General features: G+C 35.0%; 1 pseudogene; it reads right to left on the bottom strand.

The window, feature by feature from the left end:
- Positions 1 to 20,392: 20,392 nt before the first annotated feature.
- LOC131628631 (GDSL esterase/lipase At5g22810-like) lies at positions 20,393 to 62,321 on the bottom strand (annotated as a pseudogene).
- Positions 62,322 to 72,089: the final 9,768 nt, after the last annotated feature.

The following is a 72,089-nucleotide window of genomic DNA, read 5'->3' as shown; positions in this document are numbered from 1 at the left end:
TCACCCACTAGGAATCTTCAATTCCGTTCCATGGACGTTATCGAACTCATCACTAACCCGCAACGCAAGAATGATTATGTGTAATTGTGTTGGAGATGATGAAGAACGAAGATGAGAAGCGTTTATGTATCTTTCAGTCGTTGGTGTTGCTTGAATAATTACCCTTGCACAATATATATGATTGCATAACAGTTAGAACCAAATAAAACTGATTTTTGAGCTTTCTTGATCAGTTAGGTCGACCACTTGTAGTGCTTAGGTCGACCTAACAGAGCTTGCAGAATTTTGCTCCCAGTTAGGTCGACCTGTTGAAGGAGTAGGTCGACCAGAATCCTCTTCTGATGCATTCTGGAGACATTTTCACAGATTAGGTCGACCTAGTTGCCATGTAGGTCGACCTAGCAGACTGATATGAAGATTTCTTCATTTTGAGTCGACCTAAATGGTCTGTGAGTCGACCTAGCAGAGGTATATGGATTTTCCTTCATTTTAGGTCGACCTAGGTTGACAGTAGGTCGACCTAACTGCTGATTTTCTGCATTTTTCATGTCCAGCTTGTGTTGAGTCGACTTATATGCATAGTGGATCACCTTGTGCTTTCATGAGTGATCAAATGCTTTGCTTTTCTGATTCCTCCTTGTTGTTTGAATGCTCATTTGAGTTTGCCATAAATCAAAAACATCTTTGAGTGTAATCTTGTATTCACAGCTATGCAGGGAGTTAGTCACAACGCATTGTTGTGCAGGTTACTAGATTGATGAATGTTATATCCAGAAGGGATCACTAAACTGTTCATTCATCTACGGGTTAGTCACTCGCGGGTAGCTTGTGCAGGGTTAGTCACAATAGTTGGCTGTGCAGGATTATTAGTCATGACGGAGGATCGTGCAGATGTAATCAAGATTGGTTATAGTGGATTAAGACCTCTGGACAGAGGAAAATCACCTAAAGAAGGTGGAATGGAGGTAGCCTTATTCAGAAGGTGAACCAGGATAAAAATAATGTGTCTTTTACTTTCGTTACTATTTGTTTTAACTTAGAACATTCAAGCAAAAGTTCTTCAAAACTCTACTGAGACCAGTCAGAAGTTCTGATGACACACAAAAGTTAAAATGAACATCTCATTGGTTATGTAATTCTACTTCTACATGCTTCCACAACACCAAAAGCATAATCCAATAGATGATAAAACGAAAGAAAGAAAATACGTTAAAAAGAAATGGAATTTTAATATAGTAAATAACACAATTCAATCCCCCCCTTTCTTGTGTTTTTCTCTACCTTCAAGAAGTTTCTGATCATTAGGTCAGAACATCTTTTGTTGGTATTGCTTGTGAACGTTGATGATGCTTGTTCTTCTGAGGAATATTATTTTTCTTTGTAATATCGAGCTTTATTTATTTGATGGATTCTGATCTTTTGACTCTGATTGTTGAACTTGCTTTCAATCAGAACATCTGATATTTCATTTCTATGATCTTCTTGTTGTTTTGAGACTTCATGCATCTGATATTTCGGATCTTTAGAATTCTTCAGTTTTTAAGACAGATTCTGATACAGTCAATATGCTTATTTTCGATGAATGTCGTATAAGGCTTTTAGCTTAACATCTGCACACTCAATGAAATCATTAGTAATAAAATTGTTACTAACAAAATATATGCTTCTTATCATCAAAACCAGATTCTGAACATAGCTCCCAATCTTGTTCTAACAATCTCCCCCTTTTTTATGATGACAAAAAAACATGTATTTTGATGGAACAATATTATGAGGTGATAATAAATAAGCAAGTAAAATTAGCTCCCCCTGAGTTAGATAACCGTATGAACTTGTTTCTGACCCATAGCTCCCCCTGAGATAAGTAATCCTAAGCATTTATATATGAGCATTTGATTTTCATTAATATATAATACAACTTATTTTCATAATGAAAATGGTTTAACCAAAATCATATTTTCTTCTCCCCCTTTTTGTCATAATCAAAAAGTTTATGTATGATTTAGTTTTGAAATATTCAGCATATAGGATAGCGTACACATCAATTTAAACCAGAACAAAACATTTATTAATTTAAAGAGAATTACAACTGGGAATAATCAAAGACAAATTATTAACATCTATAGCTAGACATGATGTTACTCCTAGCTACCACAGTTTGTCTAAGATTGGTGAGAATTCGAGCTTTCTCAATTAGCTCAGAGATGATCCGCCCATAGGGTATGTAGCAAGTATCCTGAGAAGTTCTGGAAAACATAACAGCCTCCTTCAGATGAGTGAAGATGATAGCTGGCAGATTTAACCTATGACCTTGACGAAGACATAGAGAAAGATATTTATCTCGTGAGGATAGAGTATTTTGGCAGATTCCTCGAGGCATAATGTTTGACATTGCGAACGCAGCCCAGACTCTACTTATGGGCTTCAGATTTTTTGGATTATTGTAGAATTGTTTGAGAGTCACTGGAAACTTGGAGAATTTGGAGAATTTGGAGAACTATTTTCTAGAAAGGTGATAGAAGAACTCTAGAGGCATGAGACTCTGATCAGATGGACATTGAATCGCTTCAGTAATGGAGTCTTTGGTAATCACAATTTTGGAGCTGAATATGTGAGATGAAATGCTTTTTCCGTCACTACTGACCGATGCATATAGCCAGAAGTTCTTAACTAGATTTGGATAGATGAGTTTAAGAAGAATTTCTTTGTATCCATTCCAGCCCTGATACTCAAAGCATTTATGAATACAATACTCATCATTAGAGTCACTTAGTCTCTTTTCATTAATAATCTCAAGCATGTTTTCATTACCATGGAAAGTTTTGAAAGCCATGAAACCATAATTTGTTTGGATAAAGAAGAGAGGATTTTTGAGGAGCAGGAACTGTGAGGTTTTAGGTTGAGGACAGAAGGGTGTATTTATAGAGATGGTTGAGGAATGTAATAGTTTGTTTGATATGATCAAGATAGAGGTTCCCAAGAGAGGTAAGCCTAGAGTCGAGTGTTAATCATTACACAGAGTAGTTTGAAGGATATCCTAAAGATTTTGTGACTTTTGAAATTCTCGAAGGCTTCTTTATCATGATAGCATAATAAATGATGGAGTTATGTAGACATTTTAAGAGAAGCATCATTATTATTATCCTATATTGTACCTAGGAGGTGTAATGAATGGCTCGATGTTGTGTGTTAGTTAAGAAAAAGAATGTGGTTGCAATCCTCTAGATTAAATAGAATATTTTCTAATGACTCTCTTCAATGTTAGAATCTGGACAGGTTCGAAATTTGGATAGCATGTTCTCCGGAACTTGATTCTAAACAATTTACTCAATTGGGACAGTTATTCTCACATGGTTGTAGTTTAAGTGGATTTGATCATTGTTATACCAAGGAGGATGAAGATGAACATTATGTTCCTGAGTGAGTTAAAAAAATTAAGACAATACATAAAGCATTATTCAGCTAGTAATTTTACTGAGTTTAGGCATAGGGTACAAAGAACAACATTGATCATCACATCATTACAATCCTAGACTTAGACAGACATAAGGTATGACAGATTATCAATAACATTTCTTCCACCAGTTTTTTTAGATGACTGGCACACTGTGTGCCTTTATCAGAACTTCTGAAGAAGTTCCTCCGTAAGAGAAATTAGTCCTCAAGTTCTTCCATTTTGTTCACCCGGTCACACTTTTCCGTAGTAAATGCACGCTCAGGCCCTGCTTGTCCAACTAATCTTCAGATACCATCGTTCATGATTAGTTCAGACAGTTCTCTTCCATATGGAATGTGAAAATGTGTCTGATTTTTGGATATCTTAATAGTGTCCTTCAGATGGTTGAAAATTGTTTTAGGAAGGTCGATCCTATAGTAGTGTGTTAGAAGAAACACAAACACTCTGTCATCGTGGGTCATGACATTCCTTATTGGCATTCTAGGACGAAGATTGGTTAAGGAGAAATTGAATCATATTTTAGGATATGGGAGGAGGTGTTCTGGATTATTTGGTTCATAAGGAACAGAGTCATCAAACAGGATTTTGAACGATTTTAACAACTTTAAGTCAGATTGAAAATCATCAATGGTGACTCCAGATGAGATACAGCCTGTAGCTTTGACAATTGACGAGATGGTAACAACAATATGAAGTTTGAAGATTTCGGAGAGGATGGTGTTTCCATCATCACTGATTCTAGCAAATTTCCATAATTCTTTTACCAATACTGGAAGAATAGGGCCTCGAAGCGTTGTGTAGTAGTTTGACCAGTACTGGGTTTGAGAGTTCCATATTAATTCCCTTGCATCATCCTTAAGAAACGCAAGATTTGAATCCTTTTCAGTGATGATTCTTAGATAGTTCACATCTCCTCGGTAGGTCATGGCAGACATAATTTTGATAAATATGAAGATGATTTGGGGAGGAAGGGAAGAATTTTGGTTTTGTTTGGCAAATGAAAGTGTTTTAATGAGTAGCTTTTTTTAGATCTTATAATAGTATATGTAGAAGATGACAAAGAGGTGTTAGTCAAGATATGAAAGGACACAGACACACGCTTAAGAGTCTAGTCTTTTCTTATTAACTTAGTGACCATGCAGGAGCGGGAAAAAGATATTGATATACGTTTAAGTGTTCGAGTCTGATTTTTGTTTGAATTAGATTTATTCAAGATACGGTTGTTTAAACAAGCGTAGACAACTAAAAAATTAAAACAAGAGTTAAAACTAACTCAGAGTTACAAGACATGTATGCGTGATTGACACGCGTTAGTTTGTTACACTTTTAACCCCTAAACATATCACCCTTAGTTTTTTAATAACATATTTCTAGGATAGTTTTCTATTCTATCTTGATAGAAGATTTCTGAGAGCACTCTCTCATAGGAAATGTAGGACTTAGTTTTTTAAAAGGAATCAACAGTGATTCCATGGTTCTCACACCCAGTTGCACGAACAAAGGAGAAACAGTTAATAATGATTGGGATATTGAATATGAAGGGTGAGATCGAGTTATCTTCAGGGTTAAGATATGCATGTTTCTAGAAATTGTTAACCAGATTCTCATAGATAGGCTTTTAAGCAAGGAAAGATATCTAGTCCATTTTTGAAAGTATGTTATATTTGAGAGGCTGCAAGCAAAGCTATTTTCAAGATATAGGATTTCAATTGGATTTTCTGTGACTATCTCAAGGAGATCTTCATTTCCTAAAAAGGTTAGTGATGAGAAATGACACACATACACAGACTTAAACAATTAGGGAGATTGAGTCTAAAAACAGACAGGAGAGTTAATGAGATGATTTGGACCAATTTTCGAGAGTGAGAGAGAACGATCTATGCATGGAGGATAGAGCTAATAGTTGAGTAGGCAGCGATGTAAACTGTTTGTCTAGGCATGCAAGAGTGAGCTATATATATACTTAATACCTTTATGACAAACACACTTTTAATCAGCAGAATCAAAAAAGAAAAGGGTTTAGAAAGATCTGACCATTTTGAAGATACACCTTTCTTCCAGTTTTTGTCTTCTCTCTTGAATTCGATCTGATGAGTTGAGCTGGACCAACTGGCTTGAGTCAGCAACACTTGTTTTATTTTTGAATGTTTTCTTTCAGCCTAAATGTTCTTCCTTCTGATCCTTTGAGCATCCTTTTTCTTTTGATCCACATGCTTGTCTTGAGATGTTTTGATAATGTCTTCAGAGTTTGGAGCAAGAATTCTTCAGTGATATTTTTCTGATCATGAAATGTTTTGCTCTTTATAGTTTCTGATAGCACTGATAGTATGAGTATGGATTTGTTTTCTACTCAGTGTGATTTTTCTCCTTCTGGATCTCTCTACACGGTTAAGTGTTTGATCCAAGAATCAATAACAGAGCCAAGCTCTGATACCAATTGAAGGTGAAGAAAAACACAAGAAAGGGGGGGGTTGTTAGAACAAGATTGAGAATCTATGTTCAGAATCTAGTTTTGATGATAACGAACATATATTTTGTGAATAACAATTTTATAACTAATGATTTCATTTAGTGTGCAGATACTGTGTTATAAATTTTATACAGGATTCATCATAAGAAGAGTAAAAGAACCACATCCAGAAGATTGACAAAGCTAAATATCATTATCAGATGTTGTGATTAAGAACACGTCAAACAAGCCAAACATCGCAGATCAGAAGCAAGAGAAGCAACAATCAGAGATAAGACTACTCAAAAGAACAAGCAATATCAAGGCCTACATACAACAATCTCAATCAGAAGATACATCAAAAGCTGCAAGGAAATAAACAAGAAAGATCAACTACAAAAAAGCTTTGCAAACATCAGAAGATCACACAAGTATGAAGATCAGAAGTTCTGAAGATACAAATTCTGAAGCTACAATGCAACGACATTCAAAATACAAAGAGCTTAGGATCTAAGGGAGAGTCGTTAGAAGATATCATCACATGTAAAACAGTTGCAACGTCCTTAAAAGGAACAACTCCCAAGGTGAAAAGAAGAAGAAACCCACATGCAGCGCATTGGAAAGCCAAGCTTAATCAAAAGAAACATGCCATCATCAAGTTAAGGATAAGGTTCTGCCGAGAACAACACTTGTGTATCCATGGTGCAACCAAAGAGTACAGAAAAGGAGAAACCTTGAGAGGAAATCTGTAGAGAGAAACTAAGCATGAGGAGCAGAAAAAGAAACTACATGAAATCATGCTTCACAAGATACGCAAGAGGCAACACATACTTAGTATGTTATGAATTAACCTATGATGTTGTTATACACTAATCATCTGCCTAATCCTAGAAGATGGAGAAGAAGAAGACCTGCTGTTAAGCAGTGTCCTCAAATGGAGTTAGAAGATATCCAAGAATATTTGATCATGTGGATTAATGATCATATTAAAAGACTTAGGAGACTGAAGACACTAAGTTGTTGCTCGTAAGAAGTGTTTCATGTTTAGTGATGTTGATCAATGTGTTATCAAGCTCTAACAAGCTTTATGATCAGAATTGAAGGAGGAGGAGCTGAAGACCAACATGAAGAACCATACAAAACAGAACTGTTGTTCTGAATCTGCTTAAGGAAATAGAAGCTCAAAAAGCAATCTAAATAAGAGTTGTTGCTCTTTATCTGCTTATAGAAGAAGAAGAAGATAATCATACTGAAAAAGCATTCAACATAAGAGCTGAGCCTCTTAATCTGCTAATAATAAGAAGGAGAAGATTTCAATTAGAAGATAAAAGAAGAAGACTACAAGTTCTGTCATTCTTGTAATTAATTATAAAACACATAGAGTTGCTGCTTGAAGTGTGTTATATCTTAGGAAACTTCTGATAGGATGTTTGGACACCAGTAGTGACTTCAAGTCAGAGTGTCGCACACAAATGTACTTAAGAATGAGAGAAAATCTGCTTGGTTAAGAAGCATACCTAAAATCTCCAGAAGATAGATGAACGTTATATCCTGCTAGGATCCCTGAACGGTTCATTATCAGAAGTTAGTCACAGCAGTTGGCTGTTGAAGCAACTGGAAAACTCATCGAAACAAAAACAATGAAGTCGCCATCGAACATATATTTATCCTACGCACAGGAATGGAAAATATCGAAGAAAACCGGATAAACAAGCAATGGTCTCAGAGAACGGGTAAGGGTGTCTGTTACGTGAGGGGAAGGTGCTAGCACCCCTCACGTCTGTGGTACTCCACAGGATCCATTTTTGCTAGTTTCTAATCTAAGGGTGTGTGTGTGTGTGTGTATCATGCAAAGTGCTAAGGGAAACATGCAATGGAAGAATAAGCCAGGTAACAGGAAACATGCAAATAGTAGGCAAACAAGATAAGGAAAAAAATCGAACAAAACAAAGAAAAAGAAAAGTTCGAACAAAAAAAGAAAAAGAGAAAAGTTCGCTCGCTAGGGTGTCCGTACCCTGTGCCTACGTACCTCCAACGTGCAATGGAGAAATCAGAGCGCCATAGTTCGGCTCAGAAGTTTCTGTTTCTATCTCGATTCGCATCTCCTAGCGAAACGGAACCGAGCACCCTAAGGGAGCATGCAAACAAGGAGCATCACAAAGATCCTAGCAAACATGGCATGTGAAAAGGCATCACAGATAAAAAACATGCGAATATGCATCGCAAAGATATCATACGAACAAGAATCTCAGATAGAAAGACAAACATGTAACAGGCATACACGAATGTGAGTGTGTGAACAGGCATCACAAGTGATATCATACTAACAAGCATAGCAGATAAATGACATACACGTAACAGGCATACATGCATGGCAAACATGTAACAGGAATACACGTCAAATGTGAACAAGTATCACGAATAAAAATACGAACAGGCATCGCAAACAACATGTAACAGGCATACATGTACAAGTGTGTGAACAAGCATCACAAAGATATCATACAAACAAGCATCGTAGATAAGAAGATAATGAACAAGCATCACAACCATATGGAATACAATCGAGCTCCGCTCGAGAAACAAACAAACTACCGAAGTAGTAATCAATGCAAATGCAACACACAAACGAGCTCGGCTCGTAAATCAAACAAACTACCGGAGTAGCGACCTGGGGACAGGGGAAATGCTCTAGCTAACGGGGAAAGTCCTCCGAAACTAGCGTCCACGGGGAAAGTCCTCCGAGACGGTTGAACAAGAAAATAATTGGAAATAAACGTTCTAGCTAACGGGGAAAGTCCTCCGAAGCTACCGTCCATGGGGAAAGTCCTCCGAGACGGGTGAACAAGACAAAAAATAAACGTTCTATAGAAACGAGACAAAAGTCAAAACAAGTGCGCTCACTGCGATAAAACTGGACACATCAAAGATCGTTGTTTTGAGCTTATGAACTCAATTAACGTAAACACAAAATCAAAAGGGGATTAGGGTAGAAATTACTTGTGACTCTCAAAGTTCTTCTCCCTCGCTCACGAACTCACCCACTATGGTGGCGGTGATATCTTCAGATCTCCGGCGAAGACATAGCTCCGCCTGACTCTCCAATTCCGTCTTCACGCTCCTATTGTTTTCGATCTCCTCTCTCCATAATCTCACCTCCAATATCCAACTCTCTTCGACCTCATCGAAGATGAAAACATCATAAATGAATGTAACGAACACAGGTACAGTCTCAAATTCTTTGTCTCTTCTATTCCGATTGCTCTCTTCTCCTTGAATTCTCGGCTTTATATTCGTCTTCTTCTTTTCTGCCGCGTTTCGTTATTGTTGCGATGTGATGATGATTGACGCGTTGTTGTTGATATTGAATGGTGAAGCGTTGAACGATTGAAGTGTTGTATCGATTCGGCGATGAAGCTTTGCCGAACTGTGAAAAGTGGCTTGAAGAAGATTGAATCAGGTTGTGATGGAGATCGAAATCGCTGCAGATCCAAAGATGTTAATGCCGAGAAATTAAGGTAAGCGTCGAAGTTAATCTTTATCCGATTCTTCTCCTTCTTCGTTTCTTGCGTTTTCGATGCGATGACGTTGATTCGTTGTGTTGCAGATTGAAGATGATGCGTGAATGGAGGTTGTTATGAGGTCGAATCGGTGACAATGATGATGAAGATTGAAAATGGTGACCTCTGAAGGCTTATGAGGATTGAAGGTTTTCGTGATGATTTTTGCATAATGAAGGGGATATCAATGGAGATTTTGGTGAGTTCTCTCTTTTTGGTTTTTCTGTGTGATTTCTTACGTTGAAGGTGATTGAAGAAGAGTTTTCGGTTTAAGAGTTTGTTACACGGTTTGTTACGTTTCTGTTATCGATTTTCTGGTTTTCTTTTGGAAGATTTGCGTGAGTTTGATTGAAGGTGATGTTTGGGGTTGCAGAAGATTGATTATGGTTGAATCTGTGATTGAATATTGATGGAAGAAGCTTGAAGAAGATGAAGATTGGAGAGAGTTTCTTGGTTAGAAATTTGTTACATTCTCTTCCGGTTTTCTGGTTCTGAATTTTCTCTTTTTCTGTTATGAACCTTCTTTTTTCCACTGCTGTGCTGAGTTTCAATTATTTGGTTGGTTGCAGGGTCCTTTTTGCGAACCAGATTCTTTGTTGCAGAATTTTCAGTTTGTTGAGTTGAATTAGTGCCAGGCTATGAGTTATCCGAAGCATTTTTGAAGATTGGATCAAGGTTACTGTATTTTTTCGAAAGGTCTTGAGTATTTTGGAATAACAAGATTGAGATTTTTGTGTTAGGACTTGGGCTTTTTGAATATGGGCCTTTCCTTTTGTAATTCAATTTTTTTGTAATAAATGGTATGGACTCTTTGTAATGATCTTTGTAATGAACTTTGAAAGAAACTTGTAATGAATCAAGATAGCAATTTGAATGAACTTTGCAAATGGAGATTCATCTTGAATATTGGACATAATTGAAACTTGAATTATGATGAACAAATCTTGAACCCATTGTTGAATGTAACTTGGATAACAGAACTTTTAAGTTTCTTTTCCCACCAAATGCATTTCAATTTGAGTTTTTAAGTTCCACGTTCAAATTGTACCAACTCTCATAATAGAAATAAACCAATGAACGAAAGAACTTGAACATAATCTCTATTCAATCAACTCAGTGAATCATCTAATCATGAAGAAAATGATAAGAGAGTGAACCATCCTCCAATTCAACCCTAATTCACACGATGACGATGACACGTGCTACCCGTAATATATATCTTCAAACTCAAGCACCGAGCATACATGATATCCCCATAGGTGTACACAAGCATAAGAACAAACATAGCTTGACTCATGGACCCCAAAGGATACCTTGAAACCTAGTCCTTAACTTGTGACTCTAGAAGAAACTCTTTAATTTTCCTTGATTTTTTTTAGCGACGAAATAAACGTCTTTGATAACTTATAGCACGAAGAAGAGGGCAAATTTTGGGGTGCAACAGCTGTGCAGGAGTTAGTCACAACAGGTTGGTTGTGCAGGGTTAGTTATAGTGGGTAGACTGTGCATGGTGCCTGAGTAAATGGACGTTATATCTCACAGAGATCACTGAAAGGAGATATTCCGGTTGATCTGGGCATCTACGGGTAGTAAGTATCTCTGTATAAATGGAAAATAAAAAAAGAAGTCAAAGATAAATATAAGAAAAAATTTTAAACAACAATTTAGCAACAAAAAGCCAATTGTGCAAAATTGATAAAAAAAAATGTATTTCTCAAAACTGGTTATCCGTGCATTCACACGGTACTGGTGTGTTACCTATTCGTTCGCACATGTACTGGAGTGGTACGCACGTTTTTGTTTTCAAAATGTAATAAAAATGAAATGATAGAAAGAGAAAATTATTTTACAAAAAGTTTATTATTTTTAAAAAAGATAATAAATTGGAGCCTTAATTTTTTCGTATATAAAAAGATTTGAATCAACAATATTTTGTTTCTATATAACTACTATTTTTGTTTTGGTATTATTTACTAAAATATTTGAATAAATAGTAAATTTGTTCATGTTATTATTCAATTATTTATCAATAACTTCATTTTTCCGCTTCATTGGTATTATGTTTGAATCTTTCATTTTTCCCGTAGTAAAGTTGGATCAGTAGTAAAATTCTTTTTGTTTATAACAATAGTATTTTTTTTCCCATAATATTTTCATATATTTCGAAAAAATGGTCGATAAATTTTTATTATTCAAAATATTTAGATAAGTAGTAAAGTTGTTCCAATTTATAACTATAATATTTTTTTACCGTATGTAAAAACATTTTAATTAACAATGTATTTTTTTCGTATATAAATATTATTTTTGTTTTGGTATTATTTATAAAAATATTCACCAATCATATTATTTTGTAGTGCATATATATGGATGACTTAATAACATGAGAGAAAGAGATACGTCTAGCAAACTTTATTCAAAATCATAGAAAGAGAAATGTTATCAATAATGATAGTAAATATTTGACTTTTTAAAAACATTAGGCATGATTGAAGTGATATCACTATGGTTCTATTGCTTGTTTTTCTGCATGCACACGCTCAACTCTATCATCAGTCGTCACACACATAAGTAATTAAATTATTTCCATTACTCTATTTTGCAATTTTATACATTTCCCTTTGCATGTAGCCACCATGTTTTAAGTTTATCTTACTATATATAATTTACTTTAATCACAAAATTGTCCAGAAAAGTGCTCTCGTAGCCCCCCTATAGCAGCGCTTTTTTCAGAAAAGCGCTCTCGTAGCCTCTCCTATAAGAGTGCTTTTATCCAAAAAAGCGTTCTCGTTGTCCCCCTATAGCAGCGCTTTTCCAGAAGCGCTTTCGTAGGTTGCGCTTTTTTTATTTTTTATGTTTTTTTTATCTTAGGCAGCGCTTTTAGTTATAAAGAGCTTTAGTAGGTGGCTCTTTAAGAGCATTTTTTAAAAGTGCTGTCGTTGCTAAATGCAGTATTTTAAAGTGCAACCTGTAATTTAAGCCTCCCAGTTCGACCTGTAATTTATATTTATTTTCAACCTGTAATATTTTCGACCTGTGATATATTTTTAACCTGTAATATATTTTCAACCATAGGTAGGACAATATATATATATACTAATATAATACCATTATAATCCAAAATTATATATATACATCATTATAGTTCAATTCACATGTAACTAACTCATGTCAAACAAACTAAATCAGTAACATCAACAATATTATACTTCAAATATTGGCAACATTGTGAACAAAGTTAGAAACCACCAAGACTATAATATTATACTTCAAAAGTTTGATCGTTTCCCGGCCTGGTCCTGCAAAGTATGAACAGAACAACACGGTCAATTAAAGGCTCCAATATCTATACTTCAAATTTTCCAAGAAAACAAATTGTCATTCAGTAACATCAAAAATATTATTAGCAACAATTTCATGTGATCTGCAACTCAATCCACCAATGTAATGTGTCATCAATCCAATCTCAGATCAAACTATCAGCACCACTTAACAACAACAAAAACAAACATGATGCATATAACAACGTCATCATCATCAACTAATATTAAGCAAAATGAACCAACATCCACCAAAGAAACTCAAACACAAAGTCATTATCAAAATAATGTATTCATAAAACTGTTCACACAATAATGTATTCATACCTATATGAATAGTTGCTGAATATAAAATTGACACAATTCCTCTTTGATTTCTTCCAACTTAAGTCTCGTGTAAGAAGCAGCATAGAAGTCATCAAAGTACTACATAACAAAAACATAATATGAATGATTTAGTTAAATGTAATAAATTATAAGAAATTATCTTAAGTTATAAATCCATACCGTGATTGGAATCTTGAACATTTTGGGACAATCCTCAAGATCTTCTTCAAGCGCTTCTGCAATCTCTTCGACTCGATCATAATCGTATGTGTCTGTGCAATCGTCGTTTGAAGCATACTTCGTATTACACCTCGACTCAACATTCCCGTTACTTTTCTCACCATGCAAACTCCAAACTGTATAAATTCTATCAATTCCAAACCGTAGTAAATGCGATGCCAACTGATTCCCGTCAACCTTACCCCCATAACAGCAACCCTTGCAAGGACACGCCATTCGAATCGGGTCTTTGGCGTGCGCAACCGCAAACTTAACGAATTCCCATACCCCTTTCTCGTACTCTTTCGACAATCGGTTTGAATTCATCCATGTCTTATCCATGTCTTAATTAAGCTAAACAAAAATGATCAAACTTTCACTCTTCACAAGTAACCCCTATAGTGAATTCAATTCACAAAGTTAGTAAGTTCATCACTTAACGATTAACGAAATTGACATCAAGAATATTCCACATGTCGGAATAATGACCAATGCTCTTGAGCCTCTTTCATTTCTTCTTTGAAAGTAGATAACATGACTATAGTTTTTGTTAGAAATCATAAGCCAATAAATTGATAGTGCATGAAAAATAGAAGAGCAACTTATTATCTTGGAATTTTGTATCCTATATTAACTCTCTAAACACATAAAATTAATGAGCTATCAAGGAGGCTACTCTTATGTTTGTAATTTACCATTAAACAAAATATTAAAATCAAGTGGTTACCAAAAGTAGGTGCATGTGATCATATTATAACATATCATAATGTCAGTATAATGCGTTTCTGTCAAAACGCAGAGTATAAACTGAATGAATCCGGAGCAATAAAATGCAACATATATAATCACACAATTTCAGACAAATTCATCATAATACCAGTAATTTGAGAAAGAAATTTACCTCGGATGTTACCAAACTCAAGAAAACGCCAAACGTCGAACTAGGCCGGGAAACGATCAACCTTTCACTCTACACAAGTTACCCCTATAGCAAATTCACAAAGTTAGTAACCACCAAGACAAAATCGATTGAAAGAAATTTGAAATACTAACTTTCCTTTTAATTTTCAATCAAACAAAAATAAATTTATATGTATAATCGATTGAAAAAGCATTATAATCGATTAAGCATCACTATTATAAAGAAAAATATTTTTACAAAGTAAATTGTTAATTAACCTATTTGATTTTACTATCTTTAAACACTAATGAAGTATCTCAATCTAGGACAATTGAATTACAAAGAAAATACAAGATATCAATAATAACTCACCTTTCAAAAGAGGAGCTATATAAGAGCCAATGAACCTGTAGCTACAAAAGAACCTGCAGAAGACAACGATCGGATTAGTTGAAGTGCGGGCTTTAAAATAACCTACATCCTAATGACACATGAAATTCAGTCCTTCAAATTCTAATTTAAACATATAGAAAAGAAAATGGAAAAAAAACTCAAATATACCATTATAACGATTTGTCAAAATATCCCCTCACTATAGCACCTCTATTTGACAACACTTGTACTAAACCATAACACAAACAAACTATGAAACCAGTGTTGCCAATCCCAAATCGCATAAAATAACAAAAAAGTAAAGTAACATTATTAAAAGGCTTAAGTATGGCCCAGAAAAGTTAGTATATGAGATAAGCTTCATATGAGTGAACATATCTGTTCTAGAATAAGGAATGTTTTTTATAATTCAGGTTGAGTGAGAGTATAGATTATCATGACATTAGACAAAAACAATTTTATAAAGAGAACTTAAAACACCATCTCATTTAGTTATTGTTAAACAATCACTTCTTAATTTGATGTAGATTTAAACCTTAATCAGTTGATCTTAATTATAAGAATGAGCATGAGTAACAAACTTGACTTTTGTAGAATGCTTGTCCACAGCATGTTGAAGAATCGGTGATAAGAAAAGGATAATCTACACTCCAAGGATTAAAGACAACTATAATATTGTCGCAAACCTAAGGATGCGGATTATCCAACTCCATGATGAAGCAACATTGCAACAGAAGAAAATGAAAACTATCAAGTTGAGTTCACAGTTATGCATTGGTGAACTTCATTACCAAATTTCACCATCATTCTCCAACAAAACCCTAGCATTCACTCACACAATGTAACCTTAAGCCATATTCACAATTCACAAACACAGTTTTCAATTACAATTCACTTAATCCCAAGCCATTCAATTCAATCTAAACAAACACAAATCGATTAACAAAAACAGATAACAGCGAATTAAAGAAACATCACAGAAAAGAGCGAAACGCATACCATTTGTTGTGGTTTAGAGATTTTGAGAGGGAGAGGAATAGAAATCAGTGAAAATGAAATTTGAATTCGAAAATAAGGTTGCGAGAGAGATAGGAATAGGATTGTTGTTCTTACCCGGGAAGAGGAAGTCGCCGTCGGAGGGTGGAGGAAGTTGCAGTCGCGGCGTTTAGAAAACAGAAGAGGGAGATTCTGAGAATTAGGGATTTGTGACTTTTATTTTATTTTAAAAAAATTAATGGGAAGCTATGACAGCGCTTTTGGAAAACGCCTTCATACCTAGGCCTTTACCAGCGCTTTTTAGGACAAAAGCGCATTCGTAGTCTTACCCCTATAGCAGCACTTCTGAAAGCGCTTTCATAACCCCCCTATAAGAGCGCTTTTGAAAAGCGCTTTCGTACCCATGCCTTTACCAGCGCTTTTTGAAAGCGCTTTCGTAACCCCCCCTATAAGAGCGCTTTTTTTGCGTGTTTTTTTTATTTTGTTTTTAGCGAAACCTATACCAGCGCTTTTCCCTAAAAGCGCTTTCGTAGGGGTGCTGCTAAAAGCCAAATTTGGCATAGTGACTTTTTACTGCAACATTGGCTGAATGCCACCTTTAAATAACACATTGGCTTCATAAATTATAGTCGTTTTTGAAAACTACTTCATTTCAATTAAAATGAATAAAGAGGGCAAGAATGAAATATGCATATAATAAGTGATAGCTATAATTTAATTTTTTTATTGAAAATCTTAATTTTTAACATGATGGAGATCATGTTAACGTGCACATAAAAGAGTGAAGATTGGAAGAATTATTTTTGTTGGATATTATTATTTATCACTAGTGTCCGTGCCCGTTTGTCCATTTTTTTTATGCGCAGCTGACAAAAATAAAGTATTTTTTTAGGTTTTTAGTGTAAGTATGTGGCTTTAAGAATAATATAATTTAGACGTAATTGATAGAATTAAAATCTATATGTTAAATGTATCTCACTAAAAGTGTTTTAGTAAATTTAATATATATATATATATATATATATATATATATATATATATATATATATATATATATATATATATATATATATATATATATATTAATTTTCTTATTGTCTGATAATGAACTAATATAATACCATTCTAATAAAATTTAATACAATGTTTTGAACAAATCAGCTCTCATGGTATTATATTGTTGTATCTCTATTATACCGTACTCATTAACTCACTAATTTGTAAAGAGTTATAAATCTATTACTAACAGTCGCCGAAATCAAAATGAAAACTCAAAATTATATCATTAATTAGTGATCTAAAACTGTTTAAAAGTTATTGTTTTCTATACTTATTCTAGTTAGAGTTATTTGTTTATTTATTTTAGTGAGAGTTATTTATATAATATATTTTGAGACGTTTTCCTTACAAAAACTATATATATGTGCAGTAAGTGTAAATTAGTTTTATATTAAAGTTTAATTTAATTCTTTCTTATAAAAATGAGATGTAAAATTGAGAGTGTCACTTTATACAAATTATTTTCAAATTTTATATATCTTTACACTCCGTGGTCTTCTTATTAAAAATTGATTAACATAGTTTTACAAACAAAAACAGAGATATTATTTTATATAAACTCTTTTCAATCATTTAATTTACTAGATAAATGCAAAATATTTTAAAACAGAAAAAAATACTTAAAAAAACGGAGTTAGACCAAACCCTCCCATGAAATGGAAAATCTGAAATTAGAAAAATCTAACTTATTACGAAATTTGAAAAACTTAGAGTCTTTCTTATATATTCTGATCAATGAAAATAAAATATTTAGTAGTTATTCTAAAGAAAGTATTGCAATATATATATATATATATATATATATATATATATATATATATATATATATATATATATATATATATATATATATATATATATATATATTGTTTTCAACTATTAAATACAATTAACATTATTAAAATACTCCTAAGATTATTTAATGATATAGTTTTTTTGATTTTTTAGAAAGTAACGTATGATGATATTTTCAAGATACTTTAATTGATACATATTATATCATTCAGATTCGATAAATCGCTCTAAAATTTAATTGTGAATTATTGTATCAAGTCAATTCATACTCATTAAGTTAATATCTAATAGGCTTTGGGGTGTGTGCTTAATTACCTTAACTCACATCACTACTAGCACCATTAAAGTCTTCTTAGGATCAAACTTTAATGAATAGTAAAAAAAAATGTTAGAAAAGTTGCAAGTGAGCAACAACAATTTTGAGTTATAAATTCTTAAAATATTTATAGTTTATTATAATTAAAAATAATATATAAACATATTGATTATATTAATCTCTTATTAATTTAATTAATAAAAGCTTAATAAATTACTCATTAATTTAATTAATAAAATTAAGATATAAATGCATTTTTGATGGTAGTAGAATTGCTATTAAGTTAATTAAGCACACACCTCAAAGCCTATTAAACATTAAATCAATGAATATGAATTAACTTGATACAATAATTCATAATTAAATTTTAGAACGACTTATCAAAACTGAATGATACAGCTGTATCCATTAAAACATCTTGAAAATATCATCAAACATTATTTTCTAAAGAGATCAAAACAACTTTACCATTAAACAATCTTAATATATATTTAATCATTCAAAACAAAAAAGTTTTATGTATATGGAGGACCATCATCCAATAAAAATCATTATCATATATATATATATATATATATATATATATATATATATATATATATATATATATATATATTGCAATATTGTTTAGAAGAACTATTAAGTATCTTATTTTTATTGGACGTCATATATATATCAATAAGATCATAAGTTATATATTGAATAGACATAAAAAGTTTTATGTATATGGAGGACCATCATCCAATAAAAATCATGGAGTTTGAATTTTGCGGATGATACTTTAATTATAGCCGATTGTGATTTGGCAAACTTATGGAGTTTGAAATCTATCTTTAGAGGTTTTAAGTTAATGTCAGGCTCGAGGATAAATTTTCATAAGAGTAATTTATATGGGATAAATGTTGGAGATTGGTACTTGGAAGCCGCTTCTAGTTTTCTTTCTTGTAAAGTGGGGTCCTTACCTTTCAAATTTCTTGGTATGAGGGTCCGTGACAATCCTAGGAAGCTTTCAATGTGGAGAGACATTATATTGATGTTAAAAAAGAGATTGTCGGTTTGGAGAGGATCACATCTTAGTATGGCGGGTAGAGTGGTCTTGATTAATTCGGTCATTAATGTAATATTGACTTATTCGCTTTCCTTTTACAAGGTACCTAAGAAGGTTTTGAATGAGGTTAGTTCGATCCAACGCAAGTTTCTTTGGGGAGGTGGGGATCTTAAAAGATTGATTAATTGGGTGAGTTGGGATACGGTGTGCAAGTCCCGGGAAGAGGGAGGTTTGGGGGTTAAAAACGTGGAGATCATGAATGTGGCTTTGCTTAGTAAATGGAAGTGGAGAATCCTTACGGATAAGAAGGCGGTTTGGCGTGATCTCTTAGAAGCGAGATATGGAAATACGAAGCTCAAATTTTTAGTAGGAGATGAATCGGTGGTGTATAAAAAAGACTCTATTTTGTGGAGAGACTTAATCATTTCGGATAATTATGAAAATCTTATTTTTGACCACTTCGCGAGAGCTATTCACTGTAGTGTGGGAAACGGGGATGCCATCCCTTTGGGGTACGCGTCTTGGACGAGACAGCAGCCCTTGATGGAACGCTTTCCCAATCTTTTTTTAATGGATGGCAATCATCTGCAATCTGTTAACACTGCAGGTTTTTATGAGGGAGGCTGCTGGAAGTGGCAGCTGGTTAATCTGTTTGCGGCTGGGAGTGAGGCAGTGGCTGCGGCGGTCACTGGAAGTGGAGAAATCGTGGATGCTACTGGAAGTGAGGTAGTGGCAGAGCGTGTGACTGTCGCTGGGCTAGGAGGGGAATCTGTGGCTGCTACTTCTAGGCAGCCCCTGTTGGCGGTAATCCAAGAGCTGTATGATATCCTACAGCAACAGAATTTGAAGAGTAGCAAATAAGATTCTTTTATGTGGAGACCGAATTCGGACAGAATGTTCTCGGTGAAGTCTTACTATGATCGTTTCAAAGTCAATCTTTCAGGTCCGCCTTTGAATAATGACAAAGTAATGGCTCTAGTCCATCTTTGGAAAATCAAAGTGCCTTCTAAAATTCTATTTTTTGTTGGAGATTTATTCACAATAGAATTGCAACTAGAGACCATTTGGTGAGAAGGGGTATTTTGATTGAGGGTGATGCTTCTATTTGCGTTCTTTGCTTATCGGAGGAATAATCTCTACCGCATCTCTTCTCTTCTTGCGAAGTTACCTTAATAATTTGGCGAAGGGTTTATATGTGGCTTGGAGTTGGTGATTTTTTGTCTCTAGAGGAATTCATTGATTTCTTTTTCAATTGTTTAAAGCTCAAATGCTTGACCAAGCGGGCGATAGTGACGGTTGTTTGGCTTGCTACAATTTGGTCCTTATGGCTCAAGCGTAATGCTATCATTTTCAAAGAAGATTCCTTTAGCTTCATAGAGAGTATGTCGGAGATTGTCTTTACTTCTTGGAATTGGCTTTGTTCTTTCTATAAGAAGGTGTTCTCGTGTAATTTTTATAGTTGGAATATCCAACCTCTTTCGTGCTTTGATTTGTAGTTCTTTCCTTTTGTATGGGGGTGGAGAATCCCTTTTGCTCCCTTTGATTCCATTGCTTATTGAAAAAAAACATAATTAGATTTCTTACCATAATCAGAAGGTTTGGTGCTAAGTTTATAGAGAGGTTGGTAGATATCAAGGATGATGAGTCTAAGGTCTGGAAATTTTTGTAGCAATTTCGTTGAAGTGAGATTGAGTTTTTTAATGAAGTCAATAGCAACATCGTTTATTTTTTCTACACATGTGTTGTAGGGAAAACTATATAAAGTGATGACTATAGGCATACAACCTATAGGAGGTAATGTTGACACACCAATCTTCCTTGCTCCTAGTGCATATAAATCCTGTCAATCCATAGTGTATTGTTAAATAATAGAATTTGAATAAAATATTATTTTTTTGCAAGTAAAATATAGTATATTAGGGTTTAGGTAATACCAAATTAAAATTAAAAAATTGAAAGTAAAACATGTTAAATGATTAGATTATACTTCAATCACATTTAATAAATTTATAAAAATCATATTATAAAAAGTTAATTATGTTTATGATCTTCCTAAATATCTCAAATTTTATTTAGATTTTTAAAATAGATTATTTTAAAGAATGATACTTCTAAAAATTTCATCTACACTTTTGGTCGCTCTTACAATTTAATCATATTATAGATAATTGATAAAAAATTGTAAGTTCTGAATTTCTTTCTCCTCTAAACTCTTTCATCCAAAGATACATCAAGACTTGATTTAGGAGTTTGGAAAGGAGGTTATGAGAGACTTTGTGATGAGAAAAATAGAGAAAAAATAATTAATTTTTTAATTTTTAAAAACTTTTTTGTGTAAAATAATAATTGAAAATTTATGATTAATATATATATATATATATATATATATATTAAATATTATAACAAAATAAATTGTTTTTAAAGAATTTACCAAAACTATAAACTCTGTAAACTTCTTCCAATAAGGTTTTGGAGTTCCTCCGAATTAATGAGGTTTAATATTATAGAGAAAATTTTCCCAAATTCCTCACTACCCAAATTCTTCAAAATTTTCCATTTCATGCTTATTTTTAAAAAGTCAAACCCTATCTATTTCTTCAAACTACCAAACGAAACTCAAAAAAATTCTTAGGCAATATATATTAAGAGAGACATATATACCTGGATGAAATTAAAGTAGTATTGCAAAAGAATATCCGAAAATTGATAAGGTGTGTAAATTATTTGGAGAAATGGATCTATGTAATCATTTAATACAAAATCACTAGTCCGGACAACAACAAATTGTCCAATTATTTTCACCAATTCTTTCTAGTATTCCTTGTAGTATTCTAGTTGTTGGCCTAATGAAAGTACATTCTACATACACAAAAAGATACACTCCCTCCGGTCTTATTTATAAGCAAAAATTCTCTTTTTAGGTTCATTGAATAATTAATGTATCTTGTATTTTTTGTAGACTAGATACATTCATTATTCAATGAATCTAAAAAGAGAATTTTTGCTTATAAATCAGGCCGGAGTAGTATCAAATATTATATTTATCCCATACAACTTAAAGTAAACAAAAAAGAGAGGGACTTTATGTATTTACATATTTTGCAAATGTGGAAGGATGGTAACCAGTAGCAGCTGAGGCAAAGTTGGCACCGATCAAAAGATTGTTTCTTTCAGTAACTAGGTTAAGGTAAGCCGGTTGATATGAGGTAAATCCAAAAACCTCATCTACAATGAATAAAAATATAGATCAAATTCTAATATAAGAATAAAAAGTGAACAAACAATTTTATTGGAATAGTAATAAATTATAAAATGTATGTAAATAATTTGATATGTTGAAGAAAAAGAAAATTACATGTATAACCTGCGGCAAGCTTTCCATTAGAAAATCTTCCGGTTGGAGTGTGATTCACAAAGTCTCTTCCATAAGGGAAGAAGTTTGCTTTAACAAACATTTGTAACTAGTTGTTATTGCCAACATCAATAATTGAGTCTCCAAATGCAAATAATGCTGGAACTAGAGGCTCTCCTTTGATAACCAACACAATTTCAAACAAAATAATGAGAGTTAAAAAGAGAATTAAAGATGCTATTTTTTCAATTATTTCTTTGCATAAAATTACAGTAGTCCATGCATGTAAACCATGTCTTTATATAGTACTAGTCTCTCAACTATAATGTTAGTAACATTCATATAACACTGTAAGCTTTAATATTATATGATAATAAATGTAAACATGACAAACAACTTCAAAACAGTATATATTTACTTTTTCAAAAAAATCTTGAAAATGACCTCTACAAATAGTACTAACTTCTCGTTATACTCTTTACAAATTTGTTAAAGTTTAAAAATATAATTATCCTATATAAATATATAATTTTTTATTTTATTAATAATTAATAACTTTTTAATTTTGGTTTATCATACATTTTATATGTTAGTTTTAGTCATTATTATTTTGTTTTATTCTTTATAAAATTGCTTATATTTGAGTTGACCCTTGTGATAGATAATATATTGATTTTAGTCTCTCTAATATATTATTGATGAAGACTCAAATCAAATAATTTCTATATTACAGAGATTAGTTTTAACACAAATTACTTTTATTAAAATAAAAACAAAAGTACTGAGATACAAAAATATTTACAAATATAAAAAAGTAAATTAAAAAAAAAACAGTTAGTTCCCTTTGTTCGTTTCTATTTTTCTTTCTTTTTCATATTAAAATATTTTTAAACTAAACATAGTCACTTTATTTATGAAGAAGCTAAATTCTTTCTAATTTTTTTTTTTATTTTATATTTTTTTTATATAGTTGTGCATGTACACATTTCTTTTGATATGTACATTGACTGCACTCAAATTCTTTCTAATTTCATCTTCTATTTTATATTTTTTAATTTATATATATATATATATATATATATATATATATATATATATATATATATATATAATAATTTTATATTTCATTAGTTGATTAAATTTTTTAGTTTTTTATTTATAGAACGTTAAGTTAATTAATTGGTAGTTATGAAAGGACATTATGAATATATATATATATATATATATATATATATATATATATATATATATATATATATATATATATATATATATATATATATATATATATATATATATATATATATATATAATTTTATATTTCATTAGTTGATTAAATTTTTTAGTTTTTTATTTATAGAACGTTAAGTTAATTAATTGGTAGTTATGAAAGGACATTATGAATAAAATTGCGGGTTCAAATTTGACATTCTATTTATTCATTTTTCAAAAAATAAACTCCAACTATATTTAATATATAAAATACATTCTAAACATGATGATGATTTTTATGGGTGATGGTCTCCATATACAAAAGCTTTTTTGTTTTGAATGATTAAATAAGTTAACATTATTAAAATACCACTAAGATTGTTTATTGGTTGGTATAGTGGTTTTGATGTATGTGTAGAAAGTAACTTATGAGATTTCCGAGATCCTTTAACGGTTACAGGTTTGATATGTCGCTCTAAAATTTAACTATGATTTATTGTATCTAGTCAATTCATATTCATCAATGAAAACAGTAATTAGTTTCAGTATTGCATATTGAATTAATGTGTAACTGATTTTGATGTGTATCCTTAATTAACTATTTGACAGCCATGCTACCACCATCAAAGTTTTTTTAGTATCAAGCTTTAATCAACAATAAAAAAAAGTTACAAAAGTTACAAGTGAGCAACAACCATTTTGAGATTTAATTGTCGAAATACTAATAAAAAAGTAAGAAAAGTTGAAAGTGAGCAACAACAATTGAGATATAAATTGTTGAAATATTTTAGAATTTTATTATATTTAAAATTATTATGTGAATTTATTAATTATAATAGTCACTTATTAGTTAAAAACTTAATGAATTATTCATTAATTTAATCAATAAAATTAAGATTTATATGCATAATTTATCCTTATTTTTTAAAATAAATTTTTATTTTTTCATTTTAAACATTATTTTTTCATGATAAATATAATTGAACTGTCATAAATATTGTAACTTAGGTCCGTTTAGTATTATCTAACTCGGTCGAATGACTTTCAACCTTATAAGGAATACAATAGATCTCAACCTTAAACTTTAGGGTTGAGTGACATATGACTTTTGCTTGAATTACGTCATGTAGAGCTCATACTATTGTACTCACAACAAGTACAGTTGGCGCCCATTGAATTACCCTAAAATATATTATTGTTTATTTCATTATTTTGATGATTTACGTATTGTTGTTTATCGTAATTTTAAGTTTCCTCGATGATATCTCATCACACACATGAAAATAGTAATGTTCCATGCATTCTTTAATTGTTGACTAATGTAAGCTCTTTTTTACTCGATTCAAGAGTTCTATGAATCGATTAAACGAACCAAGACCATTTGACTTGATTCAAGCTTTGATTCATTTTGTCCTTTACTTGATTCATTCTATTTGCAAGACTTGATTCATTTTGTCCATTACTTGATTCATTCTATTTGCAAGACTTGATTCATTTTGTCCATTACTTGATTCATTCTATTTGCAAGACTTGAATCATTTTGTCCATTACTTGATTCATTCTGTCACTGACTTGATTCGTTCTGTCGAAGACTTGATCCATTCAGAGAGAAAGCTTGATGCACAAAAGTGTCATTAAACACGATTTTGGCTCTGTTTGCAAGACTGGAGTCATGACCATGAATACACAAGTTAAAGACATAAATGAATCAAGTCATAGCTTTTTTGACTCAGTTCAAATTGCCAAAATACTTGATTTATTTTGGCTTCGACTCAAGTCAACTTTTCAACTTTCTTCAAATTTTGAATCAATTTATGACAACCTCGAATAGGATCATTTTGGGATTTTTTTACATATCTTTTTTCTTTATCTCATGCACATATAAATAATATTTTCATAACTTTATGAGAAAACTCTCAATCAAGATTACGAAAGATTAAATTTTTAAATGAGTAAAAGTGTTAGAAAATAAATTTGCATCTCTTTTAGATCATCATCTTCATTATGTTCATGGAGAATCATCATAATGATTGTGTGTGATGATTGATTGTGAAAAAATATTAGAAAACTTTGAAGTGTGTAGTTTTCAAGTAAAAATTGACTTGAAGAGATTCAAAAAAGTGAAGTTCTTGGAAGGAAATGTAGAAGGAGTTCTTCTCCATTTTTATGGAGTTTTTCTCTGAATTTTTCAACCTAATGAAGAAAAGGATTCAAGGATTATAATTTCGAGATTGAGTGGATATTAGTGATTTTATCAAGATGGAAGTCCATCAAGGATTGAAGATCAACATCTTGGGGAAGATCAAGGATAATAGTGATGGTAGCTAGTTGCAGACAAGTTCAACCATGAAGCGAGGAAGAAGATAGGGTTGGAACAAGATTTGTTCAAACCCTAAAAGGTTTTGATGATAACAAATTATCTAAAGAACAATAAGGTTTTACTAATGATTGTTCAAGTGTGCAACATCAAAAGATATTAACCTTGATATAAATTAAGATAAACACTTAGAAGAATCATTGGGAGAGATGCAAAGCTGTTCTAAATCTAAAGGATCAGAGTGAAGTTTTCGTGCTCTAAAGAACTCAAACTCAATTCTCTTAGATGTTGAGGTGAAGCTTACATGGAAATCTAAAGACCAGCAATGTCTAAAGACTGGAGTCATTTGAAGCAAGCAGAGGTTGTCATAAGGAATGACTTTGTAACTTTTAAACAAGCTTCATCAATAGTTCTGAAGTCTCTGCTTTAAAGGATTATTGTTTATATCAATTCAACATCTCTAAAAGTGTGAACTTTAGCTAACTCCAGTAACTTAGCATCCAAAACATCAAATACCCGTTGATATCACACATCAATATGTTTGGACCTATTATGAAAAGTCTGACTTTTATCAAGATGAATAACACTTTGACTATCAAGAAATAACACATATTTGTTTTGAACAAACTCAACCGCCTGCAAAAATTTCTTCATCCACCATATCTCTTTGCATGTTTCGCTACTGGCCATGAAATCAACCTCTATAGTAGATAATGCTACACACTTCTGTAGTCTGAACTTCCAAGCAACAACCCACTTGCAAATTTAATCATGTAGCCTAAAGTGCACTTTCTGAACTCAATGTCTCCATCCATATCAGAATCAGAGTACCCTACTAGAGTAGGCTTATCTCTTTCAAAACAAAGCCTCATATAAGTAGTACCGCGAAGATACCTCAAAATATGTTTAACGACCTTCCATTGCTCTCTAACTGGATTTGACAAAAATATACTAACTGTACCAACATCATGTGCTATATTTGGTCTTGTACACAACATTGCATACATTAAACTACCCACAATAGACGCATAAGGAACACATTTCATATTAAATGATTCATCTTCAGTTGAAGGACGTTGATTAGAACTCAACTTGAAATAAGTATAAGTGCGAGAAACACAATAAATGAGGGGTTTGAATTGGGTTGCACCAAATATAATCTTTTTGCAACTAAAATAAAGGTTAACAAGAGAAATAAAAATAGATGAACACAATTATTTTTATCTTGTATCATTGTTAACAAAGTTACTCCAGTCCACCAGCCTAGGTGATTTTTCCTTCTCAATTAGGACTTAATCCACTATAATCAATCTGATTACAGACAACCACACTGACCGTAGCCAATGCCTTCTTTAGACTCCTAAATAGCACCTAGTCTTCTCAAGGAAACAACCACAATAAGCTCCAACCAACCTTGCTGAAAACTCCAACAAGTTTCGTTGCTCCTTATCCATAAACCACTACGACCGCAGCCACAGTCTTCTCGGGGCTTCTGACGAGCACCTAGTCCCCCAAGGAAACAATAAAAAAAATTGATTACAAGTGTGTATTATAAGATTTTTCTAATAAGCATATTACATACTGTTTAAGTACAACAACACAGAAGTGTTGATAAGCAAGATACGGACAAAATCTCCTTGCTAAAAATACTAAATTATACAAAGAATTTCTCTAACAAAGTTTGTGCACCTCTTTGGTGTAGTTTTGTAGAACTAATTCGTTGATTTCAAATTCTTCCAATGGCTTCCTTTACAGAGAAGGATATATCTGTTAGAGAGTAGAATAGGAAATGCAAAGTACAATTGTAAATTTCCCAACGGTCATGGTGAGAATGATAGATAACAATTATAGGTTGGACTATTCTTACGCCACTCTATAAGAGTAGAGTTCACAGTTTACGTAAGTACTTTTATGCTCACCATCACACCCAAGCCGTCCTTGATCTTCTAAGTCTTTTGAGGCTTCTGATTTTATGTTGATCGAAGCATGTTGTAGATGATCAGAACTTGAATTTTCAAACCTAACTCTTCAAAGCTTGTTCAGCAGAACCTTTGTCTTCAGAGGCTTCAGCACTTGGTCTTCAGAACTGATGTCTTCAGATCTCCAAAGCTTGTTCAGCAGAACCTTGTCTTCAGCATCTTCAGAACATGGGACACATAAGTAAAGCTTTAGAAGGCCTTCAAAGCTCCCCTGATAAAGTTACAATCAGAAGCTCTTGTACTAACGTTTCTTAGAACCGTTGCATAAGTAGAATTCCAAAATCGTGACTTACGTTATAAGACAACACTAGTATTCCTCTAGAGTGTTGAGTTCAGAACATAATGACATCATACGTCGTCTTACTAGTGTTATAACCTGTAAGGAAAAAGTCACACACTAGAAAGAAAATCGTTGGTGTATATAATTGTTCCTTGAGATAACATGTAAAGTTATCATCAAAATCTAAGGCCATATGCAAAACCAATCTTGTTCTTACAATCTCCCCCTTTTTGATAATTTCAAACTATTAAAGGTGTTGTTTTTTCAATGATCGTGATCTTTCTCTGGATTATGCATCAACGTTTAATTGCTACAAGAAGTAACAATTCTATCACTAAACATGTTTATTCAAAGGATCAAATTAGGGAAATTTCTGTTTTCGGTGCGTATTTTAATTTTGATGAGGCATGAGATATTTTGGTTTGATTCCCATCATTAAGGTCGAAAGCTCCTACCATTGACTTTAACTGTTAATTTTGTATGATGATAACACATCTCTTACGAAGGTTGTAAAAATAAGTAATATGCATGTGTTTGGAGTGATTTAAACTCTCCCTTAAATAAGTAAAGAGTATACTTTAATCCCCTTGAGAGTATACTTCTCCCTCTTTGTCCAAATCAAAAAGGTAGATAACTCTACGCAAAGGATAAACTAAGAAAACATAAGCACATAGATACACATATATTACATGTGGGTATTTCATCCCATGCATGATTTGTTTAATACTCCTAATTAGGTTCTTATGAAAAAATACGTTTTTTTTAGGAAGAGGTTTAGTAAAAATATCTGCAAGTTGATCAGATGTATTTACAAATTCAAGTATACATTCTTCTTTTACAATATGATCTTTGATAAAGTGGTGTCTATAACACCCTTCTAATCTCCCGCGAAATATAAATTAAATTCAGAGTAAACATGTAAAAGGATGCTACGACTAAAAACAATAAAATCCATCTGCCATGCTATTCCGAGGAACATAAATTACATATTTCAACTAAACATGTTTAACACAGCGGAAAAAAATTTCATGATTGGATAATGTAAAATATCAAATATTCAGTACCAAAAGTATCACTTTTTCAATCCAACTAAAATTATCCAAATAAATAAACAAGAGTTAATCAAAATAACTCCAAAACAAACGTTCCCCAGTGTTACAAGACCAGAGCATAACACTGACACGACCGAAAACTTAACAGATTAGCCTATAAGCTATCCTCACCAAGCACAACGTCGCGACTCCTTAATCTAAAAATGATCAACAGTAAGGGTGAGACATATTCACAATTAAACTATATTATGAGTTCATAAACAAAAAAACATCAGAAATAAAATGTTCACCCTATTGCAACATAGTATAGGTTTCAGAAAATTATTCACACAACAAATCACCGTACAATTAACACAATCACACCACCATATTATAACACGGGAATTCATCCATTCACGTTATAACGAACCTATATACAAATGCAATGAGACACTATGCATGTGGTACCAATTATGGGAATTAACCCACCTCATTGATCCAAACACCACAGGGATACGGCCACACCGAATAACTAATTCCATACAATGGGAATTAGCCACCGCTGATCCAAACACCACCAGGATACAACAACAATATGATTATGAATGCATGCACAACATATAACATACTTATCATCAACGCCGATTACGATGACAATGTCATCACAACATAACTCACTTATAACAACACCGAATATAGTATATTCAGGTTTCAGCACCATCAAACAATCATATCATACTGAATGCACACCGAATATAGCGTCAAAATCACAGTTATATTATTATAACATCACCACATTGTCACATTAATCGAATCATGCACACAATATATAAGCACGCCACATCAAATTAAATCAAGAGTTTTAAAAATAAAGTTGAGCCACTTCTTATTCACCCAATTCATTAGATAGAACACTCAATTACCTTTCCAACGCTCAAAACGACAACTAAAACAGACATACGATTTGAAAGATATGAATTTTTAAAATTAAAATATTTTTCAAAAACCTTCAGGTGTAATCGGTTACCGTCCAGGCCGTACCAGGTTACACAACAACGTCAAGTGATAATTTTTCAAAAATGTTTCAGTGTAACCAGTTACCGTCCAGGGCGTACCCGGTTACACGTAAGCGTCAACGATTCACTATTCTAAAAATTCATCATGTAATCGGTTACAGCATAGAGTGAACCCGGTTACATCACCCAAAAATCCCCTGTTTAACTATTTTTCATTGATGTAATCGGTTACATCTCTGATGTTACCTGGTTACAGCGTACTCAGTAGCAGAAATTCCAACACAATCGCAACCACAAAACAGCACCAATTCACACATTCTAATACATTTCTAACATGCATTGGGGTTACCTAACATCAAGTATGTTCCATAATCAATCAATTTCATCAATTACACCCAATTTATACTCTCTAATCCAAAACCCCACAACCTAACATACATCCAATTGGAACAAACAACATACCTAATCAGTTCCATCATTCGCAACTAATAATATAGGCTAAAAGGATTAGTCACCTCTTACCTTAACCAAAGATTCTTGAATGCTTCCTCTTCCTCTGCTCTTTCACGTACTTTGAGTTCTCCTCTTTTGCTTTCTAATTCCTTTTCTTTCTAACTTCCTTTATTTTATGAAAAATAGAAATAACTTAGTAAAAGGCCTACTAGTTAACACCTCCCCTTTACTAATTGTTACACTGGCCCAATCATTTTATATTTCATAATTTTCCAATAAATCACCAAACTCCAATTAATCCAAATAAATAATTTAAATTCCAATTAAATTAAATAATGGAAATTATGGGGTGTTAGAGTGTCTAACTTCTATGTGTATAGCCTAAGATTAGGTATCAGGTTTTTTTGTGAGGTTTATGGCACTAGTGTTGTCACATCTTATTGGGACAACTGCAAGGTTTACACTATAATCACTGAGTTCTTGCTCATCCAAATGATTTTAACGCAATATCTAATAGCAATAACAAATTATGCCTCATTTGTGGATAATGGGACACTTGCTTGTTTCTTGTTATTCCATGAGACACGCGAGTTCCCAAGTAACTAACATGTACTACTAGTAATTTTCCTATCAACTGTACACCCAGCAAAATTAGAATCAAAGTACTCAACTAAGTCACTATCCGCTCCCTTGGGGTACCTTAAACCCACGTGTTGTGTGTCAGAGAGATATCTCATAGTGCATTTTACCGTACAGAGATGTGTTTCTTTCAGGGATGCTTGATAGCATGCACACATGCATTCAACAAATATTATATGAGGATGAGACAAATTTATACATAAAAGATAACATATCATACCTAGATACTTTCTTTCTTCAACTTATTTTCCATCTTCGTTTTTGTCAAGGTCGTTTGATGTTGACATTGGGGTTTCTCTTACTTTTGACTTTTCCATGTCAAATATTTTTTACGATTCTTTGTAGTATTTAGTTTGATTTGTGAATTTTCCCTTTTTAGTTTGATGAATTTGTAGTCCTACAAAGTACTTTAGCGCTCCCATCATTGACATTTTGAATTCATAGTTAGTACTAGCACCGAAGATGATATTATCAACGTAAATTGGAACTAATAGAATATCATGCCCAGTTTTCTTAGTGAAGAGAGTTTTATCATATTTTCCATTCGGGAAGTTATTTCAAAACAAGATCTTTTTAGACGGTCATACCAGACTCTAGGAGCTTGTTTAAGCCTATATAGTGCTTTCTTAAGCTGGAAAATAAGGTCTGGGAAGGTTGGATTGATAAAGCCTGGAGGTTTGTCAATAAATACCTTATCTTGAAAGTAACCAATTTGAAAATTACTTTTTAAATCCATTTGAAATTCATTATGCAAGAAAAAGCTAATAATTCTGTATGGCTTATAGTCTAGCTATAGGAGCAAAGGTTTCATCAAAATCTATCTCTTTTTGTATATTTTATCATTTGGCTTTATATCCTAGTTCAAGGAATTGCACCTTAGAAAAACTGGACTATGATCAAAAATATAATTTGGCCCTATATCCTGAGTCGAAGCCTCAACCAAAGCTGCAAAACCATCTGATAACAATATTCTATCAAGCCTGCTCATGGACCTCTCACCCTTTACACCATGAAAATCTTCTTGAACCAGTAGGAAAATCAATCAACTCCATCAGCTCAACAAAGTCATTGAGTTTATAGACTTCCTGCGACTTGTAATAATCATTACAATCCACCCTCTTGGAATAACTTCTAGCAGAGTTGAAATCCCTTGTCAACCGATCAACTAAACTCAAATCAGATTTCTGACCTTCCCGAATCTCATCAAGAATACCACAAGTAAGGTTCAACATACCAAGCTTAACTTCAGAAGAAATCCTTTCACAAATCAAACTCATATCTCATAATTGTTCAATCATTTCTAACTCTCTTACTATCAACATCGACATATGCAAAGATTTCCTTCTCAATGCATCAGCCACCATATTTATTTCACTCAGATGGTAATTCAAACCAAAAATTGTAATCCTTTAGAAATTCTAACCATCTTATGTGCCTCATATTTAACTCATTTTGATCAAAGAGATACTTCAAACTCTTACGATCATTAAACACTTAGAATCTTGACCCGAACAAATATTGTCTCCAAAGTTTCAATACAAACATAACATCTGCCAACTCCAAGTCATGCGTCGGATAATTCCTCTCATGTACTTTGAGTTGTCTTGAAGCATAAGCCACAACTTGGTGATTCTGCATGAACACACCTCCTAATCCCATAAACTAAGCATCACAATACACAACAAATGGTTCTTATGGATTAGGAAAAATCAACACAAGGGATGTTTTCAACTTTCTCTTAAGCTCTCAAAAACACTCCTCACATTTCGCATCCCAAATAAAAGTCTGACCTTTCCTCGTCAACTGCGTCAACAACAAAGCTAATTTAGAAATTCCTTCAATAAATTTCTGATAAGAACCTAATAAACCAAGAAAACTACTAATCTTAGAAACAAATTTCAGAACTTCCCACTGAATTACAACTTCAATTTTCGACGGATCAACAGCAATACCTCTGCTCGAAATCACATGGCCAAGGAAACTCATTTCCTTTAACCAAAACCCACACTTAGAAAAATTAGCATACAAATTTTCATACCCCAAAATTTGCCTATCATATTTCAAGATATTTTGACTGACCTGACTTTCAAATGTTCAAGATTATGCAAGAAGTGGGCACACTTAACCCTCTCCTAAGAAATCAACCCACAACTAGGGTTTTGGTTCTCTCAAAGTAAAATCAGGTTCTGACGCCTCAAGTGAACCTCATGGCTTCTAATATGATTCAAAGGATCGTCATACTAAGTTTCAAGCTCTGATTCCCAAGATTGCCCAGTCAAAAGCTCAAATGGTCCACGGTCGACTGATTTGACCTAAGAGTCAACTATGGTCAAAATACAATCAAAACTCCTGATTTTTGGTCAACATCAATGTTTTGAAGTTACATTCATCATTTTATCATGAGTTGATCATGATTCATCAAGGAAAGTTCAGAATTCAACAAAACTCAAAGTTTCTAAATTAGGGTTTTTGAATTAAAACTCAACTGAACTTTGACCAACCATAACTTTCACATGGTTCATCATAAATTTCCCAACCAAAGCTCATTTTGAAGGAAATTGAATTCTCTACAACTTTGTCTCTCTAAAGCCCAGGCCAAAAATGATTCATTTGAGAGATATAAGTCAAAACATTACAAGTCCTTTTGAAAGTTCACAAAAAGCTGATTTTTATCAAGAGCCATATCTTCAAGATAAAATCCTCAAATGAAAAATATTCTCCAAAGTGGCTAGTAGAGGACACCTTGAGCTTTCCAAAAAGTCCTAGAACACTTCCATACAATACAAAATGAGAGAGATATGTTTGGTACAAGTTGGTCGATTTTTGAGAAAGGCTTAAAACCCTAATTTGCTTATTTCATATTTTTGAGTATTCGGCCTTAAGAATTGGACTTTCCACGTGATTTTGTGCTTAAGGGAGGCCCATTGGTAATATAAAATTTATTTCATGATTTTTATTTGATTTTATTCATTTAAATTCAAATTAAATCAAGTTTATTGAGATAAAATGTTATGAATCAATTCTCCAAATATTTGATCCAATCAAATCAACCGAATGGCCATGATTAAAGAGAAAATATGCATGGAATAGCATAATGTTCAAAATTAGAAGGATTTTATACAATATCTTTTTTCAATTTCCATGTCACTCATTTAATTAATCATTCTTCAAGTTTCAACCCTAAATACATCCATTATATATTCATGAAATTCCGGTATGATAGATTCAGGATGTCACTCACGATGTCAAGTCATCTGATCTATTATTAACTTAGCAAAGGCAGAACAGAAATATCCCCAATTTTTAATTACCCCTAAGAAGGAGTCCATGAGTACTGGGATCATGTTTGTTCAGTCAACATAACCAGATTGTAAACTTCGTTGGTTCTATAAATGGATCAGCTATCAAACCTGAACCTGATGTTATACGCGATGTTACAACATCCAAGACTGAACAGACAATACAATGCAAAAGATAAATAACACAATGAATTGTTAACCCAATTCGATTTAACTATCTACTCTGGGGGCTACCAAGCCAGGAAGAAGATTTCATTATTAGTAGTACTATTTTATGTAAACAACCTCTGGTTTACAGATAAACAACCTCTAGTTTACCTAGTCACTACCCAATGCAACCTTTATCTTAGAACTCCATCTAAGACAAGAGAATCTGCTCACTCCCTAGTGATACCTAACTGTTACAACCCTGCAACAGCTATTTAAAGAAATTTGCAGAAATTTCCACATGATAGACCACGTTTTGGAGAAAGGAAAGAAATTCCAAAAAATGCATAGTATAGTCCACGTTTTTGAAGAAGGGAAAGAAATTTGTAGAAATTGCATATGATAGACCTCATTTTTTGGAGAAGGGAAAGAAATTTTATAAATCGCATATGATAGTCCACGTTTTTGGAGAAGGGAAAGATATTTCTAGAAACTGCATATGATAGTCCACGTTTTTGGAGAAGGGAAAGAATTTTGTAGAAATTGCATAAGATAGACCACATTTTTTGAAGAAGGGAAAGAAATTCCAATAATTGCATATGATTGTCCACGTTTTTGGAGAAGGGGAAGAAATCGGTAGAAAATGCATATGATAGACCACATTTTTGGAGAAGGGAAGGAAATTCTATAAATTGCATATGATAGTCCACGTTTTTGGAGAAGGGAAATATATTTCTAAAAATTGCATATGATAGACCACGTTTATGGAAACGGGAAAGAAATTCTAGAAATTTCAACATTTTTTGAGAAGGGAAAGAAATTTGTAGAAATTGCATATGATAGACCATGTTTTTGAAGGAAGGAAAAAATTTCCAAAATTATATAAGATAGTCCACATTTTTGGAGAAGGAAAAAATTCAAGAAATTGCATATGATAGTCCACTTTTTGGAGAAGGTAAAGAAATTTGCAGAAATTTGCATATGATAGACCACGTTTTTGGAGAAGGGAAAGACATTCCAAAAAATGCATAGTATAGTCCACGTTTTTGGAGAAGGGAAAGAAATTTGTAGAAATTGCATATGATAGACCACTTTTTTTGGAGAAGGGAAAGAGATTCCAAAATTTGCATATGATTGTCCATGTTTTTGGAGAAGGGAAAGAAATTTGTAGAAGTTGTATATGATAGACCATATTTTTTGGAGAAGGGAAAGAAATTCTATAAATTGCATATGATAGCACACATAAGCAAGTCACACAAGTGTCCTTAGGTTTAGAGGATTTCATGAAGTTCATAGGTAAATACCCTCCCCACTGAAGTTTAGTTGGTTCAACCTGTCCTAGATAAAGATCGGGTTCTAGGGAGCTCAAATCATTGACCTTTCACGAAGGCATTATTTCAGTTCAGCAATCGAATTCACCAACCAAAAACATCCTGAAATTCCAGTCCATATGAGTGTAGCTTCGAGTATCAACCAACTTCAGTCGGAACCAAAGCCAGCCATCTCGCTACTTTCTATAGGCCAAAGTCAAGTTCAACTAAGGTTCTAAGGGCAAATTAGTGCTTAATGACACCACACGGCAGCCAAATGTTTCCCCAGGCCGGATCCCAAGGAACATCAGGACAAACCAAAGCGTCACACTAACGATGGCTACCATATCAACCACAGCGGTATACGGCGTACAGTCTCCTTGGTCTCATACCATATACCTAAGGTACACTAGATCCGGGTGTAGGATCTTTCACACAAGAAAATACCCAAACAGCCCTTTAAGAATAAAGCAAGCAAGTCAAACAAATTTAAGTGATCCTAGCTCTAAGGTAACCCCCTCTTTTAAAAATCCCCAGCAGAGTCGCCAGTTCTGTAACACAGTGGGAGAACTGACTTTTATTTTTAATTCGCAAATAATGTTGCGGTGAGCAAGAGTCGCCACCGACTTTTATTTTATCCAATTAGGAAAGGTATAAAAGAACAGAAAAGACCTTCTTTGAAAAGAGGTTGAGTTCGGGGGGTAGGTTATGAAAAAGGAAGGTATTAGCATCCTTTTCATCCGTAGTTATCTACGGGCTCTTAATTGCTTAGCTCACTTAGATTTGTTTTGAAATGTTTGATTTGTGTAGTGTGTGTTTAGAAAAACAGTTTTGTTTTGAAAATGTCTAAAAAGACAATGTTAGAAACGGGGTGTGAAAAGCATTTGACTTGAATTGATTGTGAGCAAGCACTTAAGAGTTCCTACCCTAAGTTTGTAAGGTCTTTCCTATTCTAAAGACTTTCCTTGAGCGATATTACTATCCATACCATATAAAGGTAGGTAGTCCTATACATTGGATGTGCGGGTCATCGAAGGGTCATCGAATTGTCATAGGGGCTATCCATACCATAAGGAGGGTAGGAAGTTCTATGAGATGTGAATAGTCATAAAGGCGACCAGTAAGGATACCTTAGCCATCGAAGATACTATCACCATTTTATCGAGGGACAAGATCATTTATACCGAATGCGACATCGAAGGGACTATGATCTATAAATCGGAGGGACATGGTGATTTTGAATCGAAGGCAGCATAGGTTAAGGTATCCCTACGCTTCGAGGGACTTGACTATTATTCGAAGGCAATAGAAGAGGGGAAACCCTAGAGGTGCATGTGTGCAATAATCACGTGTGTTAGATTCAATTATTTATTTATCTTGAGTTAGGTTAGCTAGCGTTTGATTATTAGTCTTGCCATACAATCCTAAGCATACATCTAAACAGATATAATTTTGCAGAAAAATAAAGTGCGGAAACGTAAACCTAAGCTAATACATGGCTTCGGGGATTAGGGGAGTACATAACCAAAAAATGGGGTAGTGCGAAAAGGTAAAGGCGGAAAAGTAAAAGCCCTAATTACTATTACATCATAAAAACCTTGCGACCTTTACACTTTCTAAAATTTAAATGACGGTATTTAAACATACATGCGCCATTCACTGGAATTTGAGATGAGAAGAGAATCGGGAGAAAAATTAGAGTTTGGAAAAAATCAGTTTTAAGGAGATTAAGTGAACCCTAAATTAATTTAATTATTAAACTAATCCTAGTTCTAAATTAATTACCTAAATAATTAATTAACTAAATAATTTAATTATTTTAATTAAAAAAACCTAATGACTAAATTAATTAAATCCTAATTGCCAATATAATGGTTATTTGATTAATTAATTAAAAAAATTAAACTAATTAAAACCTAACTAAATTAAAATAATTACATGAGAGATTAAAAAAAACCTAAACTTAATTGGTTAGTTTTTTAAACTAAATGATTATTATTTTAAAAAAAAGATTAAAAATAAGTTTTGAAAACTAATTTGAAATTAAGTAAAAGAAGAAGACAATAATGAAGGAAAAGACAATAACAAGAGAATGGGGCGTCTGGAATCCTGTGTGGTGTTCTCCTGAAGGTGTACCATGGAGTGTATTCCTTGTGGGGAAATCAATGGTGGATTTGCAAGGACGTACCATGTGTCTTATGAGGAGGCATGCGCTGGATCTGCAAGATCATTTTGGGGTAGAACGCATGGGGTCAAATATTCCACATTACTGTAGATCATCTTCTTCATGGCGCCTTCAGATTTTTCTTCACTTTTTTGCTGCGGATTTTCCTTCCATTTTCGTAGCGAATTTTCTGAAAGATTAAAACTCAAATAAACCATGTTAAACACGCGACCCAAGTGCCCAGATTACTTAATTAGGCTCTCACGAACTCAATGGTGGTATTATCTTGGCCTGGAAACGTCCGTATACGTGGATACAAAGCAAGAATTTATCATGGCTCTAACAATGGCAAACACCAAACCTTACGTTCATGGCCACATGTAGCTATCACAACCTGCTATAAATGGCTAAAGAAACACATTAATACATTTAAATTGCTTCAAAACACGATCATCCATGAAATACGAAAATAAAAAAATATGAACAAATTGGTGATTATGTCATGTTCATCTTATGCGTTCAACCTCATGCATCTTGCCTTACCCTGACTATTTAGTGTCTTGAGGACGAAATAGGATGATTGCAATAGCTTGGGACTTGCTGTGGAGAAAGATTTCTTTTGCCCTAGGTTTTCTTGATTTTTGAGATTTTTTGGAAGGCGTTTAGAGGCTGTTTTTTCGTGGCTGCTCATGCTAAAGAGAGTGAGAATATATAGAGGAGCTATTAGGGTTTGATAGCTTGGGAAAGAAATCAAATATTTGATTGGAAAAATTTTGACTTTGATTCATGTATTAAATCTTTCCATATTAAGCTGCATGCTATTTCATGCACTTTCACCACTCTTTCTTGGCCAATAGATTAATCTCCATCTGATTATATGATTTTACAAATAATCCAATCATATTTTATCATTAAATAATGATTTTATTTTGATTTATTTTGATTTTTAATGACTAAATTCAAAATAAAATAAATAAAAACCATAAAATAAGGGTAAAATGGTTCATGGGCCCTTGATTAGCTCAAATCCACGTGGGTTACTTGAAATAATAGGCCCATTACTCAAAAGTTCAAAATTCATCAATTAGGGCTTCATGCTTTTCTCAACTTTTAGCCAACTTGTGCAATCCATAACTTCCTCAATATTTATCCTATAAAGGTGTTCTAGGACTTTTTGGAAAGCCCAAGATGCCCTCTACAACCCACTTTGGAACCTTTTTTTGCATTTGAAGATTTTATCTTGGTGATATGGGCTTTGACAAAAAATAGCTTTTTGTGAATCTTTAAAAGGACCTGTAATGTTTTGGCTCATATTTCCCGAATGGTGCATTTCTTGGTCTTGGGCCCAACATCAAAGTTGTAGAGAATTGAATTTACCTGAGAATGAGCATTTGTTGGGGAATTTCGGATGAAACATGTGGGAGATATTATCAGTCAAAGTTCAGTTGACTTTCTCCTTAAAACCCTAATTTATAAACTTGGACATTTGTTGATTTCTGAGCTTTCCTTGATTAATCATGATCAACCCTTGATCAAATGATGAATTTTACTTCAAAATGTTGATGTTGACCAAAAATCAAAAGTTTTGACTATATGTTGACCTTAGTTGACTTTCAGGTCAAACTAGTCGACTGTTGACTATTTGAGCCATTGACTTAGCAATCTTGTGAATCAGAGCTTGCAACTTGGCATGAGGATACTTTGAAGCATATGAGAGGCCATGAAATCAACTTGAGGTATCAGAACCTGATTTTACTTGGAGAGAGACAAAATCCTAATTCAGAGGTACTTGTTTAGGAGAAGATATGCATGCTTCCTTCTTGTGTAGCTTTGAGCAATTGGAGATCCTTAAGTGTAAGGAAACTGTTTGTTTTTAAAATATGGTGAGATAGGGACTTTTGTAGGAGATGGGCTTAAAGATGCCATCCAGATGTTGGCAGAAAGTTGTCTGAGATGGGCTTAAAGATGCCATCCACATGTTTGACAAGATGTTTGTCTACAACAAATGTTTTTTCGACTGAATCATATGCATTGATTGTGTCTGAAGGAGTGATTCATCACAATGAAATAATGTCTTACAGAAGACTACCTGGAGAGGCTCCTGAAAAGGGTAGATCACTGGCCTAAAGAAGAATGTGATAAGAGACATCTTAAAGGAAACTACCTGAATAGGTTCAAACAAAGGATGGAAAACTGATGTAAAGAAGATTGGGCTTTAAACAAAGCTCAAGAGGAATTGTCTTCTAACTAAAAATCTCCCTGAAAGGGCGAGAGATGTCTTAGAAAAGATTGGATAAATATTTTTAAGGAAGATTACCTAGAAAGGATATGATACGTCTTAAACAAGACTAACCTAAAAAGGCTCCTAGAAAGGATATGATAGGTCTTAAACAAGACTAACCTAGAAAGGCTCCTAGAAAGGATATGAAATGTCTTAGAAAAGACTACCTAGAAAGGCTCCTAGAAAGGATTTGAAATGTCTTAAAAAAGACTACCTAGAAAGTTTCCTAGAAAGGATATGATATATCTTAAACAAGACTACCTAGAAAGGCTCCTAGAAAGGATATGATATGTCTTAAACAAGACTACCTAGAAAGGCTCCTAGAAAGGATTTGAAATGTCTTAAAAAGACTACCTAGAAAGGTTATGATATGTCTTAAAGAAGACTACCTATAAAGGATCCTAGAAAGGATATGATATGTCTTAAACAAGACTACCTAGAAAGTCTCCTAGAAAGGATTTGAAATGTTTTAGAAAATACTACCTAGAAAGGTTATGATATGTCTTAAACAAGACTAACCTAGAAAGGTTCCTAGAAAGAATATGAAACATCTTAGAGAAGACTACCTAGAAAGGCTCCTAGAAAGGATGATAAACTTCTTAGACAAGACTACCTAGAAAGGCTCCTAGAAAGGATATGAAACGTCTTAGAGAAGACTACCTAGAAAGGTTCCTAGAAAGGATAAGAAATGTCTTATAAAAGACTACCTAAAAAGGTTCCTAGAAATGATATGATACGTTTTAGAGAAGACTACCTAGAAAGGATGATAAACGTCTTAGAAAAGACTATCTAGAAAGGTTCCTAGAAAGGATGATAAACGTCTTAGAGAAGACTACCTAGAAAGGTTCCTAGAAAGGATGATAAATGCCTTAGAGAAGACTACCTTGAAAGGTTCCTAGAAAGGATAAGAAATTCTTTGATTGTTTCTGAATTATCTTTGAAGAAAGACCCGGAATGAAGCATCAGAATTGTATTTATGTTTTGAATAAGCGTTAAGATTAAATCTTTGCACCGTATCTGGATGATAATGTTCTTTTGATAGTAAAATGACCTGAAAAGGCAAAATTAGTTTTATGCAATGTCATGATTCATGTATTGTGTGATGAGGTTCTTGAAATAAACGAGAGTACTGTATGTTATGCATGTATTGTGAATGATGTAGAGGTGGACTATATAGTCGAAGCATATCAGTAGCTTTGTATAGCAACTGCTGGTTGAGAAAATAAATCTCTTTGTGTTGCTAGAGATGATGATAAGAGGATTGAGAATTCATGTCTTCCATTTGAGGATATCCAACTGATCCTTCCATTGGAAAACACCTTTTAACCATATATGATCCTTCGCTTGTGGTAGTCTACCTGCTCCTGGATTCAGTAACCTGGTATGCTTGATGCTTGAGATTGGAATTAGAACTTCGAAGGAGAGACAGATATTTACACCACCTGATGCTAGTAGCTAAACAGCTCTTGCTGAGTTTTGTGACTGATGCCACATGCCTCAAGTGATGGACTAGCCTTTTTGATTGTTCGACGCCTTTGAGAGATTCTATGAATCGTGACCATATTGCCCCTTGTAGACGGGGTAATAATGTTAGAACAAGATTTGTTCTGATCAATATTCTTAGTTTTGATGATAACAATGTATATGAATTTTGTATGAGATAATGTGGTACTCTAATACTATGGAATTTCCATTTCAGGAATTATATAAAGAGTATGCACAAAATCAGCGCAAGAAGCACTGACTCAGAAGGTTCAGCATGCAACATCAGAACATGGTCTGGCAAGACATCAGAAGATGGTCAAGCAGAATCAGAACATGGTCTATGGAAGCATCAGAAGGACTTGAGATCAGAAGCAGAAGCACAGAAGTTCTCATGGTATCACGCTCAGAAGCACTTCAAGGTCAAAAGACAAGAAGATGCTCTGCACCAAGCTGTTTGACTCTGATGATATTCAAACGTTGTTTACACAAACATCAGATCAGAAGCAAGTACTAGCTGGCAGGCTACACTGACTGACAAAAGGATCGTTGAAAGCTATTAAAGGCAACGTCAGTAGACACAGCGAAAGCAACGCTCGAGGTAGTTGACAAAAGAGTGAAACATTAAATGCAATGCTGTACGGATTACGCAAAGCATTAAATGCTCCCAACAGTCATCTTCTCAAACGCCTATATATTGAAGTTCTGATGAGAAGCAAAGTTACGAATTCTAAATACAAGACTTTATGCAAAAACGCTGAAACACTGTTCAAATCAAAAGCTCTCAAACTTCATCAACCTTACTACATTGCTGTTGTAATATATTAGTGAGATTAAGCTTAAACTTAAGAGAAAATCACAGTTGTGATAATTGCTTTATTAGAAGCATTGTAACTCTTAGAATTTGTTTACATTAAGTTGTAAGAACTAGAGTGATCAGGTTGTTGATCAGTATACTCTAGAAAGTCTTAGAGGGTATCTAAGCAGATTGTTCCTAGAGTGATCAGGTTGTGATCAGTATACTCTAGAAGACTTAGAAGTTGTCTAAGTGGAAAACCATTGTAATCTCGTGTGATTAGTGGATTAAATCCTCAGGTGAGGTAAATCACTCCAAGGGGGTGGACTGGAGTAGTTTAGTTAACAACGAACCAGGATAAAAATCATTGTGCAAATTGTTTTTATCTTACAAGTTTTAAAGCTACACTTATTCAAACCCCCCTTTTCTAAGTGTTTTTCTATCCTTCAATTGGCATCAGAGCCCCAGTTCTAAGGTGCAAGCACTTAACCGTGTTTAGAAAAGATTCAGGAAGAGAAAAACGCTTAAGTCTAGATGGCTGGTGAAGATCCAACAAATACATCTACATCTGGCTCTGCTGAGCAATACAATGGAAATGGTAACAATGGTTACACTAGACCACCAGTATTTGATGGTGAAAACTTTGAATACTAGAAAGATAAACTTGAAAGTTACTTCCTTGGTCTAGATGGTGACTTATGGGATCTGCTGATGGATGGTTACAAACATCCAGTGAAAGCTACTGGTGTAAAGCTTACAAGACAAGAAATGAATGATGATCAAAAGAAGCAATTCAAAAATCATCATAAGTGTAGGACTGTTTTGCTGAATGCTATCTCTCATGCTGAATATGAGAAGATATCTAAGTTAGACGCTGGCCTTAGGATCTAGAGGGGGGGGTGAATAGATCGTTCACAGTTTTACGGATTTAAACGACTTTTCAGCGGAAGTGATTCTGAATCGACTCGCGTCTATTCCGAACCACTATCGAAACGATTATATATGTGTTTAAAAACCAGTCAAGGACTTGAATTGAATGATAAGAGTATATGTTGCAGAATCAAGGCGTTTCTCTTATTGAAAATCAGATTAATTTTTTTTTGTATGATGGACAATGTTTGCAATGCAGTAAGAGTGATAGAAACAAATATACAAACACTTGGTGATAATGATCAAATTGAAGGTAATTCAATGTGTGATGGATTGTGATGTTTATGAACGTTCTTAGTTCACAATCTTAACACTCGAATCGTTGATCAATTTGCTATCATAACCAAATATGAACAGAATGTAAATGAAAAAGTAAAAGCGACAAGAACACGATATTTGTTTAGGCAGTTCGTCGATCGTCCTCGCTACGACTACGTCTGCCCCCAATTCCAAATTGAAATTGGGTAATCTTTCATTAATGTTGAAAGTAGTATATACAAAGAAGATAACAAAGCGATAAACGATAAACCAATTATGTCGATCCTTTGAATCTTCTTCCCCCTTAATCTTGAGCAAGATCAAGGTTATCCAAGAGCTTCACTTTGATTCCCTTCTGCAGTGTCTTGATTCCTTGAACTCCCCGTTCCTCAATCGTTACACTCAGCCGAATCCTCAATGAACGCCTCTTGATAAAAACCCCCAAGAACCACCCGTCGTGGAGGACAAAACCCGCAGATTTTATTCACCAACAAACCCCACAAACCTTCACCCACTAGGAATCTTCAATTCCGTTCCATGGACGTTATCGAACTCATCACTAACCCGCAACGCAAGAATGATTATGTGTAATTGTGTTGGAGATGATGAAGAACGAAGATGAGAAGCGTTTGTGTATCTTTCAGTCGTTGGTGTTTTTTGAATAATTACCCTTGCACAATATATATGATTGCATAACAGTTGGAACCAAGAAAAACTGATTTTTGAACTTTCTTGATCAGTTAGGTCGACCTCTTGTAGGGGTTAGGTCAACCTAGCAGTGCTTGCTGAAGTTTGCTCCCAGTTAGGTCGACCTGTTGAAGGAGTAGGTCAACCAGAATCCTCTTCTGATGCGTTCTGGGAACTTTTTCTCAGATTAGGTCGACCTAGTTGATGTGTAGGTCGACCTAACAGGCTGGTATGTGAAATTCATCAATTTAGGTCGACCTAAATGATGTGTGAGTCGACCTAGCAGGAGTATATGAATTTTTCTCCATTTTAGGTCGACCTGGGTTGATGGTAGGTCGACCTAACTGCTGTTTTTCTGCATTCTTCTTGTTTTGCTTGTGTTGAGTCAATCTATAAACATATAAACATAATGGGTTGACCTATGAGTGATCAATGCTTGCTTTTCTTTGAGTTTTCTGCTTCCGTCTTGTTGTTTGAATGCTTATTTGAGTTTGCCATGAATCAAAAACATCTTTGAGTGTAATCTTGTATTCACATACTCCCCCTTTTTGATGATGGCAAACCATTCGTCTAAGCTTTGGTAGTAAGTGATAAAGACTCAACAGAGCTCCCCCGTACATCCAGCATCTATCTCTCAACAAGGCAATCTCTCAACAAAGCTCCCCCGTACACTCAGCACTCAGCATCTATCTCCCCCTTTGTCAACATCAAAAAGAGAAAACAAGAGAATAGGAGAGTAACAAGAGAACCATAGATAACAATGCTAGCATGTACAGTATAGTAGATAAAAGGTAGTTAGTGATAGCATGAGACACATATGTGAGCAAGAGCAGTTTTTATGCATGAAGTCACTATAAGCATGTTAATTGATAGCATATTATAGTATCAATAATATTTTTGGAAGTGAACAACAATTACGTTACCGCTTTTTCAATATGACGCCGGGCTTGATGATGAACTACCTTTACGTAAAGTTTATGGCGCTTGTGTTGTCGCACATGATAGGTATGCGATCAAGCTTAATACCAAAGTCAAGAAGTTGTTGCTTGAGCCATAATATTTGTGCACAGCAGCTTCCAGCAGCTACATATTCTGCCTCAGCAGTGGATAATGCAACCGATACTTGTTTCTTACTATGCCAACTTATCAATGAGTTTGAGAATAGATGACACGTTCCACTAGTGCTTTTTCTATCGGATTTGCAGCCAGCAAAATCTGAATCGGAGAATCCTACCAAATGACACTCATTTCCTTTTGGATACCATAGGCCATATGTAGTAGTTCCACGTAAGTATCGCAGAATTCTTTTGACAGCTTTCAAGTGAGATTCTTTTGGACAGGATTGATATCTTGCACACATACACACACTAAACATAATGTCTGGTCTTGAGGCAGTAAGATACAATAGTGAACCTATCATACCTCGGTTTAATTTCACGTCAACCTCTTTACCTTTCTCATCTTTGTCTAGATTAGTATTTGTTGCCATAGGTGTGTCAATTTCCTTTGCTTCACTCATTCCAAATCTTTTGAGCAGCTCCGTACAGTATTTAGTTTGATTCACAAACGTTCCATGACTAAGTTGCTTGATTTGTAGGCCAAGGAAGAAATTTAGCTCACCCATGAGACTCATCTCAAATTCACTCTGCATAAGCTTAGAAAAGTCTCTAGAGTACCCTTGACTAAGGAGAAATTTGCTCAAACGTTCGTACCAAGCCCGAGGGGCTTGTTTAAGACCGTATAGAGCACGTTTCAGCTTATAAACATGAGTTGGATACATGTAATTCTCAAAGCCGGGTGGCTGAGCAACATAGACTTCTTCATTTATATAGCCATTTAGAAAGGCACTCTTAACATCCATTTGGAATAGTTTGAAGTCTTTAGAACAAGCATAAGCAAGTAAGAGGCGAATAGCTTCGAGACGTGCTACAGGAGCGTATGTCTCTTCATAATCAATACCTTCCTCTTGATTATAACCTTGGGCAACTAATCTAGCTTTGTTTCTAGTAATAACACCGTTTTCATCAAGTTTGTTACGAAAAACCCATCTAGTGCCTATTACTTGATGATCTCCCGGATGCGGGACATAGTCCCAAACAATATTCCGCTAAGAATAGGTTTAAAATCTCTCTGCAATGCAACTTGCCAATTTGCACATCAAGTAATGCGTCCTATGTGTTTTTCGGGTTAACTGTATTTGTGATGAATCTTATACATTTGTGATGGCCAGGTCACCTACATTCCTCTGCCAAGTATGGTTCTTCAATCTGTCTTTATAGATGACACACCAAGAGAGGTATGTCTTTCTTTATGTGTCTTGAGCACCAGCTGTCAAGGAACCACCACCTTTCGGCGATGTCAAGACACATTTCCTGCGAAATTAAATTAGAGTGGAAGGTCCCCAATCTTCATTGGGTCCTGGATGGTGAGTACACAATTTGTTGCACTTAGGCAACCATTGAAATACTCCTTTAGGAACTAAAATTCTCCTAAATTTGCATTTTTCAATGGTATGTCCCTTTTTGCAACAATAATGACAGGTAATATGATGAGAATATGAAGTTTTGCTAGTTGATACTTTTGGTACAAAAGTGTATTTACTATATAAAGGAGTATACGATCTTTTGAACTTATTTGGATCAACCGCAAAAGTCACTTTTGGTTGTAGAGCCTTGTCTAACTTGGCTTTTAGATCTCTTACTTCTTTTTGCCAAATGTGACATGTCTCACAACCAAACCATGATGTAGGATCTATTTCAACTTTGTCCTTTTGAATGTCTAGCATAGATTGTTTTAAAGCTTCCATATCCCTTTCGGTTTTCTCAACTTTTGATTCAAGATATGAAAATATTTTCTTATTTGAGGCCAAAAGTTTGAAAGCTTTAATTGCATCTCTATGTAATTCTTCAAAAGCAAGTTTTAGTTGAGAATGAGATACCTTATCTACGAGTTCAGGTTTAAGATGACTTACATCTTTCTTTTTCTTGTTTTGATGAGCCATGAAACAAAGATTTGCTGATTCTTCTTCATCGCTTGATGAGCTTTCACTAGATGAATCACTTTCCCATGCTATGTAGGCTCTTTTAGATTTGTTATGACCTTTGCTTTGGTTCTTCTCCTTCTCTTTCTTAAGGTATGGACAATCCGGTTTGTAGTGACCGGCTTTCCCACAATTGAAGCAAAGACCTTTGATCTTTCCTTTGTTGTCGTCATCTTGTTTGAACATGTTTGATTGCTTTCTATAGTTGATCAAGCCTTTGTCGGAATGTTTTGCTCCATTTTTCTTTAGATATTTGTTGTATCTTCGCACAAACAGTCCCATTTCCTCATCATCGGAGTCTTCGTCATCACTTGTGTCACTATCCTTTGGCTCTCGTTTTGAGGTCTTGGAGCTCGAAGCTTTTAGAGCTATTGACTTCTTCTCTACCTCTTTCTCCATGTTCTTTTCTTTCTTTGTCCTTTTCTCATGCATGTCAAGGCATTTAAGATGCTGTTCATGTTCCTCTAGTTTACCAAAAAGGGTGGTAATGTCTAAAGTGTTGAGATCATTTGCTTCCTTAATTGCTGTAACTTTGGGTTGCCATTCCCTGTTCAAACACCTTAAGATTTTGTTAGTAGCAACTGCATTGGAAACAGGTCTATCAAGAGAATTTAATCGATTTTTCAGATGAACGAATCTCTTCTGCATGTTTTCGATGGATTCACCATCTTCCATGTGGAAGAGTTCGAACTCTTGAGTTAACGTATTGATCCTAGCTAGTTTGACATCATCCGTTCCCTCGTGGGCAACTTGCAATGTGTCCCACATAGCTTTAGCTGATCTACAATGGGAAACGCGATAGTATTCATCAACTCCTAGAGCTGAGATTAGAATGTTTCTCGCTTTCCAATCGTATGCATATCTCTTTTCATCTTCAGCATTCCAAGTATCTTCTGGTTTCGGAACAACTGCACCAGCTGCATTTGTCATGGTTATCTGAAATGGACCATTGACAATAGTTGTCCAGATGTTCCTATCAATTGCATTGATATGGACACACATACAATCCTTCCAATAGCCGTAGTTTTCGCCGTTGAAAACTGGAGCTCTATTATGAGCCCCTTTAGGTCCGGAAGCCATCTTTCCAATAAGTGTTTCACGTAGCACGGAATAAACCAGAGCTCTTGATGCCACTTGTTAGACGCTGGCCTTAGGATCTAGAGGGGGGGGTGAATAGATCGTTCACAGTTTTACGGATTTAAACGACTTTTCAGCGGAAGTGATTCTGAATCGACTCGCGTCTATTCCGAACCACTATCGAAACGATTATATATGTGTTTAAAAACCAGTCAAGGACTTGAATTGAATGATAAGAGTATATGTTGCAGAATCAAGGCGTTTCTCTTATTGAAAATCAGATTAATTTTTTTTTGTATGATGGACAATGTTTGCAATGCAGTAAGAGTGATAGAAACAAATATACAAACACTTGGTGATAATGATCAAATTGAAGGTAATTCAATGTGTGATGGATTGTGATGTTTATGAACGTTCTTAGTTCACAATCTTAACACTCGAATCGTTGATCAATTTGCTATCATAACCAAATATGAACAGAATGTAAATGAAAAAGTAAAAGCGACAAGAACACGATATTTGTTTAGGCAGTTCGTCGATCGTCCTCGCTACGACTACGTCTGCCCCCAATTCCAAATTGAAATTGGGTAATCTTTCATTAATGTTGAAAGTAGTATATACAAAGAAGATAACAAAGCGATAAACGATAAACCAATTATGTCGATCCTTTGAATCTTCTTCCCCCTTAATCTTGAGCAAGATCAAGGTTATCCAAGAGCTTCACTTTGATTCCCTTCTGCAGTGTCTTGATTCCTTGAACTCCCCGTTCCTCAATCGTTACACTCAGCCGAATCCTCAATGAACGCCTCTTGATAAAAACCCCCAAGAACCACCCGTCGTGGAGGACAAAACCCGCAGATTTTATTCACCAACAAACCCCACAAACCTTCACCCACTAGGAATCTTCAATTCCGTTCCATGGACGTTATCGAACTCATCACTAACCCGCAACGCAAGAATGATTATGTGTAATTGTGTTGGAGATGATGAAGAACGAAGATGAGAAGCGTTTGTGTATCTTTCAGTCGTTGGTGTTTTTTGAATAATTACCCTTGCACAATATATATGATTGCATAACAGTTGGAACCAAGAAAAACTGATTTTTGAACTTTCTTGATCAGTTAGGTCGACCTCTTGTAGGGGTTAGGTCGACCTAGCAGTGCTTGCTGAAGTTTGCTCCCAGTTAGGTCGACCTGTTGAAGGAGTAGGTCGACCAGAATCCTCTTCTGATGCGTTCTGGGAACTTTTTCTCAGATTAGGTCGACCTAGTTGATGTGTAGGTCGACCTAACAGGCTGGTATGTGAAATTCATCAATTTAGGTCGACCTAAATGATGTGTGAGTCGACCTAGCAGGAGTATATGAATTTTTCTCCATTTTAGGTCGACCTGGGTTGATGGTAGGTCGACCTAACTGCTGTTTTTCTGCATTCTTCTTGTTTTGCTCGTGTTGAGTCAATCTATAAACATATAAACATAATGGGTTGACCTATGAGTGATCAATGCTTGCTTTTCTTTGAGTTTTCTGCTTCCGTCTTGTTGTTTGAATGCTTATTTGAGTTTGCCATGAATCAAAAACATCTTTGAGTGTAATCTTGTATTCACAGATATCTAACAGGGAAAATGCCTATGATATATATGAGTCATTGAAAATGACCCATGAAGGAAATGCCCAAGTAAAGGAGACAAAAGCTCTTGCCTTGATCCAGAAATATGAAGCCTTCAAGATGGAGGATGATGAAAATATTGAGAAGATGTTCTCAATATTTCAAATGCTAACTGCTGGATTGAGAGTTCTTGACAAGGGATACATAAGGGCTGATCATGTCAAGAAGATCATCAAAAGCTTGCCAAGAAGATGGGGTCCTATGGTGACTGCTTTCAAAATTGCCAAGAATCTGAATGAAGTCTCTCTTGAAGAACTGATCAGTGCTCTGAGGAGTCATGAAATTGAGCTGGATGCAAATGAACCTCAGAAGAAAGGTAAGTCTATTGCATTAAAATCTAATTATAAAAAATGCACTAACGCTTTTCAGGCTGAAGAAGTAGATTCTGAAGAATCAGAATCAGAAGAAGAAGATGAACTGTCCATGATCTCCAGAAGGGTAAACCATCTTTGGAAGAGCAATTAAAGGAAGTTCAAGAGCTTCAGAAGTTCAAAGAAGCCTGAAAGAGGAGAATCTTCTGGAGGCAGAAGATCTGACAAGAAGAAGGTCATTTGCTATGAGTGCAATGAGCTCGGACACTTCAAGAATGAATGTCCAAAATTCAGAAGGAGAATCCCAAGAAGAAGTTTCATAATAAGAAAGGTCTTATGGCAACATGGGATGATTCAGAATCAGAATCAGAATCAGACTTTGAAGGTGAGCAGGCAAACCTTGCACTGATGGCCACAGTGGATGACGGATCAGAATCTACATAAAATCAGATTCTGAAGAGGTATTTTCTGAACTTTCTAGAGAAGAGTTAGTTTCTAGTTTAACTGAACTTCTGGAACTCAAGGCTCATCTTAGTATCAAATACAAAAAGCTGAAAAAGCTATTTGAATTTGAAACTAAGAAGCTGGAAGTGGAAAATTCTGAACTGAAGGAAAAAGTTTTAAAATTATCCAAAGATATTGGATCTCCTTCTGAATCAGAAAAATCCATTCCTAGTCTCAATCTTATTCTGAAAGAATATGACTCGAGCTTCAGTAAGTTCCTATCTAGAAGTATTGGCAGAAGTCATCTTGCTTCTATGATATATGGTGTTTCTGGAAACAAAAGGATTGGCGTTGGCTATGAGGGTGATACCTCACAAAAATTTGAACCTGTTGATGATTTGAAAATCACATACAAGCCATTGTATGATCAGTTCAAATATGGGCACTCACATGATATTAGGCTCACTTCACATGCCAAAATTTTTAACACTTCACACACCAAGAAGCATGTGACACAACCTAAAAAATATCATGCTGCCAAACCTAAAGAATATCATGTTGTTCCTCCTGTTACTTATCATGCTAAACCCAAGTTCAATTAGAGCTTGAGGAAAACTAACAAGAAAGGACCCAAGAAACTGTGGGTACCTAAGGAGAAGATAATTTCTGTTGCAGATATCCTTAGCAGCAAAGAAGACAAAGCACAAAATGTCATGGTACCTGGACTCTGGGTGCTCGCGACACATGACGGGAAGAAGGTCTATGTTCCAAGACCTGGTGCTTAAATCTGGTGAAGAAGTCAAGTTTGGAGAAGATCAGAAGGGCAAGATTATTGGCTCCGGAACCATAAGTTTTGGTAACTCTCCTTCCATAACTAATGTACTTCTTGTAGAAGGATTAGCGCATAACTTATTGTCCATAAGTCAATTAAGTGACAATGGTTATGAAATAATCTTCAATCAAAAGTCTTGCAAGGATGTAAGTCAGATGGATGGCTCAATCCTATTTACAGGCAAGAGAAAGAACAACATTTATAAGATTGATCTTTCAGATCTTGAGAAGCAGAAGGTGACTTGCCTTATGTCTGTTTCTGAAGAGCAATGGGTCTGGCACAGAAGATTAGAACATGCTAGTTTGAGAAAGATTTCTCAGATTAACAAACTAAATCTGGTCAGAGGACTCCCAAATCTCATATACAAATCAGATGCTCTTTGTGAAACATGTCAGAAGGGCAAGTTCTCCAAACCTGCATTCAAGTCTAAGAATGTTGTCTCTTCCTCAAGGCCATTAAAACTTCTGCACATTGATCTGTTTGGACCAGTCAAAATAGCATCTATCAGAGGGAAGAAATATGGATTAGTCATCGTAGATGATTATAGCCGCTAGACATGGGTAAAGTTCTTAAAACACAAGGACGAGTCTCATTCAATGTTCTTTGAAATCTGCACTCAGATTCAATCTGAGAAGGAGTGCAAAATTATAAAGGTCAGAAGTGATCATGGTGGTGAATTTGAGAACAGATTCTTTGAGGAGTTCTTCAAAGAAAATGGTGTTGCCCATGATTTCTCTTGCCCTAGAACTCCACAACAAAATGGAGTTGTAGAGCGAAAGAATAGGACTCTACAAGAAATGGCCAGAACCATGATCAATGAAACTAATATGGCTAAACACTTCTGGGCAGAAGCAATAAATACTGCATGTTATATTCAGAATAGAATCTCTATAAGACCTATTCTAAATAAGACTCATTATGAATTGTGGAAGAACAGAAAGCCCAACATTTCATATTTTCATCCTTTTGGATGTGTCTATTTTATTATGAATACTAAAGATCATCTTGGTAAGTTTGATTCTAAGGCACAAAAATGTTTCCTTCTTGGATATTCTGAACGCTCTAAAGGCTACAGAGTATACAACACTGAAACATTGGTTGTAGACAAATCAATCAATATCAGATTTGATGATAAGCTTGGTCTTGAAAAGCCAAAGTAGTTTGAGAATTTTCCAGATATAGATATTGATATATCAGAAGCTGTAGAACCAAGAAGCAAAGTTTCAGAAGCTGAAAATCTCAGAAGCAAAGAATCAGAAGATCAAGTTGCTGCATCTTTATAGAATCTCAGAATTTCTGAAGAGCCAACAGTCAGATGATCTTCTAGACTCACCTCAGCTCACTCAGAAGATGTGATCCTTGGAAAGAAAGATGATCCTATCAGAACCAGAGCATTCCTTAAGAACAATGCAGAATGTCAATTAGGTCTTGTTTCCTTGATCGAGCCAACTTCTGTTGATCAAGCTCTAGAAGGTCCAGACTGGATAATTGCAATGCAAGAAGAACTAAATCAGTTTACAAGGAATGATGTATGGGATTTGGTTCCTAGACCAAAAGGATTCAACATCATTGGTACAAAGTGGGTTTTCAGAAACAAGCTTAGTGAGAAGGGAGAAGTGGTAAGAAACAAAGCCAGACTGGTTGCTCAGGGATATAGTCAGCAATAAGGGATTGACTATACAGAAACCTTTGCACCAGTGGCCAGGTTAGAATCTATTCGCCTATTAATTTCTTTTGCCACTCAGCATAACATCACTCTGTATTAGATGGATGTTAAGAGTGCCTTCTTAAATGGTTATATAGATGAGGAAGTCTATGTCCACCAACCTCCTGGTTTTGAAGACTCTAAGTCTCCAGAACATGTTTTCAAACTTAAGAAATCATTGTATGGATTGAAGCAAGCTCCTAGAGCTTGGTACGAAAGATTAAGTTCTTTCCTTCTGGACAATGGTTTCACTAGAGGACAAGTGGATACGACTCTCTTCTGTAAAACATCTAAGAAGGACATCTTAATTTGTCAAATTTATGTTGATGATATTATTTTTGGAACATCTAATGCTTCACTTGGAAAGGAGTTTGCTAAGTCTATGCAGGCTGAATTTGAAAGGAGTATGATGGGTGAACTCAAGTATTTTCTTGGGATTCAAATCAATAAAACTTCTGATGGAACTTATGTTCATCAAACGAAGTATGTGAAAGAACTTCTGAAGAAGTTTAATCTTTCTAAAAGCAAAGAAGCCAAAACTCCTATGCATCCAACGTGTGTTCTAGGTAAGGATGAGGTAAGTAAGAAGGTAGATCAGAAGTTGTATAGAGGTATGATTGGATCTCTTCTATATTTAACTGCTTCTAGACCTGACATTCTATTCAGTGTTTGCTTGTGTGCTAGATTCCAATCAGATCCTAGAGAATCTCACTTAACTGCTGTTAAGAGAATTCTGAGGTATCTGAAAGACACTACTAATGTTGGTTTAGTCTATAGAAGATCTAAAGAATACAACTTAGTAGGATATTGTGATGCTGACTATGCTGGAGACAGAATTGAAAGGAAGAGTACTTCTGGAAGTTGTCAATTTCTAGGAAGTCATCTGATCTCCTGGTACAGCAAGAAGCAAGCTACCATTGCCCTCTCAATAACAGAAGCAGAATATGTTGCTGCTGCTGGTTGTAGCATAAAAATGCTGTGGATGAAGAGTCAGTTAAAAGATTATCAAATATATGAGAGTAACTTTCCTATCTTCTGTGATAATACTTCTGCCATATGTTTATCTAAGAATCCTATCTTACATTCCAAAGCTAAACATATTAAGATTAAACATCATTTCATTAGGGACTATGTTCAGAAGGGTGTTCTCTCTTTAAACTTTGTGGATACAGACCATCAATGGGCAGATATCTTTACAAAACCCCTTGCTGAAGAGTTTAAGTTCATTCTGAAGAATATCAGTATGGATTTATGCCCAGAATGAGAAGATGAGAAGATCTTATGTATGGTTAAATTCTGAAATGTGTTTGGGATTATGTGTATATAAGAAGTTCTGATAATGATCAATTAGAAGTTCTAATTATGTTATTACTAACGTTTCATTATCTAAGTTGATTCAGAATCTCTTTTAAAGTAAAACAGTTGTCACCAGTTTTCCAGAAAACGAACACGTGTTTACTATTTCTGGAAAAGCATGCGTGCAGTTGAGGAGACGCCGCCCTAGGTAACTGTGCAAATCATTTCATTTTGTCACTTTATCTCTCCTAACATCATATCTCATTAAATGCAAATTGATGTCATGTTTTTCTGTAATCATTTCACTTAAACCATATTGCATTCATTATTTTCTTTTATTCAATCTTTTAAATATCTCTCTTCATCTTCATTTCATTCTTTTCACTCTCTCTCTTCATTCGTCCCTCTCTTTCTGCATTCATCGCATAAACCCTAGTTGTGTCTGAATCTTAGCATTTCATCATGAATCCTTCAAGTTCCTCAAACCAAGCAGAAATGTCTTCCACTCAACTGGTTCTGAGCAAGCGTGGTTTTGCTCCTTTGAAGACCTGTTCCATGCCTACTGCAGAGATGGAAGTTCTTTGTGAGTCCTCAGTGGACTTTGAAAATCTGAGAACACATGGTTTCAAACCGGAAGCAAAGACAATGGCACAAGGATGGTCAAACTACCTTGATAGATTGGCTGGACCAATTTATCCGGCTCTTGTAAAAGATTTCTAGGCTCATGCAACGGTTACTCCAACTGCAATCATCTTCTTCGTGTTAGGGCATGAAGTTGTGATTACTGAGAATTTGATAAGGAAGTTGTACAACCTGGATGATGAAGAAGGATGTACTGGTCCACTTCCTGCCAGAGTTAGTTGGCCACAGGTTGAAGGACAAATATCTTATGCTACTGGTATTCAATCTCACAAAACTGGTACATTGAGGGCATTCTATCAAGTCTGGGCTGAAATCATTCTGGGATCTCTTCATCATAGAAGAAGATCATTATCCTCCTCGTACATCAGTCCTGATCACAAATATACTCTCTTCTGCATTGGAAGAAGAATTGAACTGAACATCTCCAACATTCTGTTTCAGAATCTGAAGATGGCTATTGAAGAGTCAAGAGATGAAGAACGTGAGAAGTATCCTCATCTTCAAAGAAATACTATTCCTTTCGCCAGAATGATCTCAGACATTCTGATAGAAAGTGATTTGATGGACTCTCTTAGGACTATTGGAACGTCCAAATTCTTTGGAGCCATTCAAGGGCATGTCATCAATGCTTTTGATCTGCTAAGACTGGAACTTATCACGAAGGTAACTTCGGTTCTTGTAATCTCCTCAACTATTCTGACCAGAAGAGTTCCAGTTGAAGGCTTTGCTACCTTGTTCCAAGCAGAACTTCACAAGGCTGTCAAGCACTATTTGGAAGCTTTTGTAAGAACTCAATCTTCTGTTGATCCTGTGTGGATTCGTGGAAGAGTGCTTCCTTCTCTGGATGACCTTCAGAAGAAGGATCAGAGAAGCAAGAAGCAAGGCTAAAAAGAAAGGCTCAAGAAGAAGAAGTCAAGAAAGCGAAGAAGCAAAGGGTCACCTTTGATCCTGTCAAAGTAAATTCTAAGGAATTTCAAGACCAGCGCATCAGGGAATCTTTCCGTACTGTAAGAACTACAATTTTTCCCAGGCAAGTATATTAACCACCTCCTTCTGAACCTCAATCTTCTGTTCAACCTTCCCCTTCTGAACCTCACAACACCTTCACCATTCCAAATCCTCCTCCACCATCTCTTTCTACACCTGTTTTGAACCCCACTCCACTAAATATCTATCCCCAACTCCTTCTGATATCCCATCATCATCAACCCTCCCCACTGATATACCTTCCTCATCAACCATCTCCACAAATATTCCATCCTCTTCAACCACAGCAGTTCCACCTTCTACATCCCATCCCTTTCTTACCAGAAAATCCAACCCATACTGCCTTCTCTACCCTGACTACAAATTCACCTTCAATCCTCCTGAACTTGAACCTCATATTTACCTGGAGCTGTTCAGAAATGAATTTATCAGTAGGCTGGATCTCTTGAAGGATGCCTTCTTAAATGACCTTGATGATGTTTCTACTAGAAAACTCTGGAGAAGCTTTCGCCAAGATTTTCAGGTGGGAGCTATGGCTGTTCAGAAGAGACTAGTGGCTGCTGCACCTAGTTATGCTGGTTATCTCCTTGAAGTTGATGATGGAAAATATTTTCATCCTATCAGAAACAGGAGAGTTCTTGAGGAGAAGATATTTGTTGATGAGCTGCTGGACAATCCTTGCAGGGATATTGTGGTCTGGAGACCTAAGTATCCAGTTCTGACTGGAGACTTCAAGTCCTTGTTTGACTTTCTGAGGGAAAATCCTTCTGAGAAAGACCCCAACTTGGTCATTCCAGAAGTTGTTGACCCTCCAGAAGTTGAAGGTCCTTCTGCTCCAAGGAATCTTGCTGCCATTCTTCAAGCTCTTGAGAATGGAGATTTTGATCTTCCTGCTCCTGAGTATGATGAAGATGCTGATATGGGAGAAGTTGATGCTGAAGATCATCCTGCTGAGTCTATTCCTGTTGAGGAAAATCAAGGTGATGATCTCACAATGGAAGCTGCTGTTGAGAATGTTGTCCCTCTGGACAGAAGTTGTGAAGCTTCTTTTGGTGAACCCTCTCTTCTGGCGAAGACTCTAGAGGTTATTCAGAAGAACCAAGCTGAGCTAGCTTCTCGTATGGACAAGCAAGAAGGCACAAATGCTGACTTCCGCACTTTCATGGAGAGGCAGACTGAGAGCAATGCTAGGATTCATGACATGCTGGCCAAGATTATGTCTAAGCTAGGGTCGTCTTAGTCCTTTTGTGTCTTAGTTGTTTTTCTTTGTTTCTTGCATCTGACTTCTATGCATCTTTCTTGTACCTCCTGATAATTCTCTTTTGCTATCAATGAAAATTATCCTTCCTTTCTCTCATTTTGTTTTTCATCTGAATCTTTTGTGTTTTTGATGTTATGACAAAAAGGGGGAGAAAATGTGATAAATGATCTGATTTATATTATCAGTTGCTGGGAGAAAATCTCCACATTTCTAACAGAAATTGCAAGTTCTATGTCTTTGAGTGTTTTGCAGGAAGTGAAGATATTCTTAAAAGCCCAACATAAGAAGCAAAGACATGAGGAAAAGCAATTCTGTATGGAATCAAGCTCATGGAAACTGAAGCAAGCTGAGTGCTATAAAGCTTCAAGATCAGAAGCAAGAAGGAAGAATGTTATGATATTCTGTTGATAGAATATGCTCTAACACATTCTTATTCCTTATATGTTCTGATGCATGTTTTAGTTCTAAATATGCTCTAAAACATTATTGTTTTTGCTCTGATACATATTATATGTTCTGATACGTATATTATGTTCTGATTCATTCATGCTCTGACTTTTGTCGTTTAGTTTGTTCTGTAACATTTCAGGATGTAGAGATGCTCTGATGATGCTCTGGTACATTCAACAATGTTCTGATACAATCTAGCATGCAATGATTCAAGAAGAAATTCAAGCTCTGAAGCTGTCCTATGGAAGCAAGAAGCAGAAGCTATGAATGTTCTGAAGATCTAAGCATATGTGATCGTCTCAACTGAAATGGTAAATACTCAGGGAAGTCCTTTATTTATAAATTTCTTCCAGTATTTATTTCAGGGGGAGATTATTTATCTCAGGGGGAGATTGTTAATCTAAGGGGGAGACATATTCACACACTATGTTATATGCTAATGCTATAGCTGTGTAATTGTCTTTAGCCGTCTGATATTCTGATTGCAAATTCATATCATTTATATATGTTTTTGTCATCATCAAAAAGGGGGAGATTGTTAGAACAAGATTTGTTCTGATCAATATTCTTAGTTTGGATGATAACAATGTATATGAATTTTGTATGAGATAATGTGGTACTCTAATACTATGCAATTTCCATGTCAGGAATTATATAAAGAGTATGCACAAAATCAGCGCAAGAAGCACTGACTCAAAAGGTTCAGCATGCAACATCAGAACATGGTCTGGCAAGATATCAGAAGATGGTCAAGCAGAATCAGAACATGGTCTATGGAAGCATCAGAAGGACTTGAGATCAGAAGCAGAAGCACTGAAGTTCTCATGATATCACGCTCAGAAGCACTTCAAGGTCAGAAGACAAGAAGATGCTCTGCACCAAGCTGTTTGACTCTGATGATATTCAAACGTTGTTTACACAAACATCAGATCAGAAGCAAGTACTAGCTGGCAGGCTACGCTGACTGACAAAAGGAACGTTGAAAGCTATTAAAGGCAACGTCAGTAGACACAGCGAAAGCAAGGCTCGAGGTAGTTGACAAAAGAATGAAACATTAAATGCAATGTTGTACGGATTACGCAAAGCATTAAATGCTCCCAACGGTCATCTTCTCAAACGCCTATATATTGAAGTTCTGATGAGAAGCAAAGTTACGAATTCTTAATACAAGACTTTATGCAAAAACGCTGAAACGCTGTTCAAATCAAAAGCTCTCAAACTTCATCAACCTCACTATATTGCTGTTGTAATATATTAGTGAGATTAAGCTTAAACTTAAGAGAAAATCACAGTTGTGATAATTGCTTTATTAGAAGCATTGTAACTCTTAGAATTTGTTTACATTAAGTTGTAAGAACTAGAGTGATCAGGTTGTTGATCAGTATACTCTAGAAAGTCTTAGAGGGTATCTAAGCAGATTGTTCCTAGAGTGATTAGGTTGTGATCAGTATACTCTAGAAGACTTAGAAGTTGTCTAAGTGGAAAACCATTGTAATCTCGTGTGATTAGTGGATTAAATCCTCAGGTGAGGTAAATCACTCCAAGGGGGTGGATTGGAGTAGTTTAGTTAACAACGAACCAGGATAAAAATCATTGTGCAAATTGTTTTTATCTTACAAGTTTTAAAGCTACACTTATTCAAACCCCCCCTTTCTAAGTGTTTTTCTATCCTTCAAATAATATGTCATGCCCCTGGTATATACAAGCTTTTTAGGTGACTGAGTCAGGTGTACGAGACGTCTCTGCAACTTTATCTATCGGGAGGACTTTTAGTCATTAGTCATACCCCATGCAGATTCTTCCTGATGTCAAAGATTTGAAATTATGTAGACAAAATTGTTTTATAATGACACTCATAAAAATGCAATGCATATGTCTTTCTTGAATTTTAAAATGTTTTTAGTAAAACAAAAGATGTAAGAAAGCGATATTTGTAAAAACATGATATCAACTCAGGATTTATGGTAGACCTTAAGGAGTCAGGATACCTTTGGTAACAGTACGCTTTTGAACTAACCATGCTTCAGTTAGGACATTCAAGGGTTGTAACGTGGCTTGGTTCACGGTTTCAAGAAACAAAGGATAATGGCTCAAAGTTTTATTGGTGCCCATCCCAATCTTCGTGATGTTCTTCGATCCTAAGCTCAGTTAACTATGCGCTTAAGCTTCAAAAGATTTTGGACTTGTAGCATTGACATTGGTGATGGTTCAAAAACCTGAAGTTTGTTTAAAAGGCAATCATCTATCTCCTTTTTCTTGTAATATTTCTTGTCGAGGATTTATAGTGACCTCTTTTTGACTTTGGTTATCCCTAACTTTTGCCTGAACTGTTTATTTTAAGACCACAGTCAGCGGGATGTCTCAGTCTCAGATAAGTCTCCTTCATAGGTTTTAACTTAACAGTTTTTATTTTTTTTGGATATTAACTGCCTGATTTAATGATTACAGGAAATCATCACTAATTGTGTAAAAGAAACACAGGCATAACTGAGTCAACTAAGGAACTACCCTGCCCCAGGTTATGATTATGGGTTTTAAATTGTACAAGAAAGAAAACTCCTACGCCTTAGGCTCAAAGGGGTTGACTAGGGATGAACATCCTTATATCTCCACTATTTAGGAATTGAACCAATGCATGTACATCGTTAGCACAGTCTGTTCAAAAGCATACTGTATGCGGTTGTGGTATCATTTTCGTCATCCTCCCTTAAAAGGCTCACAGCTTTAGCGAGAGTTGAATTATCATAAAGAAAACCCAGTAAAAACAAAGTTTTAAAATAATAATAAGAAATAAGTCAAGACAAACATGCAATGCATTAATGATTATTATAAAATAAATAGAGTCTGACATAAGACGAATGTTTAAACAAACGGGAAAGAAATTGCGAATGCAAATAAACTAATGATCTAAAAAGCCATCCATCTAAATACAGTAGACTTTTTGAGGCTCTTTTGGTTGGCCAAATTCAATGATCCCTTCTTCAATCAGGTCTTGAATTTTATGCTTCAGCGGCCCGCAATCCTTTGTATCGTGACTAGGACTATCTGAATGATAAGCACATCTTGCATTATGCTTGTACCTGGGAGCGGGATTAGCTGGAGCTAAGTATGGAGGCAATAGAGTTATCAGACTCCGATCGAGCAGGCGTTGCAAAGCTTGAGACAATGGCATGTGCAGTAGAGTAAATGACCTTTTGGGTTTGGATTTCAGAGTACGTTGGCTACCTTGTTGCTTACGCTGATCTTTCTGTGGTTGTTGCGTTGGTGCCTGACTAGAGACCAGGACTGCCCCAACAGTGTTGGATTCATTCTTCCCATTGTATGGCTTTTTTACAGCACCAGAAGGTGTAGCCACCTGGATTTTTCCGCTTTGGATACCACTTTCAACACGCTCCCTAGTCAATATGAGGTCGGTGAAACCAGATGAGGAGCTTCCAAGCAAATAGTTGTAGAAAGGACCAGTCAGTGTACTCATAAACATGTCAACTAACTCTCGGTCAGCCTACGGAGGTTGAACTCTGCCAATCAGATCTTTCCATTTCTGGGCATACTCCTTGAAACTTTCTTTCGGCCCCATAGCCATGCTTTGCAGTTGCGTACGAGTCGGTGCAAGATCAGCTTTATATTGGTATTGCTTGTAGAACGCAACAGCCAAGTCTTCCCAAATACGGATATTGGTACCCTCTAGTTGATAGTACCACTCGAGTTGGGTTCCAGATAAACTCTCTTGGAAGAAGTGGATCCATAGCTTCTTATCAGCGGTGTGAGGCTGAATCTTCCTCACATATGATTTCAAATGCAGCTTAGGACAAGAGACTCCGTCATATTTAGCAAAAGTAAGAATCTTGAACTTCGGAGGGATGATAACTATAGAGATGAGTCCTAGCTCCTCAAAATCCAGCCCAGGTACCTTCTGGATCTCCATAGCCTTCATACGTTCTTCCACCAGCTGGTATTTCTCATCAGGATGTTCATCCTCATAGTAGTAGTTCTCTTCTTCCTCAGAGGGCTTGACAGAATTATGATTACTCTTTACGTCAGTCTTGATGCTAGCATCGTCATCTTGATCATTGTCATTGTCTTCAGGACTCTGGACTTCTTTAGCTTTTCTAACAGGGCCTCTGGATCTTCTTCCCATATTAAGGACACCCACAGATCTTCTGGGCTCTTTATCTTTCTTGGTTAAAAGTGCTTTTAGCTCATCTTGTCCCTTGGACAGGTTCAGGATCAGATCTTGAAACTAGGCATATTGGACTTGGAGGTCTTTGACTGACTGCTCGAGATTCATGATGCTGAAATAAACAGCGAGAGAAGATGAGAAACCCTTCGTATGAAACCTGTTATGCGATGTTATGAATGTGAATGCAAAGGTTTCAAGGATCTCTAAGGAATTTAGTTTGTGACGTTAAATTTTAGCTTTGCTGAAGAACTTTCATTTTTGGTCTTTGAACGTACTTCTTTGAGAATCAAGCTCACCATATCCAGTGGGTCATAGCCTCTGATTCGGGGTACCTCTGAATTTGAAGGTTCATGGCCAGAGGAAAATAAATCCTCTTGCCCCTTGATAGGTATCGTGTCTCTGAATTGGAAGGCGTATGGCCAGAGGAAAATAAATCCTTTTGCCCCAAGATAAGAGTTCAGTCCATGATAATGGCACCTGAAATCGTGCGCCCTAAATCCCTAAGATCCGTGAAAGGGTTAGTTAATATGCTATGTTATGATGTCATGATGTCATGCAGATGTTATGCGTTAGGCAAAGCACAAGGTAACAAGGACGAGTGAGTCCCACAAAAAAATCCTGCAATAAAACCAAAAGGTTAGTAGCACACACAAGCAAGTCACACAAGTGTCCTTAGGTTTAGAGGATTGCATGAAGTTCATAGGTAAATACCCTCCCCACAGAAGTTTAGTTGGTTCAACTTGTCCTAGATAAAGATCAGGTTCTAGGGAGCTCATATCATTGACCTTTCTCGAAGGCATTATTTCAGTTCAGCAATCGAATTTACTGACCAAAAACATCCTGAAAGTCCAGTCCATATGAGTGTAGCTTCGAGTATCAACCAACTTCAGTCGGGACCAAAGCCAGCCATCTCTCTACTTTCTATAGGTCAAAGTCAAGTTCAACTAAGGTTCTAAGGGCAAATTAGTGCTTAATGACACCACACGGTAGCCAAATGTTTCCCCAGGCCGGATCCCAAGGAACATCAGGACAAACCAAAGTGTCACACTGTTATACCTCAAAATTTTCCCATCTTATTTTTCCTAAAAAATTCAAATCAAGATCTCAATTCAAAAGATTGATCACTCAATTGCTCAGAAAGTCAACAGTCGACTAGGTTGACCTAAAAGTCAACTGTGGTCAAAGTACAGTCAAAACTCTTGATTTTTTGTCAACATCCTTATATTGAAGTATCATTCACCATTTTATCAAGAATTGATCATGGTTCATCAAGGAAAGATCAGAAATCAACAATTCCAAAAGTTTCTAAATTAGGGTTTTTTTATAGGAGAAAGTCAACTGAACTTTGACCAGCCATAACTCCTACGTGGAACATCAGAAATTTTCCATCCAAAGCTCGTTTTGAGGGAAATTGAATTCTCTACAATTTTGTCTCTCACATGCCAAGTCTAGAAATGCTTCATTTGAGAGATATGGATCAAAACATTATAGGTCCTTTTTGAAAGTCACCAAAAGCAGTTTTTTGTCAAAGCCAATATCATCAAGATAAAATCCTCAAATGAAAAAAAGTTCCCAAAGTGGCTTGTACAAGACATCTTGAGGTTTCCAAAAAGTCCTAGAACTCCTCCATATCTAAAAAATTGAGGGAGATATGCCTTGTCAAAGTTGGCTAATTTTGAGATAGAAAATGTGAAACAAAAGGCCTCAAATTGATTTCTTTTGCAAAGGATCCCAAGTTATTTTGGCCCAATCATGTTCCTTATGATATCCAAGGCCCCATATCCAATGCCACGAATTTTTGATCTAATATTCATATTTTTTATTGAATTTAATTCATGGAAAATAAAATATAAATAAAAAAATTAGAAAATATGAATGAGATTTGTTTGATTCTATTTTCACTTGATTCCAATCACCAATTAAATCATAAATTTGGTCCAAATTCGTGGAGATTCATATTGATTAAAAATATTGACATTTGACCAACTTAGAAAGATTGAAAAAATATATTTCAATCAAATTTCCCATGATTGATTCAAGAAGATTTGGTGAGTTTTTGTAGCCCTAATTTCATCATATATAACCACATATTCGTTCCAGATGGGGGAGGAGATTCATAAGGATTGGCTGCCTCCAAGTTCTTCACAAAAAACTTCAAAGAAACTCAAGAAAATTTCAAGTTCGGCTCTGGGATTGCAGCCGTTTTCGAGCCAATTTAAAGATCAAATTACGTTCCTGAGACTCTTCTGAAGCAGTTTCAACCATCATTGGCGTCTGAAGCATCAAGGATCGCGGCCAACATAAGCACGGTTTGCACTATTTTTGTTTAATATCGATCTCTATGGTTCACGCATCATAAACGTATTTTGGTTTCATATTTATGTGTAGAATCATGTTTGAAAGGTTTCTGGATTGTCAATTTTAAGTTTGAGTGCAAATTCAATGTTCCACCATGGCCAGGGTTTTAGAGCTCCGAAATAGGGCTTCGCGTTACAGGCACAATTGAACGAAACCATTAATGTCGTTACGCTTAGGGGACAATTCCGAGCAAGACTAGACTTGCCCTGTTAATTTTCGCTGCATATTTTGTAGTTTTGATACTTGCAGGGGCTTTAGCAACACAAACGGACCGTGGGTAAAAGGTCCCTATCTTTTTGCAGAAAGCGAAGGATGAAGATGAATCCTTGGGGGCGCGCGTCTGGCATTTTAAATTCTTTTTTTAGTTTATTGTCTATATAATATGTGCAAAATGCTTATTCAACAGCAAAGAGCGTGAGCCCTGGTGGGAAGCGTATGCGTCCAATGATGTTTGCAAGGTCAGGAGTTCGACTCCTGGGTGCTGCAAAACATTTTTTATTCTAACCTTGCCATGCAGATCCTATGTTGTCAGCGTGTACAGGCTCACGATGCAGCCCCAGATCAAAGCCCTAGGACCTTCTCAAGGATAGATCCAACGCACACAAAGACTGCAGTGCATCATAGACCCTCATAAGCCTACCACACCCAAGCATAAGCTAAGTTTTCTTCTTTTAAATTCTTTTTATCTTTCTTTTTATTCTAGTTGTTTTTATTTTCTTTTCAACCACAAAACTTTTCTTTCTCAATCTTTTTTTCTTAAACTCTTTTAAAATTAGATAATTAAAATTAGCTTTTTTATTATTAAATTAATTCTTATATTTTCTTTAAATAATTAGAATAGGTAATTTAATAATTAATTTAGGTTCTAGTTAATAATTTTAATTTAGATTTTAATTAACTAGTTTTTAGGTTAAATGATTTAGGGTTAATCGAATCAGGATTAATCAAATTAATTAGGTTCATAACCAATAATTAATTTTTAGGATGTGTTAGCCTTAGAACCCTAGTAGCCATAGATGTTTGAGGTAGGTGTTGTCCACTAACTTAACGTGTCGATGTTTCTCATAAACCTCATTCCCTAAAAATCAGGGTTTACCCTCTTTACAAAAACTCTTTGTTTGCCTTGCCTTTATTTATTCTAATAATCTGGTTTGTCTTAATCAATTAGGGTTATTGATCATTACTGCACTAAAAATATTTTCTTTGTGTTTTTGTTTCAGGGTTTTCAGGGTTAGCAACAGGATTTCTCCCGATAACGCGCCACGCCTATTACGAAGCTAAGTCCCGATTTACTTTATTTATTTTAGGGTTAACCCTGAGTACTCCCGACTACGAACCATATCAGATCAAATCCAAAGCTAAGTTTTGTTCATATTTATTTTAATTTCTTTTTGCCATTTTTTAAATTAGGGTTAACTTTATTTGTCATTGAATTGATAATGCACTCACCCCTATTTTCTGTTTATTTCTCCCTTTTCCAATTTTCAGGGTTTGCCAACCGCCAAAGCTCAAATAGTCGGTAACCCTAAACTCTAATCTCTTTTATTTTTTCTGCTTTTAATTATTACTTATATCGAATCCGCTGGTTTCTTTTTCCCCTTCCCCATATCTCTTTAACTATTATTACTGTTTATATTTGTTGTGGTTAGTAATCTTAGGGAGTGCAAGCCTTGAATTGAATTAGCCTCACTAATTATAAGATAATATATTGAATTAATCACGTGATTGTTGCACCCACGCACCTTTTGGGGTAACCTCTCTTGTTTCCTGTTGCCTGTTGCCTTGTTGCCTTGTTGCCTTGTGTTTTTCGCAGAATAGCCATGTCCCTCGAATGCGAGGATACCTCAGCCATGTTGCCTCGATTAATGCAAAGATCATAGGTCCCTAATAATGATGCCTTCGATACACAAATATGATCTTGTCCCTCAGAAGTTGCCTACGAAAGGCTGAGGTATCCTCTGGTTGCATAAACGAAAGGCTATTCTGGTCCTTCCCTTAGACTACCTGCCTCTCCATGGCATGGGACAGTCTTATGGCGAACGACATTGCGACGACCCTTCAACCTCCAAATGAAAGGCTTCCTGCCCTCTTATGGCATGGATAGACCCTTTCGCCCTGAAAGGCTGAAAGAACCTTTTTACAAATACCAAGGTAATTTGCCCTTAATTGCATGCTCTGGTTTAAATTCCTTTTTCTATCCTTTTCTTAAAAACTTCAATATGGCTACGCTCATTTACGAGCTAAAGTCCGTATTCACTTCTTCTACATTTCTGAACGAAAAAGAGCAAAGCAATTAAGAGCCCATGGAAAACCATGGATGCAAAGGGTGCCTTACACCTTCCCTTTGCATAAATTACCTCCCGAACTCAGTTTTCTTTAAAAAGGTTTTTCCTGTTCTTTTAGCCTTTCTGAATATTTGGATAAAATAAAAGTCGGTGGCGACTCTTGCTTACCGCGACATTTTGATATAAAAGTCAGTTCACCGTATTACACACACTAACGATGGCTACCATATCAACCATAGCGGTATATGCCGTACAGTCTCCTTGGTCTCATGCCATATACCTAAGGTACACTAGATATGGGTGTAGGATCTTTCACACAAGCAAATACCCAAACAACCCTTTAAGAATAAAGCAAGCAAGTCAAACAAATTTAAGTGATCCTAGCTCTAAGGTAACCTCTCTTTTAAAAATCCCCAGCAGAGTCGCCAGTTCTGTAACACGTTGGGAGAACTGACTTTTATTTTTAATTTGCAAACAATGTTGCAGTGAGAAAGAGTCGCCACTGACTTTTATTTTATCCAATTAGGAAAGGTATAAAAGAACAGGAAAGACCTTCTTTGAAAAGAGATTGAGTTCGGGGGGTAGGTTATGAAAAGGGAAGGTATTAGCATCCTTTTCATCCGTAGTTATCTACGGGCTCTTAATTGCTTAGCTCACTTTGATTTGTTTTGAAATGTTTAAAAAGACAATGTTAGAAACGGGGTGTGAAAAGCATTTGATCTGAATTGATTGTGAGCAAGCACTTAAGAGTTCCTACCCTAAGTTCGTAAGGTCTTTCCTATTCTAAAGACTTTCCTTGAGCGATATTACTATCCATACCATATAAGGGTAGGTAGTCCTATACATTGGATGTGCGGGTCATCGAAGGGTCATCGAATCGTCATAGGGGCTATCCATACCATAATCCTAGTTCTAAATTAATGTCCTAAATAATTAATTAACTAAATAATTTAATTATTTTAATTAAAAAAACCTAATGACTAAATTAATTAAATCCTAATTGCCAATATAATGGTTATTTGATTAATTAATAAAAAAATTAAACTAATTAAAACCTAACTAAATTAAAATAATTATATGAGAAATTAAAAAAAAAACTAAACTTAATTGGTTAGTTTTTTAAACTAAATGATTATTGTTTAAAAAAAAAAGATTAAAATTAATTTTTGAAAACTAATTTGAAATTAAGTAAAAGAAGAAGAAAATAGTGAAGGAAAAGACAAAAACAAGAGAATGGGGCGTCTGGAATCCTGTGTGGTGTTCTCATGAAGGTGTATCATGGAGTGTATTCCTTGAAGCGTCAAATCTGCATTCATGGGGAAATCAATGGTGGATTCGCGAGGACGTACCATGTGTCTAATGAGGAGGCATGCGCTGGATTTGCAAGGGACAAACAAATTGAAAAAAAAAGAGAGAAAACTAAATTTCATGCCCATGGATTGAACCCGAGTCTAGGTGTTTACCAGGCTTCCATACTTTTACCACTCATGCCACCTGCGCTTGCTGTTTTTGGAATAAACAAAACAAAGTAAATTTAATACACAACATTTAAATGGGAAAGTCAACATGGTTAATACTGGGCCCCATTGAATGGAACAAGCCAATTGGAAGGAGAGAGAGAACAGATTTTCGTTGACTGGCCAATTGGGGTAGAACACATGGGGTCAAATATTCCACATTACTGTAGATATTTTCCTTCATGGCGCCTGCAAATTTTTCTTCACTTTTTGTTGCGGATTTTCCTTCCGTTTTCGTAGCGAATTTTCTGAAAGATTAAAACTCAAAGAAACCATGTTAAACACGTGACCCAAGTGCCCAGATCACATAATTAGGCTCTCACGAACTCAATGGTGGTATTATCTTGGCCTGGAAACGTCCGTATACGTGGATATGAAGCAAGAATTTCTCACGGCTCTAACAATGGCAAACACCAAACCATACGTTCATGGACCCATTTAGTTATCCCAACCTGCTCTAAATGGCTAAAGAAACACAATCATCCATGAAATACGAAAATTAGAAAATATGAACAAAGTGGTGATTATGTTATGTGCATCTTATGTGTTCAACCTCATGGATCTTGCCTTACCCTGACTATTTAGTGTCTTGAGGACGGAATAGGATGATTGCAATAGCTTGGGACTTGCTGTGGAGAAAGATTTCTTTTGCCCTAGGTTTTCTTGATTTTTGAGATTTTTTGGAAGGTGTTTAGAGGCTGTTTTTTTGTGGCTGTTGCTCATGCTAAAGAGAGTGAGAATATATAGATGAGCTATTAGGGTTTAATAGCTTGGGAAAGAAATCAAATATTTGATTGGAAATTTTTTGACTTTGATTCATGTATTAAATCTTTCCATATTAAGCTCCATGCTATTTCATGCACTTTCTCCACTCTTTCTTGGCCATTAGATTAATCTACATCTGATTATATGATTTTACAAATAATCCAATCATATTTTATCATTAAATAATAATTTTATTTTGATTTATTTTGATTTTTAATGAATAAATTCAAAATAAAATAAATAAAAACCATAAAATAAGGGTAAAATGGTTCATGGGCCCTTGATGAGCTCAAGTCCACGTGGGTTACTTGAAATAATAGGCCCATTACTCAAAAGTTCAAAATTCATCAATTAGGGCTTCATGCTTTTCTCAACTTTTAGCCAACTTGTGCAATCCATAACTTCCTCAATATTTATCCTATAAAGGTGTTCTAGGACTTTTTGGAAAGACCAAGATGTCCTCTACAACCCACTTTGGAACCTTTTTTTCATTTGAAGATTTTATCTTGATGATATGGGCTTTGACAAAAAACAGCTTTTTGTGAATCTTTAAAAGGACCTGTAATGTTTTGGCTCATATTTCCCAAATGGTGCATTTCTTGGTCTTGAACCCAACATCAAAGATGTAGAGAATTGAATTTCCTTGAAAATGAGCTTTGGTTGGGGAATTTCTGATGAACCATGTGGGAGATATGATCAGTCAAATTTCAATTGACTTTCTCCTTAAAACCCTAATTTAGAAACTTGGACATTTGTTGATTTATGGGCTTTCCTTGATTAATCATGATCAACCTTTGATCAAATGATGAATTTTACTTCAAAATGTTGATGTTGACCAAAAATCAGGAGTTTTGAATGTATGTTGACCTTTGTTGACTTTCAGGTCAAACTAGTCGACTGTTGACTATATGAGCCATTAACTGAGCAATCTTGTGAATCAGAGCTTGCAACTTGGCATGAGGATACTTTGAAGCATATGAGAGGCCGTGAAATCAACTTGAGGTATCAGAACTTGATTTTACTTGGAGAGAGATAAAACCCTAATTCAGAGGTACTTGTTTAGGAGAAGATATGCATACTTCCTTCTTGTGTAGCTTTGAGCAATTGGAGATCTTTAAGTGTAAGGAGACTGTTTGATTTAAAAATATGGTGGGTAAATTTTGGGGTATGGCAATAACCTTACCATGTTTGTATCAGATCATGGTTTGCTTAATAAAATATGAAATCCTTCTTGATGATGTTTCTCAATATCACTCATTGATTAACATGCTCTTTATCTTGAACCGGAAGGATCCTCCTTTTCTTCAGCAGTGTTGATCAGATCATAGAACTTTTGTCTTCATAGTCATCTTCACGTAGTGAAGTCTTCATTATGAAAGTAATTATGTATTGCCAGAACACATTACTAACATCAAGATCAGAACCTGCCCATTCTTATCCATATTATGTCTGAACTGCCACTTTAGACAATAATTTCGCTTTTTCAAACTTCACATGCACATTCCTAGACATACTTCCAAGATAATAGCACATTGTGATGTTGACATCACCCAAGACATAAGTTCGTCCAACACCCACTCAAACAAACTCTAACTATCCATAGAGATAACACGTCTCTATAGAAAGACTTAGAACACAAGGAACAATTTGTGTTCACGACACGAAACAAGACACTACTCTTTACAAAACAACTGTAAAGAATGACCTCAGACTTAACAATGCCTGAACACTACCCTTAAACCCTATGCTTGTCCCAAATTGACAACCATAACCTAGTGTCATACCCCAAAATTTTCCCTCTCATTTTTAAAGATCTTCAAATGCGAAAATAATTGAAGCAGACACCCTAAGCTTTCCAAAAAATTCAAAATTATTCCAAAATAATGAGAATTGAGAAAATTATGGCTGGTGAAAGTTGGGAAATTTTGAGTCAGTGCATAAAATCCAAATTGAGCAAATTCATTATTGGGCCACAGTTTTAATCCAATCCCCCTTAAATTGTTTTATTTTAATTGTTTTGATTTATTCATTTAAATAATTCAAAATAAGGAAAGTAAAATAAATTAAGCTCTTAGTGAGGTCCAAACTCATTTTCCTTTTAACCTAATGTTTTCTTATAAATAACTAACAACTCTTATTTTTAACCATTCACCAACCATTCTCCTCTACCAAATTCTCTGTTCCCATACACTAACAATCAAAAACTCTCATAATTTCACACCCATCCACAAAAAACCCTTTACCATCGTTTCTGATCGTTATGAATAATCTTCTGTCACTCTAATTCTGATTGCAGCAGAGTGATAAATTTTCCAGCCTATCAGCCGAATTCTGAAACTACTGTTTCGATTTGCTCCGAATTTTTTCCAAAAGTTAAAAAAAATCGAGGAACAATACTCCTTTAGAATAGAATTCTAAGTTATTTCGACGCTCAAAATTGAAAATTCTTCGTTTTTCTATTTTATTTGATTTAATTTCTATTTTCATATTTTCAAAAAAATGGTAGCTTCATTATCTTATTTTATTTGATTTATAATCAAGTTTTTATATTTTTTTGATTTTATTTTGATCACTTTTCTATTTTTCCATTTGTTTTCTTAACCGTAACATTGCAGTGGTTTATGAACAGGTTTCCTATGGATTGACCAAGTGGAAGGAGTTTTATCCCTTGACCTCAAAGGGTACCCAAGTGTTAGAACAAGATTTGTTCTGATCAATTATCTTAGTTTTGATGATAACAATAATATGAATTTTGCTTAAGATAATATGGTACTCTAATCCAATGCAATTTCCTTTTCAGG

Source organism: Vicia villosa, unplaced genomic scaffold (assembly GCF_029867415.1).
Source record: "Vicia villosa cultivar HV-30 ecotype Madison, WI unplaced genomic scaffold, Vvil1.0 ctg.000469F_1_1, whole genome shotgun sequence".
Taxonomy (NCBI): Eukaryota; Viridiplantae; Streptophyta; class Magnoliopsida; order Fabales; family Fabaceae; genus Vicia; species Vicia villosa.
Note: the sequence above shows the minus strand (reverse complement) of the source record. Positions and strands in the feature narration are given on the sequence as shown.